Source organism: Barbus barbus, assembly GCF_936440315.1.
Source record: "Barbus barbus genome assembly, chromosome: 20".
Classification (NCBI taxonomy): Eukaryota; Metazoa; Chordata; class Actinopteri; order Cypriniformes; family Cyprinidae; genus Barbus; species Barbus barbus.
In genome coordinates this window covers 1,900,790-1,967,898 of record NC_136748.1, presented here as the reverse complement: position 1 = coordinate 1,967,898, position 67,109 = coordinate 1,900,790, and the positions used below count along the sequence as shown (strand labels likewise).

Genomic DNA, 67,109 nt, shown 5'->3' with positions numbered 1-67,109 from the left:
ACTCACTTTTTTAAAAAACAGACATATATTATGCTACATCAAGCATACATGCTTATAAAATCTGCACATATCATAATTTTTCATATTTTGAACACGTATTAAAATGAAAGAGGAAATTGCGATTAGTTATTTTAATCATAAATCATAATTTTATGTTTCAGAATTCTAAATATCTTTTTGTAGCAGATATATAGTGCATAAAAAATCATCCTGGTCTAAAGCATTTTTGTTTTTTTGTTTGCGGTCTCTGGATTATTGGCAAAACTGAAATGATACCAATATGAAGAATGATAGTGAGAAAAACTGTCATGAAGTTCATATGTCGTTTGCCCTTCAAAATCATCAAGTACAGTTAATCTATTAGTTAATATTAAATGAATATAATACAAGTGTGACATTAAATGTGTAATCGTGGATTTAGTACATTAATGGCTAAACTGTCCAGAAATGTCTATTACAGCAGTTTCCTAAATAAGAAATCACTAACGACTCTGGTATTTCCAAATAAATTTTTTTCTAGTCATCTTTTACAACTGTATTCATCATTCAAAGTCCTCTACAGACTTTCTTCTGCAACTGTCCCGATGAAAAAAAAAAAAAACTACATTACCCACGATGTTGTAAAGAAAATTCCACCAATCAGAGAGTGCAAGAAAATCTCAGCAAAAGAGCTCTGCAGGGAACATCCTTCATCCTTGCTTAGATATTTGTATATATATATGCATATTTGACAATAAACTTACTATTATTATTATTCAACTACTTTAAATTAATAGTTTTATATTTCTCCACCATTTTTAATTTGCAATGCTTCATGGGACTGTAGTTCCTTCCTCCATTAAAGCCACCCAGTTCTCAGTCTTGTACCTTTGTATTTTGTCTATAAATGCATTTTTGCTTCAAATAGAAGTTTGCAGTGTTGTTGTATGGTTCATGCCTTATAACTCTTTAAATAAGACTTTTTAAAATATATGGTAAAAACTATTTGTGGACCCAAAGGTGCTGAAAAAGTGGGTAAGAACTAATGCACTTTTAATAACTGCATGACTTCACAAAAGAGAAAAAATAAATAAATAGAGATTGATTACAGCTGTCAGATGAGAGAGAAATGTCAAATTGACAGTGACTCCCCCTGAAGCTGCATTAGAAACACCTTCACAGCAGCGCAGATTTTAATATAACATTAATATAACAGTAAAATTAAAAGATTGATTAACAGGAAGCATTTTTTTTACAGACTGCAACAATTAAGATGTCCCAGACTGAACTGTTCTTTTCAGTTTCTCATTGCAGTTTTGAAATGTGAAGGCACCGCACTCATCCAGAGCCTCAAACTGGACAGCATCATCTCTCTCTGCATCTGATCAACACTGTAAACAAGGAAACCCTCTTTAAACAGTTCTCTGTAATGTAGCCTTTCAGGACAATCTTTCCTGTGAACGGCTTTAATTGTCTGAAGTCGCTTTCCATCTGTCAGTTTCATTCAGTCCCCTGAGGCTTTTGGCAAATTCTGCTTCTGAGATTTTCATATGTGTTGCTTAAAACAGCTGTGTCCTGCAGACATCCTTGTCTCTTTCGGTCCTCGCATTTATATTAGGACCCATAATACCCTAGGAAGGGGTTTATTGATTTGATGAAGGCCTTGGCAGGTTTGGCATCACAGATGATTCCACTAAATTGACCTGGCATGTGTCTTGCTTGGTACCACAGACCCTCTCTCTCCAATTTCATCATTTCCTCAACTGGCCTATCCACATGTTTTGACAAATACATCTCTAAGTCTCAGATGTTCAGGTTTTCAGACCACAGAACTTTTGAACTGCGAGAGACTACCAAGATCTCAATTCTGACCCATGCGTTCTCTCATTCGTCTCCACAAAGTTGAGTTCTTTTTTCACTCCATTCCTGACTTCTGCTTAATTTTTACTTCTTTTTTTTTTTGGCGTATCAAACAATGTTCTAAAAGCTGATGGAAGGCCTTTTGGCCCATTTCTGCAACAATTTGAGAAAACTGTCTTCAGCATTATTTGCAATTACATTTTCCAGACTGGGATTTGAATTAGCCGTCATCAGGATCTGAAAATATGAATCTCTTCAGTTTCCAAATTTAGTTTTTCATTATTCTCCATTATGCCATTGTTTTTGTGTTTCTTTCCATGGCCTCTGCCATAAATGTTCCAACAGTCCTTCATTCTCTGTGTTCTCTTCATTCCCTTTTTTCTTTTCACAGCGACTCCTCTCTGTCCCATTATTACTCTTCCTGTTTGTGGCTTAGATTTACAGATTTGAGAGAAACGGCAAGAGAAGTATTTAAATGAATTTACAGGGTTAGATCACTCACATGTTTGCCGATTTCAATAGAAGTTGATACTGATGCACTTTGAAGCTTAAAAATCACCCAAAAATGTAAAAGAATTTAATGCAACTTTCTCATACATCATGTTCCAAGTCTTCTGATGCCATATGACAACCTTGCATTTTGTTTTTTTTACTTATTGCCCAATTACAGTATTTTTTTCAGCTGCTTACACACAAACTCTTTCCTTGTCACTCAGTTTCTGAAAGCTTACACTCAAACAGCAGAAGCACACACCAAATCTGCAAAACCAGACACGAATTCTCAGCTTTTGACTCAGTTTTCAATTTCATAAAACACAACACACAATTCTCTCTGTAACACACAACAATCTAACAGGAATTAATATTATGGCAAAGGTGTTTGCAAATGTTTGCTTTTGAGATGTGTTTGTGATATTTTGAATGCAGTGCTTTATTTTACAAGAAATGTGAGGCATTTTGCATTTTGTGTAGTTCTTGGATTTGTGTGTAAAGTTTTGAAAAAAAGAGGCAAAGTTTTGAAAATGTGTGTAAGCAGCTGAAAAAACCTGTAGTATCAAAAACAGGACTTGTATTTTGATACGGCAGAAAAAGCACACACACACAAGCTCAGGTCGTTTGAATCATAAATAGGTTACTTACTCTTAAATGTTTTAGCGGTTTAGTGACATGAACTATTATCATCATACCAGGCAGCAGCAGACCTCACACGCCCCACCCTAACATTACCTTTGTAGCATTTTACTTCCAATTACACATTAATATTAAATAGAGTTTAATACACATTTGCATAGTTTGCATGGTGGTTAACACCAATACTGCCTGGCATTGTATTATAAAGGTTAAAAAACTCTGAATTTAACATACTCTGATGTTTCCTCTTTATATCATTGCCATGATTGTCGTAGGTCTTCTGCCACACCATATCATTTACTATTATGTGTAATCTGAGCTGTTCCACTGTAGTCTCATTAAAAGAGCACAAAAGCACCAAATACTTCTGAAGCAAACTAACACTGATCTAGAGCAACTGGTTGTGTTCACAGAGTTTATTATGGCTACTGACACTAGGATACCTGACCATTACTCAAATAACGACTTGACACTGCATTTTAAATACAGAGACATTAATACGGAGTCGGTCCCTCTTAGCACCTATAACAGCGTCAACTCTTTTGGGAAGGCATTTCACAAGATTTTGGAGTATTTCTGTGTGGCTTAGAGCATCAGTTCCAGTTCATCCCAAAGGTGTTGGATGGTGTTGAGTTCAGGGCTCTGTGTTCTTCCACACCAAACTCATCCAATCTTGTCTTTATGGACTTTGCTTTGTACACTAGGATACAGTCACGCTGGAATAGAAAAGGGGCTTTGCAGAACAGGTTTCCACTTCTCCAGAGTCCAGTATCTGTGGATGTGAGGCTTGCATGCAGCTGCTCGGCCATGGAAACCCATTTTATGAAGCTCCTGCCGCACAGTCATCCAATCACAGTACCACACTTGAATTTACTGAGCTCCTCAGAACAACCTTTTTTTCACAAATGTTTGTTATTGTAGACTGCATGGCCAGGAGTTTGATTTTATACACCTAGGAAAATGGGTCTGATTGAAACAGCTGTATTCAGTGATTAACAGGTGTTTCCCAATACTTTTTTCCATATTTACAGTGTTACCTTTGTTTTTGGATCTGTTTGTATCTGTGTTACAGATCGGCCAGGCTCTCACGTCAGCCAATCACAACGCACTTCATCACCTGAATTCTAATGGAGCACACCTGCACGTCATCTGAACCTCATCACTCCGCACTATAAAGCCACACACCTCACTGCACTCAAACATCCGGTCAGGGTTATACGAAGTGGATTCATAGAGCTATCTACGACTTACCTGCCTGTTAACCTACCTCCTGTGTCCTCTCCAGCGTCGTGTCCTTCATTCTCCAGTGTCCAGTTCTTTCCAGCGATCTCCTGTCATCCCAGTTTTCAGTGAGGTGTGTGGTTCACTCAGCGTCCACGAGTTCCTGTCAAGCCAAAACCATTCCAATCATCGACTCATCTGTCCATTGGTCAGATATTTGCAGGTATTACTCACCTTACCATAATACCCATTTACTCTGCTGTTAATAAACCAAACTTCATTGAACTAACCCTTTGTGTGAAGTCTGCTTCCATAACAATCTGTTTAATATCTGTTGTTTCTAAAATATTTACCGGGTTATCTGCTCTCTGGACTACCACGCTTCATTTTGGGTGGAAGCGGGGAATCTTTTGAGTGTTTTAATGAAACCAAACAAAAATACAGTAGTCAAATAAATAGGGAACTTTTCTTCGGGAGTTGACCTGGCCAAAATAACAAACAAAACTCTTTAAGACCCTTCCTAAACCCTAACCAAAATAAAATAAGTACAATATATTAACCTAACTTCCTAGCCAAAAACGGGGATCAAAAAGGTTTACAATAAACAATGGCGTCAAACTCCTTACTTTCCCAAGCCCGCAAGATTTACAATGATATACAAACTATTTATAAGTTCAAGCAAACAGTGTTAAAAAGGAAATCCAAATCAGTGTCAGTAACAGTCAATAGGGTCAAAATACCAAACGGTTTCCTACTTACTATCTGTAATTCTTTTCAGAGAACAAACAATGATCACTCTTAACAGTCAAAATTCATCTAATCGTGCACACAGCCACCAAAACCAACAATTCTCTCCTCACAACAACACAATGTGCCCTCTCAAAGGAAGTGACATCAGGGCTTTTTAAGATGAGCCAGTCATTAGCCTGCAGGAGCCAATCAGCACTGTACCTGGACACAAACACTTTCAAAGCAAAAGAGAGAAAGAAACGAGAGAATACAAAACAAAGGGTTGTAACAATTTTACACAGACATGATGTAAACAACATACACAGAAGCAGATTCCTGTGAAATCCGTCCATCAAGTCTCCCTTTTTTCTGAACTTACTCAAAACCATATTTCAACATTTTCACTTTCCTCAAGTCCCATGAAAACTACAATACTTGATTTGGTTTTCTTTTTCCCTACATAAATTAATCTAGTAGATTGCACATTTTAGAGAATTACATTAATTAAAGAGAGATTGAATTAACAAGAGAAACACAATTTTGTTGTGTAGATGATAAATTATATGATTGAGTAAACTGGATCTGTGTTTTTCAGTTGATTTCAGTGAGGGCAGGACATACAGCTTGTCTTTATTAGCATTTTATCAGCACCAAACAACAACAAAAAAGATTATTTATTTCATAAACATGAATGTGCAATAGGCCTGCTTTGTACAAATAAATAAATATTGTTAACAAAGAACATTTTATCTGTTTATAACCTTTTCATCATCCTCTTCTTCCTTCTCTGTAACATGGTTGCATGATGGCATATAGTGGACATTGCTTAGACATCATACCAGATCATGCACATAAAAGGATCTTTCCATTGTAAATAAATCAATACAAATTTAATGTAAGATGATGTTGAGAGAATGTGACTTTCACCCCATTTCTGATATCATTTGCCTATCACTGATCATTGCTGCAACATTAACATTTATGTTTGTGACCAGCAGAGGGCTTCAGGCCCCAAGTATTCGCCTTATGGACAATACCCCCACTTTATACTATACAGTATAGCCCAGGGGTGGACTGGCCATCTGGCAGACCGGCATTTTCCCGCTGGGCTGACGTACTTTTTGGGCCGGGCCTATACATCTTCTCATACCATATTTGTCTGATCGGCCCATAAAACTCTAAGCAGCCTATAGTTTTTCAGCCTAAATAGTTGACGGCGCTGTGGTCTTTGCGGCTGTTTAATGTATTTGTCAAAAAAAGTCGGTTTAGGATTTTTTTCCCCCAGACAGACCGGCCCATGAGACATTTAATCAGCAGCCCATTGGTTATTTTCTTAATTGACATTGGGCTGACCCAATCACATCTTTAAACAACTCCCCTTTTGAGCTCTCTCTCTCTCACACACACACACACACACACGTTGGTTTTTGTGCTTTATGAGGACTCTCCATAGGCGTAATGGTTTTTATACTGAACAAACTGTGTGTGCTATTGCCCTACACCAACCCTACACCTAAACTTAGCCTCACAGGAGACTTTGTGCATTTTTAGATTTTCAAAAAAACACCATTTAGTATGTTTTTAAGCCTTTTGAATTACGGGGACATAGGCAGTGTCCTCATAAACCACCTTCATATTGTAATACCTCTGTCATACCCATGTCATTATACACATTTGTGTCCTCATAAACCACATAAACATGCACACACACACACACAAAACACACACACACACAAATTCTCTGTATGTATGTGCTGTACATGTGGAAGAATTGACAATAAAGCTGACTTGACTTGACTAGTGTATTGTAACGAAGTAATAATACAGTACTTCGTTACAGTACTTAAGTATTTTTGGGGAGTATCTGTAGCCTACTTGAGTTTTTATATTTCAGCCAACTTTTACTTTTACTGTGATACATTTCTCCGAAGCATATTCATTACTTTCAACAAAATAGTCAGAAGAACACAGACTGCAGGAAAGCAGGTTTGAGAATCAGTGGTCTGTTTGTAAGTTAGATCAGCTTTGCTCATCTGCAAACCGTGCAAACAAGTGCGCGCAAAATCACGGATGATTCATTTTCAGCTCAAAGTGGAGTCTGGGGTGTGTGATATACAGTATATCTTCTGCAATAATAGGGTAAGTGTTGTTGTAATGATGTGTGATCTGACATTATCAAGCAGGCTATATCATCAAATCACACACTGAGTGCACGCACTTGATTATTAATGTATTAAACAATTCCAGGCATTCTAAATTGTAGACGGCAAAAATGCTTCTGTATGCATTTTATATTTCTATAATATAGTTAACTTCTAAATTTTGCACATATCACCTGGACTATATCTATATCACACAAAGAGTACCGTTTTTCTGCAGATGAACACATTTAATAATCATTTCATACAAGGCCAGTAAGCAATAAGTGACTTACATTTTAGACTTATTGCTTGTTTTTGCTAAATTTTGCCAAAGAAAATAGTTCCAAACAAAGATCACAGCACTGTTTTGCGTCTCTGAGCAATGGACGGTGTACTTATTGAATGAATCTGCTTTTTGAATGAATCGGTTGAATAAATGATTCAGTGATTCACTCATTAACACAGTCAAATGCTCTGTTCCTGGATGAATCAGCCGTTTGAATGAATGGGTTGAATAAATGATTCAGTGATTCACTCATTAACACAGTCAAATGCTCTGTTCCTGGATGAATCAGCCGTTTGAATGAATCGGTTGAATCTCAATGACTCACTCAATGGTCACTTGCTGTCACCTACTAGCGGTTTTAATTTCACATTTTGACAAATGTTTTCATGTTTTAAATTATTTCAAATATCAGTATTCAATGTTTTATGTTAAAAACACAACATTAGGCCTATTTATGCATCTGTAACTGCAGTTTAAATGCATCCATGTCCCCTGTGAGATACATTAAACTGTGTAAATAAATACATCTTTATGCTATTTATATATGATACAGATTCCAGAAATGTTTTCTTATGTTGGAATGAAAGACACTAAGAACCGGATGAAGTGCTTCTTATTCTTACACAAAAATACAAAATGGAAGAAAGAGTTAAAACTGAATACAATCTTGCTACTAAAGCTGTATGAATATATATATATATATTTATTTGCTTCTTTTCCATTTTGCATTTAATTGTACTTTTACTTTCAATACTTAAGTACATTTAAGATTTTTAAAAATACTTTTCGTACTTAAGTACAATAAATATCATATACTTTAAGACTTTTATTTATGTAATATTCTAAAGGAAGACTTCAACTTCTTCTAAAGTAATTTTTTGGTAAGATACCTGTACTTTTACTTGAGTATGGCTTTCGGGTACTTTATACACCACTACACACACACACACACACACACACACACACACACACACACAGGATGCCTTCTTCTGCTTTTAAAGGTTCATCCAAGGAGTTTACAAATTTGACTAAGTTTACAGTTTATTTAATGCTATACTATGAGAAACAGTAATCATCTGATCAACTATTTATCATGTCTCTTCCCTTTCTCCCTCAAACACACACACACACATACACAGGATGTAATAAATATATAGGCCTATAGTTTTAGGATTCATCAGTGTGGATTATAGTTTTATTATATTAATAAATTACACTTTTCAGAAGTTTTTAATGTGTCAACTCTCACTCTTTCCTACCTATTATTATATGGCTTTAGAGCTTTTATGGAATAGGAGCTGGTATACATATTCAAGCGCGTGCAAAGATGGGTAGTATTTTGATCGTATGTAGTGGGCCGGTCTGGGCCAAAATACCAGGGCTGATTTTTTGTCCCAGTCCAGCCCTGGTACAGCCTAATACTCTATATTTAATGAATAACAGCTCTTCTATATTAATATGTTGGGTTGAGCAGGAGCTAATGATTGACAGCAGATCACGTGCTAGAGTTTCTCTCTCGTGTGATGATGATGATGATGATGATGATGATGTGCAGTCTAAAGCTCACGCGCATGAATCAGTGATAGAAGTGATTGAGTTGTTTCCTGGAGGGATGTGTGATTCTGTCTTCACCTTTGCTCTGAACTTTTATTCTCGCTGGAAACGGAGTCAGTCCGGATGTTTAAAGACTGAAGCGATCTTAGGAACTTCTTCTGCGTCTGGAATATTTCCTTCATTACAACAGAAGGACGCGATTCTGGATTCATGAAGCAGGATTGACATGGCGTTATTTTACTGCTGAATGTCGAGAGCGCATTCTTGTAGCGCGAAAGTAGATTAATTTAATGCGCGAGCATGAATCTAATCATATTTAGTCATATCAAATGTATATTAGAAATGGCTAGGAATCGGGTGCTTGGATGATTTGTAAAAAAATTAAAAACCTAGTTTGTCTAATCGCTTGGTCAAACCCCTCTGAGTGATTTATCTAAACAAACAAACAAAAAAGTATATGATTCGTAAAGTTCATGTGGCCATACATTATTGTGTACTTGGGATGAAATATATATGAAGATGAATTATTTTCGCACCTGAATTAAACGTTGTCAGAAGTTATCATTGTGCACTTTTAAAAAATATCTTGAAACAGATTTCTTCATTAGGGCCTTTCCTTGATTTCTTTTATTGTTGCATTGTTTTAACACACTGGTTATTGTAGGCTACTTTGTTTTACTGTATATCTTTTATGTTTGTATTTTGTTGTTTTGAAATATTTTGACAATTAAAGAAAGATGTTTAATTTCTTTCCAGTTTAATAATATTTAGCAATGTTAATTAAATGTATATTTGAAATGTCTAGAAATGAAGTGCTTGGCTGATTTGTGCATCTAAATAACCTCTGTCCAGGTTGGTCAAACCCCTCGATTTATCTACAAACAGCCCATGGCTCTAAAGACTTCATATAAAAGCTCAATGTTATGTCATGTTATGTCAGATATCTCATCTGAATTTAAAATCATTGCAATAAATTCTCAGTTTTTGGCAATAATAACAATTCCTATCAAACAACATCAAATGCAAAAATAGTTGTAAACGATGATATTATAACTCTAAATGCTCTGATAGAATCGCTGTTTGGACATTTATTGGGAGTTTTTTATTTATTTATCTATTTATTTTTTTAAATCCAGTGTTTGTTTTCAGTTCTGATTTTAGTTAGATTTTCTTTTCATGAAAACTCCCTTCATATTAGCAACACATTCAATAGCACTCTCCTGTAAAACAGTGCAGTTATAGGACAGTTATAGGTAATGATACTGTCTGCAAATGCATTAAACCCAAAGAATATAATGTAGTGATGTTATCACAAATATGATCAATTCATTATAGTGTTAGATTTGGTCTCCATATCTCAAGTAGGCTATTTAGGGAATAGTGCATCTGACCCTAGTTCTATCTTAAATCAGAAGATATATATATTTATTTATTTATTTATTTCAACCCAAGTACACAATACATGTATGGCCACATGAACTTTAAGAACAATATACTTTTTTTGTTTGTTTGTTTGTTTAGATAAATCACTCTTAACTTTTAATTGTATAAATCATCCAAGCACCCGATTCCTAGCCATTTCTAATATACATTTGATATGACTAAATATTATTAAATTGTAGAGGAATTCCAGGATCAGTTAGTTCCCTCTTCATGTAGGCCTAGTATTTTCATCGGGTCAGTCGTAGAAAAATCTGATTGGTTGATAACTTTTTGCCGTTTAATCCAGGTGTGAAAATAATTCATATTTAGCGCAAGAGCACGGAGAGATGTGCGCGTGCACAGGACAGAGTTTGAGCGCGCACACGCACACTTGAGCGAGAGGAGAGACAGTATTAAGTGCGCGCACTCTCTCTGCGCGAGAGCAGCGTATATCCGAGAGCGCGCGTCCGGTTTTGTGCGAGAGCAAAGGAAATCCGCGTGCGAGCGCATTATATTAATCTACTGCGCTCTCGACATTTGGCAGGAAAATAACACCATAGGATTTACTGAAGGTAGAACTCGCAGCGCAAAATGTGCGAAAAAAGCGACAACCACTTTGGAAAAGACGTTCTTCAGACAGAACAGCCAAAAAACACAGATGGAAACTTTGATCACGTTGAAATCTCCGAATGCAGAGACACGAACACTCGTTTATACCGGAGGCGATGGCTCATTCTGTGTCTCTTTAGCTCTTATTCGCTGTGCAACGCGTTCCAGTGGATCCAGTACGGAATCATCAACAACATCTTCATGAAATTCTACAGCGTCTCTTCATTCGCCATCGACTGGCTGTCAATGATCTACATGCTGACTTACATCCCCTTCATATTTCCAGTGGCATGGCTGTTGGAGAGGAAGGGGCTGCGGGTGATCGCTCTGTTCGCAGCCTCGATCAACTGCGTGGGAACGTGGATCAAAGTGGCCAGCGTTCAGCCCAGCCTCTTCTGGGTCACTATGCTCGGACAGTTCGCCTGCTCCTTTGCGCAGGTGTTCATTTTGGGAATGCCGTCTCAGGTGGCGTCCGTGTGGTTCGGATCTGATGAAGTGTCCACCGCCTGCGCCATCGGCGTGTTTGGAAACCAGGTGCGTAAAAGCGCGCGGAGCGCATCTCCACACTCAGCTCGTGAAAACAGACTGCCTTCATTTAAGTTACATTATTCAGCTGGACTAGATCACTCCAAAAGCTCAGGTTTTCCTCGAATATGTCTGTGCAGTCCTTTATTTTTACTGTTTTTTGTTTTACTTAGAAACTAGCAAAGGTCGATGCAGTCAGGGGTTTTGTTGATGGAAATGGGAGCGTGAATAAAATTTCAACATATGACACATTATCCAGCAAGTTGTGGAAAGCAGGTTGCAGTTCGGCTTAAATGTGGGTTAAACTTAACATTGTAGCGATATTCATTAGTTAGGTTAAAATACGTTTCAACAGCGTTTTTATTCCAGCAACCAGAAAGTTAGTTTACAAGTTTGACACACTAAATAGAAAAAAAGAGAAAAGTGATTAAATAATAATTTGTCTATATAGGGCGCAACAGCCTATGCAGCAGGCCCTATAGCAAACCAGTGACCATCTTTATGAAACTATAATATGATTGCTTGGCCATAAATGACTGTACTTGACAGTTTGAGTTTAGATGTACAGTGCAGTATGTAAGGGACCATTCACACAGAACGTCTTTTTTGCGTGTAAAGCGGGACAGATGCGTTTTTAACAGTTGCACTTTTATTAATGTGAGCTCCTTCTTTACAGCGCATGTTTACGCACAAAAAAAAAGACAAAAGAAAAAAATAAATGTAATTAGTATACACCCCATGATTCATATAACTAACCCTGATAAAGTCATACAAAATTACTGTAAATATAGTAACAATGATGTTGGGGAAACAGTATTATCCATATTGTGGTGCTTTGAGGTTGAGACCAGATAAGATGGATATCAATGCATGTGATCTCTCCACTCATCTGACCTGAAGGACTGCCGCCCAGAAATACTCTACTCGAAGATATACTTTAAGACAATTTACCTTTCCAAATGAACACAAGGACATTTTAATATTATAATGTTATAGTTATTATTAGATTTGGTTTGCTCTGTTATTGTTTCTCACTTTTTGAACTGCTGTGTGATCACTTTGACTAATACCAAGTACATTAATCATGATTTATTTTCTCAGGCTCTGTATTACAGGATGGTCTGTTCTGATTTTAGAGGGGTTTGGGCCGTCCAGTTAAACCAGACTGGTCATCAAACTAGCTTAGACCAGTTTAAGTGGGTCTTTCAGCAGGGTTGTGATCTTCCATTATTATAACAAATACCTGCAGAGGGCGCCAACGGCCTGGTGATGCTTCACTTTACAGCGTGATTCAATGACGTTTAAATCCATTTAATTGTAATATTTGGAGAAACTCAAAGCGACTTTTATTTTGAAATATGAAATAATAGAAATATGTTGATCTAGAAATACTCCTGTGTTTGCATAGGTTTAAAAAATATTTACATTTGATTACACGTACTGTTTTCCCAGATGAACGCTAAGCATCCCAAATTCACAGCATTTGTAGCGGAAGACTTTGTCGACCGTGATGCTCCACGCTTGTAAATGATAACAGTGCAACACAAAGTGCATCATGACTTTTTATGTGCTCCCAAACGAAACCCAAACAAACAAAGGTTTTACCACAAACTCAACTTTTTACTGATAACCCCCCCAACAGTAATATCGTGAGATCTCGTGCGTTCCCAAAAGCCGAGTGAAATGGCTCTGTATTTAACATGCGCTGCATGTTTTTATCGAAAACAAAAATGAAAACTAATTTCATATATACTGCCTTTTAAACATTCAAGTAGGCTACTTTTCAAGTTGACTACATTATCATAAATATGACTGTTTTCAAGGTTTTCCAGGACTTTTTTTTTTCCAAAAAGTCAAATTCAAGTACTTCAAGCACTTTAAGCACCTTGTGCGAACCCTGTAACAAATCCAAATAATAACATATTCATAAAACATAAACTAGCAATGAAATTTCAAAGACTAGAGGGCGGGGCCTGGACGAGAGAAGAGCACAGGGCACACAGGACAAAGAATAAATTATTTCTTAAAAAAAAGTAGTAAATACAAATTGATACTACTATGTAATATTTTTTTTTTTTTTTAAGTAGTAAATAATACTACTATTGTCACGAATCTGGTCCATGCTCTTCCGGACAATCACCACCAGATGTCACTCACTCACCACATTGACTCTCACACCACACTTCTCTGGACTGCAATACCCACAATCCATTGCACTGACGACACGCAGCTGATTACACTGATCACACAGCTGAATTCACTGATCACCCCATCACACACACTATTTAACCTGGGACTTGCTCTAGCTCAGGGCCGAGTATTGTTAGCGTGCTACCTTACAAAGCGTTCCTAGTTTTCATAGTCTTGCCTTGCCTTGTTTTCCTTTCCGTGTCTGACCCTGCCCGAGTTCTTGGATTATTCTCTCTGCCTTGCCCTGTCTGGATTTTGTACGCCGATCGTTGACCCACGCTTGCTCCACGGATTGCTCTGTCTTGCCTCTGCCATACCTGTTTGCTGTCTCTCGACCCTGCCTGTATGACCATGTTTTATAATAAAGCTTTGCACATGGATCCGCATGTCTCACGTCTCATCAGCCCCGTAACAGAATACTCGGCCACACAAGGATCCAGCGGCTTTTCAAGAGGACATTGGCCAGGTATGGACTGTGCACGACTGTTATTAACCCTCGAGCAGGGCTCGCGACCGCTCGAGGATTATATTCAGGAGTACTTAGACCTCGCCTATTTTTCTGATCTGCCGGACTACGCACTTATTGACTTTTTTTGTGAAGGCATTAATCAGCCGCTCCGGTCAAGGTTAATCCGCGAGGGTCCCCGTTCATCTCTCAGTCAATTTATGGACTATGCTTTACTGTGTGTGGGCTCCTCTTTTACTGTGGGTGTCGCGGAGGAACGCGACACCTCACTCACTCACAAAATGGCGGCAGCAACAGCACCCCTTCACGTCGCTGCCAAGCCAGAGTCTGCTCACGTCATGCCTGCCAAGCCAGAGTCTGCTCACGTCGTCGCTGTCAAGCCAGAGTCTGCTCACGTCGTCGCTGTCAAGCCAGAGTCTGCTCACGTCGTCGCTGTCAAGCCAGAGTCTGCTCACGTCGTCGCTGTCAAGCCAGAGTCACACCACGTCTCAGTGCTCCAGCCAGAGTCACACCACGTCTCAGTGCTCCAGCCAGAGTCACACCACGTCTCAGTGCTCCAGCCAGAGTCACACCACGTCTCAGTGCTCCAGCCAGAGTCACTTCACGCCTCAGCTCCTCAGCCAGAGTCTGTTACCACAGATTCAAGGTCAGTCCTTCGAGTGCTGATATCCAGTGTGATGGACCCACCACTGATGTCAGTGCGAGTAGCTGGCATTCCCAGGGCCTCAACCTTGGCTATTACAGAGACTGTTCCCCTGACCTCAGTGCTTCCCGTTATGGCGGTTGCCATTTTGAGTGTGTGGGCTGCACACTGTGCTCCTGAGGCCTCTCCTGTCCACGAGTCTGCTCCAGTGCCTCCAGAGGTGGCGGCTTCTGCTGCAGAACCTCCCGAGGTGGTGGCGCCCACTCCTGTACTCACTGTTTGCCCGGTCACGGCCACGGAGGCTGTTCCTGACCTCATGGTCTGCCCTGTCACGGCCATGGAGGCCATTCCTGACGTCACTGTCTACCCTGTCACGGCCACGGAGGCCGTTCCTGACCTCATGGTCTGCCCTGTCACGGCCATGGAGACCGTTCCTGAACTCCCTGTCTGCCCCGTCACGGCCACGGAGGCCGTCCCTGAACTCGCTGTTTGCCCTGTCATGGCCTCGGAGGCCGTTCCTGTACTCGCTGTCTGCCCTGTCACGGCCACGGAGGCTGTTCCTGAACTCACGGCCTACCCTGTCACGGCCACGGAGGTCGTCCCTGAATTCACTGTCTGTCCTGTCACGGCCAAAGAGGCCGTCTGTGAGCTCACGCCCTGTCCTGTCACGGCTAAAGAGGCCGTCTGTGAGCTCTCACCCTGTCCTGTCACGGCTAAAAACGCCGTCTATGAATCCTCGTCCTGCCCTGCCACGCCCCCTGAGATCATGAATGCTCTCCCTGTATTGTATGTCTCTGCTCTCCCTGTGTTGTCTGTCTCTGTTTCCCCCAGATCTCAGACTCTACCATGGTTTCCTGCCCAGTCTGCTTCCTGGCGAGGGTCTTCTGCTCAGGTCTGGTGGTCCTCTGCCCCGCCATGGTGGTCTTCTGCTCGGGTCTGGTGGTCATCTGCTCCGCCGTGGTGGTCTTCTACTCCGGTCTGGTGGGCTCCTGGTCCGTCTACTCCGCCCTGGTGGGCTCTTGCTCGGGTCTGGTGGTCGTCTGCCCCGCCATGGTGGTCTTCTGCTCGGGTCTGCTGGTCGCCTGCTCCGCCGTGGGGGTCTTCTGCTCGGGTCTGGTGGTGGTCTTCTACTCCGGTCTGGTGGTCATCTACTCCGCCCTGGTGGGCTCTTGCTCTGTCCTGGTCTCCGGTTCCGCCTGGGTGTCCTGCTCTGCCGGTTCTGCCTCAGTCCCCGGTCTTCCCACTTCCTCACGGACCTGGCCCTCCGTCCCTCCCCCTGTTCCGCCTCCGCTCCACCGCCCTCCTGGATTATTTGGAAGCGTCTGGAAGCCGCTCCTTGGGGGGGGGCTATGTCACGAATCTGGTCCATGCTCTTCCGGACAATCACCACCAGATGTCACTCACTCACCACATTGACTCTCACACCACACTTCTCTGGACTGCAATACCCACAATCCATTGCACTGACGACACGCAGCTGATTACACTGATCACACAGCTGAATTCACTGATCACCCCATCACACACACTATTTAACCTGGGACTTGCTCTAGCTCAGGGCCGAGTATTGTTAGCGTGCTACCTTACAAAGCGTTCCTAGTTTTCATAGTCTTGCCTTGCCTTGTTTTCCTTTCCGTGTCTGACCCTGCCCGAGTTCTTGGATTATTCTCTCTGCCTTGCCCTGTCTGGATTTTGTACGCCGATCGTTGACCCACGCTTGCTCCACGGATTGCTCTGTCTTGCCTCTGCCATACCTGTTTGCTGTCTCTCGACCCTGCCTGTATGACCATGTTTTATAATAAAGCTTTGCACATGGATCCGCATGTCTCACGTCTCATCAGCCCCGTAACAACTATGTTATAAAGTAGATACAGCCACTACATGCAAGGTTCTTAATTAATCTAGTTTCATCAAATGGACTTTTTACTGCAGTCTAGTTTTACAAACCATAATTTTATACATGCCACAAACAAATTTCAATTTCAGTCTTACTTGTGTTGTAATAGCAGGACTGAACAAGTTTATAAACAGCACAGTTTCCCAAAAGCATACACAATAGTACTTTTGTTTCATTCATATATTTTTAACTGCGCTTGTGTTTTGTATGATTTTGAAGTCTATAATTTCAACGAGTTTAATGGCAACATCAACCTTTCCTGGTGCTCTTAGTTTGCTTATAAAATGCACCAACTTCACTTTTTCACATTTCAAACATGTTTGTAGCAAGAAATCATGTATATTGAGAAGCATATTCAAAACCATCATTGTCAATGAGGAAATGCATGGGCCGATAGAAATATATAGATCTGCTTTTGAATGCAATGTAGGTTGCTTCAGATAAACACATGCATCTGCCAAATGCATTAATTCAAATGTAATGCCAACCTCCTTCATCAGAAATTTCATGAATTCTTGTTATTTCAACTACTTGTTATTGGCTGTGATGTCATTCAGAAAGCAGTTATATCATGTTAGGTCACAATATGATAAACACTGACTGTAAGACATTGAGATGCGAGTATAGAGCACAACACAGGGTGTGTATGATTGTAGTTTGATATGAGCTGGTTGGGGATAAACAACATAATTACAAATCACTCACACGATGAATGGCAGCACAGCACACTCACCTTATGGATGGGAGTGAAAAAGTGGATATTAGATTTAGCGCTGAGATGTTAGACTATATCCTAAGACAGATTTCCCAATAACCAGCTCTGAAATGAAATATGACCCCTGTGACCCCATGTCACACTAGTAAATAACAGAAATCGTATTTCTCATCATCACTCCAGTGATTCTGTTTCAACTGGATTCAACTGAGCTTACAGTAATGTGGATCGTTTAGAAAAATGTGTGCCTGTAATTACCAGTGCAGTATTCTGCTGAATTTGGATAAAGTCTGGAACACAATGCAACTTATACTGCAAATCAGAATATTTAGTTCTGCATGTGAATTACTTAGTTTACTTGCTAAGTGCCTTGAGCGAAGATTTGAAGCTGTTAACCTTGCAAACTTGAGTAAATCCAGTGATCATTTCTTTGCCAAAAAAGACTTTTGCATATTCACTTATTTGTGCATGAAATCTACATACAAACAATTTCACCAATAACCTCTGTTCTAAAATTTATTCTAAACTTAAAACAGGAATAAAATAACAAAAATAACATACTCTTTGTGTCAAGATTACATTTTAAACATAGAAGTTCTATCTCAAATATATTTCATCATAAACATTGAAAGAGTAAGAAAAGCTGCATTATTGCTGGAGCTGTGAGGAATCTCTGTATAATAACACAGATATACACATATGTACAGCTGGCTATTAAGAGGCTGTAATCTGGGTCTGCATTAAAGGAAATGGAGATATTTGGGTGTGTTTTATGCAAGTGACTAACCTTGGGCATACAGTCGCTCATTTAGAATCCTCCAAATTCATTAATGTGAGAGCAAGGCTAAGAACAAATTAATGTGCGTATGCATGTGTTGTGACTTGGTTAGAAAAGTTGTGAAAAGTTCTCCTGTGCATGTAATTTCAAAATTATTCAGGCAGACTGTTGAAATGACCCGTGCTATTTATCCTGGAAGTTGCACAAAACCAGACAATCACCTTTTTTTCAGTTTCATGTGAGTTTTAGGTGAGACTGAGATTATGATGCAGTTGAATCTTTATGTCTTTCCCCTTCAGCTTGGCATTGCTATTGGTTTCTTGATCCCGCCGATTCTTGTGCCCAACTTGGATGACATGAATGAACTGGCTCAACACATCAGCATCATGTTCTACATCACAGCCGCTGTGACCAGCCTCATCTTTCTGCTGGTCGTGTTTGGTAAGAACATCCACTCCAGCAGCATAAATGAAAAGATAACAGGACTGATGTAGTGACAAATGTTTTTAATCACCACGATACTTATAGTTCTTTAATTCATGCACTCATGTCATCAGCTTGATTATGAATGGCAAAACGTGCTTAAATACATACATACATAGTAGGTATTTGACTGCTTCATCATTTTATTCTTTAATTCTCTTGTTATTGCATTTACTTATTTTTTTTTTATTTCTGCATGTTTGGTTCTCTGTATCTGTTGCTATAATTCTTAGATAATTTAGATCTGTTTTGAGATTTGCTTTTACAAAGACATTTGTGTCATTACTGAAGTAGTGAAATATATGGAAATGGATGATATGATTTGGTTTTGACTTCTTGGAGGAAACACAAGCAGAACCAATTTCTGTGGAAATCATTCAATAAATCCAATTTTATGTCTGAATGCAATAATTTATATAAGTGGTGTTTACATGCAATTAACTACTCATGTTTCATGAACAAGGCTCAATGCTTTGCCCAATGATGATATCCTTGATTGCAATCATTTTGTAAACAGGGTCATGTTGATTGACAAAAAGAACTAAGATGGCGGCACGATCAGATGCAGCGGTTGCTCCGGGTCCCAAAGACGGTGCTTTTATGTCTTTTAATGTCGTCTGTTCGTCTCCAAATAGTGTCAGTTTACCGCTAACTCATAAGGAAATCACCCCAGAACTCATCTATGATCGCCAAAGTCTTTTGGATATCAGCAACGCATACGAACATCAACTCTCGGCGGCGGCTACTGAGAAGCTACGAGGCCTTTGTTTACTGCTGGAGCCGGACCTCGCCTACTGACGCTACCCGCACAAGGCAGCGTCGCAAGCGGTGTGAGAGAGGACGGAAGCGCAGTAAGCGCGGAGGTATACGAGCTAGGCTAAGAGCTAACCCCACAAGACCGGCTCTTCCAACACTCATGCTCTCAAACATTCTCTCTCTGGAAAACAAACTGGACTTAATTCAACTCAGTCGGTCTACACAGCATGAGGCAAGGGATTATTGTGTGTTTGTTTTCACCGAAACATGGCTAAACGACAACATCCCGGACTCCGGGATGTTGTCGACAGGTGGCTTGTGTGTGTATATCAACAAAGACTGGTGTAACAATGCTGCGGTATTATCAAAACACTGTTCATCGCTGGTGGAGTTTATGGTTGTGAAGTGTCGACCGTTCTATCTGCCGCCGGAGTTCACGGTCGTTGTTATTGTTGCGGTCTACATCCCCCCCGTGTGCAAACGCTAAGGTTTGTCACGGAACGCCTCGGGAACGGCGAAGGAAGCGCCGTGAAAAAGATGGAGTCAGGGTCCAAGTGCGGGTAGGCTCTCTTTTAATTCAAAACAAACAAAAAGGCCAACAAGGCAAAAAACAAAGCAGTAAAAGAATGGGATACACGTCGGCAACACAGTGCATGTATCCCCCGAGATGAACATAACACTACACACAAATACATTTAATTCACCCAGACAGAGCAGCAGGAGTGTGGTGTATAAGTAGTCCATGATAATGGGGAACAGCTGGGAGTGTGAAGTGTTTACAGGTGTGTGTAATGTGACAGGTGTATGTGGTTATGGGAGATGAGTCCAGGAGGACGGGAGATGGCGGCCTCCTGTGGCGACAGGGAGAAGCGCAGGAGCCGGACTCATGACAGCGCTTTGTGAACTGTACAGTGCCATCAGTGAACAACAAACAAAAAACCCAGATGGCTTTTTCATCATAGCCGGTGACTTCAACCACGCAAACTTAAAGACAGTTTTGCCAAAGTTCTACCAACATGTGAACTTTGCAACAAGGGGAAACAACACACTGGACTTTGTTTACACAACAGTAAAGAACTCTTACAAGGCTGTACCCCGCCCCCACCTCGGGTACTCGGACCACATCACTGTTATGCTAATCCCAGCATATAGACCACTTCTCAAACTCGCCAAACCGGTTCAAAAGCAGATCACAGTATGGCCAGACAATGCCACAACAGCACTGCAGGACTGCTTCCAGGACACAGACTGGAACATGTTTAAAGAGGCAGCCACCTACAACAACCACACAGACCTGCATGAGTACACTGAAACTGTGACTGCTTACATCAAAAAGTGCACTGCTGATGTGACAGTCACCTAGACCATCACCACACGTGCAAACCAGAAGCCAAGGATGACAGCAGAGGTTCGTGGGCTGCTAAAGACCAGAGATGAAGCATTCAGATCAGTAGACAAAGCATCCCTCAAAACAGCAAGAGCCAGTCTGTCCTGTGGCATCAAAAATGCAAAACGGTCATATGCTCAAAAAATCAACAACCACTTCACAGACAGAAGAGACACACGGAACCTGTGGCAAGCCATTCAGACCATCACTGCCAGCCAGTTGTCCCCACATGTCTCAAATCCACAACAATCATACCAAAGAAATCACCTGTGTCCTGTCTCAATGACTACCGTCCCATAGCACTGACTCCAATTATGATGAAGTGCTTTGAGAGGTTAGTTATGTACAACATCAAAACCAGCCTCCCCAACATACTCGACCCGCTCCAGTTTGCATACCATCCAAACCACTCTACAGACGATGCAATTTCCTCCACCCTCCACCTGGCTCTTGCCCACCTAGAAAATAAAGACTCCTATGTTAGAATGCTGTTCATTGACTTCAGCTTGGCATTCAACACAATAATCCCACAACAGCTCATAAATAAACTAAACCTGCTGGGCCTTAACAATTCCCTTTGTAACTGGATCCTGGACTTTCTAACCGGAAGACCTCAGTCAGTCCGTGTCGGCCACAAAACCTCGAGCACTACCACACTGAGCACAGCTGCCCCACAAGGCTGTGTGCTCAGCCCGCTGCTCTTCACACTGCTGACCCACGACTGCACTGCAAAGTTCAGCTCCAACCACATCATCAAGTTTGCTGATGACACAACAGTGGTAGGTCTCATCAGCAACAACGATGAATGGTGTGGCACAAACTATCTGTCCCTCAATGTGGAGAAGACAAAGGAGGTTGTGATGGACTTCAGAAGAAACTCTGTTGACCACCCCCACTGACCATCGACAGCTCGACTGTGGAGAGAGTCAGCAGCACTAAATTCCTGGGGGTGCACATCACAGAGGATCTCACCTGGACCACCAACACCATGTCACTCTCCAAAAAGGCACAACAGCGCCTACACTTTCTCCGCTGGCTGAAAAGAGCAAGTCTCCCTCCACCCATCCTCACCACATTCTACAGAGGCACCATTGAGAGTGTGCTGACCAGCTGCATCACTGTCTGGTACGGGAACTGCTGTGCTGCTGACCGCAAGACCCTCCAGCGGACAGTGAACACAGCTGCAAAGATCATCGGTGCCCCTCTCCCCTCCATCCTGGACATTTTCCTTACATGATGCTCCAGCAAAACCAACAGCATCGTGAAGGACTCCACCCATCCCTCCCACAGTCTTTTCCAGCTCCTACCATCAGGAAGACGGTACCGGAGCATCAGAGCCCGCTCCGCCAGACTGCTCAACAGCTTTTTCCCCCAGGCTGTGAGAGCCCTGAACTCAAATCACCCCGGCCCCCTCTGACACCCCATGCAAACCCCTACCTCCTGAAACATGGACAAGTACAAGCATTCGTATAGTTTGTATTTTTTATCCTTTATTTTTTTAGTTTGTATAGGGTAAATACTTATAATAGTATACTTATAGTTAAATCTGTCAGTAGGTTAGTAGTGTATAGGTTTATAGTGTTTTTTACTTCATTGTTGTATGTCTGTATTTATGTAGCACAGTGGTCCTGCGAGGCACGACATTTCGTTCCACTGTATGTCCCCATATGTAGCAGAATGACAATAAAGCTCGACTTGACTTGACCAATGTCCATTTCTGGTTTAATCAATTACTGTTTACAGTTGTGTTTTTCAGTTTCTTTAGTGGTAATCAAGTTTTTGAATGTGCCATTCAGTTTTTCAGGAAAGGCCTGAAATCCCTCCGTCTCTGGCTCAGGTGGCGCTCAGACACATGCCCACCACACAGAACTCGTACCTGGCTTCAATCACAAGACTTTTCTGCAACAAGCCCTTCATGCTCCTCCTCATTAGCTACGGTACACACTACTAACTCTTATTCATATACTCATTAAATTAAAGCACATTCTACCTTTGCATGTTTAGCACAGTATGTCTGTAGTATTGTACTATTATTATCTAATAGTAGTATCCTCAGTGTTAACTTATAATTTTCTTGTTTTCATTTTCTTTGTTATTTAAAGCATGAGTCCAAGGTAGTGATAGTGTACATAGTGGCTCTGCTCCATTTAAATGAGTTGCATTTATAGTCAGCAGTTTTAAACCCCTCATATAGGCTGAAGTGTCCTGTTCATGTATTTTAGCATTTTTAATTATTTTTTTGTTTGTTTTGTTAACAACTGTTTATTGAATTTTATTCTGTGGAACAGTACTACAAAACAAAAAGCAGCTGTACAAATTTAGAACCCACCCCAGCCCGTCCCACCCCCTGGTAGACTTAAAAAAAATAAAAAATAAAATAAATAAATACATAATAATAAAGATATATTAATTAATATTAATAGATAAACAAATAACAATAAAATTATTTTTACAAAGATTTTAGAAAAGAAGACACAACATTAAAAGCTGAATGCCATGAATTAACAGTTTTCACATTAGATCCATGTATACGGGAAGTAGAGTTTCATCGAGATAATGTCCAGTTTTGAACACTGGCTGGTTATGTACTTGTTCAAATATTGATTTCGGATCATTTTTAGCCGGACTGCAGCTTTAAATGAAGTCAAGTCACCTTTATTTATATAGAACTTTATACTATATAAAAATTGTGTCAAAGCAACTTTACAGTGATAAACAGGAAAATAATGTTTCAATAATGCAAACAAAATTCAATTCTGCTGTAAAGCAGCTCTAGATAACAGTACATTTTTCAGTTAAAATCGGTTCATCATTGGTTCAGTGATGTCATCTTACAGCTCACTTCAGTTCTCTTCCAATAGTGTCTGTGCATTCAAGTCCATAATATTGCCAAATATTAAGTGTCCCCAACTAAGCAAGCCAAAGGCGACAGTGGCAAGGAACCCAGACTCCATCGGTGACAGAAATGGAGAATTGTTTTTTTTATACATTTTAATACTGTTTTAAAAAAGTAACTGCCTGTATAGACGATAGAAAGCACGGCAGCTCACTTTGGACCAGAATACAGAGATAAATAAATAACTGTAAGGTCAAACTACGTTTTTTGTTCCATTTACGTCCACTCACTTGATATTCACATCTTTTATATTATGTTAGGTATATCCAAATTCCAAAAGAAAGAAAAAGAAAGAAAGAAAAAAACATAAATTTGATAAATGTGTTGTTCTGGTTCTTCTGGATCTTAATGCAGCCTATAGGTCTTCTACCTGGGTTTCGGGTTCGGGTTAATGTGTAATGAATAGCTTCGGGCTCGGGTCACGCTCGGGTTTGTAGCTAAACTAAAACCATACAGGCTACGCTTCTTTCATAGACGCATGCACACACACATTGCACACAGATATCAGAGATCGCGCAGTGAACACACAGCACGGACACTTTTATTAGTAAAATAAATTCGATAGGCTACTGACTCGCAATGTTATATTTCTCTGCAATGAGGGGGTAAAATCGCTGTTTTTGAAATAACTAAGCCGAGACGCGCAGACGCAGGCTCACACACGCAACGGCTCTAAATTGAACTGTGCCGCTCGGATCGGGTCAGACGATCTCGGGTACGGGTTGGGTTCGGGCTTCAGTTTAAAGCCTGTGTGAACCTCTATTGCAGCCTTCACTGTAAAAAGCAATTTGTTGAGTCAATTTAAAATAAACTGTTACCCCGCTGACTTAAAATGTTAAGTTCACTCAACTCAAATAAGTTTAGTCAAATGTTAAGTTGTAAAATTGTAAAATGTGCAGAACTGTCCCAAAAAATTAAATTAAAATTGTGCTTTCTTAACATGGTCCACTTTCACAATTGAAATGTTACTTTGTCTTTAAAACTGAAGTGTCAATTTTGTGACACTAGAATCGCAAAATTAGAATCACAAAAATAAGGTCTGTTTTTAAACAGGTCTCCCAGTTGGGCTGCTAAAACCAACCAGCATTTTGCCCTTAGTAATCTACACCTTTTCTAACTATCAATTAGTCATTTTACCCAGATTGAATCCTTTGATTCATATTTATTTGACAGCATGATTCTCCCTGTGTTTGTGTTTCCCAGGACTGAACGTGGGATGTTTCTATGCTGTTTCCACTCTGTTGAACAGGATGATAATAGAGCATTACCCTGTGAGTCCTGCTGTCAACAACCTCGAGTTCTTATCATCCTCATCCACTCTACAGACACAGGATAGCAGTAGCTGAACCTTGAAATGATGCATATGCACTATAAAAAAGTATCACAGTATTAACATGTTTTTTTTTGGAAATTGTACCATTATAATAGCATGGCATTTTTTGAAGTACCTTGAAGTACCATGTACATATCATGGTCGATGATTATGGTAATTGTTCAGTACTATAGAAACATCACCTTTTTTATTTGTTGAAAACATATAATGCGTCATGCTATAAGTTCACTGTGAATCTCTGAATCACATTCTTAGCAAATGCTCCATGAAAGTCTGGCAGTAGTACATAATTTCAGCTCAGACTCAGTGTATTGGGTTATCTAAACACCGTGGACTGAAGTGCATGAGAACATGGTGTTACAGGGTGATATATTAAAGATATCTCAGATGTCATTATTGTCTGAAGCACAGGGTGAAGAGGTGAATGCTGGGAGAATTGGCTTGACTCTTGTCATCGCTGGCGTGGTCGGCTCTCTGATCTGTGGAATCTGGCTAGACAAGACCAAGACTTATAAGTAAGTCATGCATTTTCTATTGTTTCATTTCCCCCCGAGGTCTTCTGCTTATCATGCTAGCAAAGTTTTTTTTATTATTATTAATATTATTTTAAATTTTATAGTGCATTCTGGTCATTTTGACCTGGAGTATCAGACTAAAACTTATTTTGCTTCCACCCATCACCCAAAAATTTATATTTTTGTAACTTTTTGGAAAAAAGTTCTGAAAAAAGTACAACCACCGGCCTGAGAAAATTGCTTATAAATTAATCATTACGCTATTTTATTACGAAATATTGAATTTAGTCTTTTTAATTTTTGTTTAGTTAGCACAGGATTTGTACTTCTGACTGATAGTTGGCCTCACAGATTGAATGCCAAACTGACCCTTTTTTTTCTTTGTGGATAATTTTGGCAATGTTCACTGAAATATTGAGGTGCATAAACTCACATCAATGAGGCCTACAATCATGTTTTTCTTTTTTTAAGTACAAAACCAAATTTACAGAAGATGTGGTTATAATATAGCATAAGGAAAGATTTGACTTCAAGCACTAAAATCGGTAAAGGATTGTCAGCACAACACAAGGTTAAAGCTCCAAAAACAGTAGTTTGAGATTGTGTTAAATTGTTTGTCTGGTATTGCATGTGCATTTGTGTAATTTAGTAATAGTAATAAACATAAAATGTCCAAGCATTTAAGTATCACAGCTTATATCAATTTTACTAGTATATATACTGAAAACATTTTTTTTTTTTTTTTCAAAGTTAATAGAAATATTAAACTGAAAATTATTGGAGTACGTTTAAAAAAAAAAAAAAAAACTTTCACTTTTCAATTTTTTTTTTTTTTACTTAATTAATCAGTCTGTTTCTTGCCATTTTGTATTTTTTGTATTTTTATTTTTGTTTTTATTTTTTGTTTTTGTGAAATTAACTAGCAATTTCTGAGGGAAAATTGTTTCAAATCAAACCCAACACCATTTTTTTACAGTGTAGGTCTTTTGATATTACAGACTTTTCTCCCCAAGACTTTTCCTACAGTAAATTGTTAAAACTCTTAACTTTGACTCATGTTGAGCAGCAGAATGCCTGTAATGCGCTTTCCTCGATAACAGAGCCTCTGTTTCTCCTAATCTCGTCATGTGTGAGAGGATTTACCAGGACAGATCAGTGGTTACTGGGTTTATTACTCACACTGACCTTGATTCAAGAATGGGTTTATGGAGAACGCTCTCTGGTCTTTACTCTCAATCCTAAATAAGTGCTTTCACCCTTGTAGGGTACCAATAATTAATCATTGTAACTAATGTTATTTCAGTCCTGTCACGGTAAACTTGGACTTAATTTATTTGTAATTTGAGTAGCAGCATAGTAAATTCTGGTTGTAACAGTGTACCGTGTGTGAAAATCACCCACTGTAATTGAAATAAATATTTTGATAAAGTATTTTGTCAACCCCACTAAATTCAAAATGTTTCAAGGTTGATCATAATGGGTTGAAGAGCACTGCAAAAATATCTAAATGCCTTGTCTAAGTGTCTAAATCCACCACACTCATCATTTAGAGTCAATATTTTTGTGCTTTGTGCCAAGAACAATATTTTTCAGTAATCAATTAATCAAAACATTTTTTTCTTCTCCATAACACAGTAAAACAATTGAGCTCTCTAAGGCCAATAGAAATGTAATATAATGAAACTGCAACATAGGCTCATTGGGAAAAGATGCCTCTACCAAGATTTTTGCAAAACTCCCAAAACATACCAATAAATACAATTCACTTCAGTTTCCAGTTGAAATGAACACTACAGGCAGTAAAACACCTACAATTATTCCTTTTCACACAAATTATGATTACGAAGGCAGATTATCAGTTAATAAAGACTTATTTTTTGCACAGCTCCTTGCACATTACTATGTTATGACCTCAAAACCACATATTGCATGATTTTTATGCTTTTCCGATGTAGTAAACTTGCTCAGTAGCTCACCTGGTACAGCATTGCACTTGTGATTGTGCTCGGGAACTCGAGACCCGTGAAACTTGAGTTGTGATAAAAGAGCTCAAAGACTTGTAGAAACACGCTAAAATGGCAAAGTGGATTTGTTAACACTATTAGGTTTAGTTGGTATGTTATTTTAATATGTGATAGGGAAGTAACCTTTTGGCATCACTCACTGGACATTTCACTTTGAAATGTTGCAAAACGTGCAAGAAGCAATGTAATATCATCTTGCAGAAATGTGCCACAGTCACGTTTTTTTCAATGAGCCCGGGTTGCATAATACTGAAGGCTTCAAGAGAAATTTGCATCAGTTTGTATTATACCCACTAAACTGAACTCAGGCTCAGACCAAGACCCTTACTGCATACACATTGTCTGGGTTTTGCCCTGACAGTCTTTGTTTAATGTTTCTTTGTTTGTTTTGTGCCTGAGCACATGGCTTTGTCTTTGTTTATGTTGGCCGTGTGCTGCTCTTGTCCTGCCCCTTGTTTTCATTTACCACACCTCCTTGTTTAGTCCTTATCTTGTCTTCATTTACTTGATTGTGCTCACCTGTTCCTCATGTGCTTTCCTCCCTATTTATAGTTCCCCTTGCCTCTTGTTTTTGCCGGTTTGTGGTCATTCTCACCTCCTCTGTCATTGTTGCTGTCTGTGGATGTGGCTGAGTATGTGTTCCTGTCTCCCTGCCTGGTTGGTCTTGTGCCCTTGTCTTGTCCTTTGTAGTACCATGTTCTTGTCTTGCTCCTTGGTTTAGCATTTTGTCTGTTCTTGCCTTTTGCTTTTATTTGAATATTTATTCATATTTTCTAGTCCTGATCTTTTGTTTTGCACTTTTGTTTGTTATTCTTTAATTTAGTTGTGTTGGTTAAATTTAGTAATTATTTCTTATTTTTACTTTTTATTAACTTTTTATTAGTTATTTCGTTTGATTTATCCCCCATTGGAGTATTTTATGTTCCTGTGCAGCCTTGTCCTGTCTCTTTGTGTTGTTAGAGTTCCTGTCCTGACCTGTTCCCATGAGTTCCTGCCACTGGTTCACCCTGTCTGGAACTTGGTCCGTTTCAGAGTCTGCACTCAACAAGTATCTGAGCTCAGCTCTATGGTGCCTTGCTCGGCCTTCTCCATCGGCCTGGTCTTGCCGCTTCCTCTGCTGCTATTCTGCCAGTTGATGTCCAGGCTGTCCCAGTGGTGTTCCCTAGCTGTCTCCCTTTTGTTACTGTGTTCCTGCTGTTGCATTACATGTGCACCTCACTACTCTCTTGTAGCAGTCTGTTTTGTCAAACCCTTGTCACTCACTCTGCAACTGGGTCCTCCATCCAGATCCCTGACACGCATATTGAGTTGACTAAACTTAAAAAAAGAAAAAGGAATTAGTTTGAACTTTAAGCATGTAACTCTAACTTCAAACATTTTAAGTCAAAATAGCCATTTACATATTGCTGTTTATTTGTGTTAAATAGCTTCAAACAGTCAAGTCAGCATTACACATAACATATTTGGCAACTATATATATATATATTTAAACTTCAGAGTAGGAAGAAAATGTACCTTTAAAATGAAAAGGGCCCAAGACCTCTAATTACCATCACTGCATGGACAAAAAACACATATTTAACTAAACAAGATTAAATGGAGCTGAAACCTCTATTAACTCTAAATGGCAGCTATTTACACAGTCCCATACATATTTAATGTATTCAGGAGCAAGGGATTATGGGTTTCCCTCAGCCACGATGCTTGGTAGAAGATTTATGAAGGTCTTTTCAACTCAACTGTACATTACACCAATCAGTGCACTATAGAAATCAGTGCTGTGTTTGTCTTGTTGCTGGGCAAATTGGATGGAAGAGTTGGTTTGTTTGTAAAATGTAAACTCTATCAATGAAAGCACGAGTTTAATTAAAGCATAAATAACCTGCTTAACGCGTGCTTTACGCTGTTAGACTATATGGTACTAAAACTGAACGAGTGAAAGCAATTTGAATATCATTTGAGACACGAGCAGCACTGGTCTCATGTAGAAACTTTCCTCTGTTTGTAGAATATTGATTCGCAAATGTGTTCTCTGTTTCCAGAGTTATCATTCACCTCCTGATATTAATAGATGGTGATTGTTATGTAACACATTTGCTCATATATTTGTCAGTGAATGCATTCTTTCCATATCCATCATGAAGGCTCTTCACTGTAGTGGTCTCTCTTATCTCTTGTGAAGCGCTGGTTTGAAAACTGCCTGTTCAATGAGCACACATCATCCTGGTGCTTATAATCGGCTCAGAGTCGTTTGAGTCAGAATTGCCCCCGGCGGATCCCAACAGCAGCAGTGAAGTGGGGCGTTTTCTTACGCGTGGTTGTACTGAACGGCTTCGTAATACATTGTTTATTTAGAGGGAGCTAAAGACACAAAAGACCTACTTACATGTACAGGAATTTTGTTTTTCTACTGAGGCTGGTTATGATTAAGAAATACATGCTTTTCCTAGAAATATGTGTGGATGTGTGCCACAGCGGTCTGTCGGATTCTTCAGACGAGACAAATCGTGTCCCATAACCTTTCCACTTCAGTATTCATCACAGATGACCACTACAATGTTCTAAACACAAATCTACCATATAGTTTGATTTTCTCTTTATTTGATAAAAATTGACATTACATCACGCATTCCTGAAGAATGAGGCTGTTCTCAATACCTATATTCAATTTAGATGAAAATCCAAACTAAGTGATATACTATGTGTGTATTTTAAAAGTAACATAGCTACCATATTCTGACAGAAATAACAGGTTCATTTTGAAAATATACCTTTTTTACTGTAAGGTTTTACATCTGTGACTGTGTCCCTACGTCTTGTAAACACTGTCAGATTCAATTCAATTAATTTCTAAAATTAGGCAATATCAAAACCACTCTTCATCTTACCTTGATATTGGCTTTTTTTTTCTTGGATTTCACCTCAATTTTGTTACAGGGGACAGAAAAGGATGATGAGATGCAGATCAAGTTGTAGTTTAACACTTTATTAACAAAATAATAGGGAATCCAAAAATGGCAAAAAAACAAACACTACAGCTTTACACATGACATGCAAAGATAATTCTGGACAAGGAACTAAAGGAAACTGAGGGCATGTAAATACACAGAAAAACTAGGGATGTAACGGTATGAAAATTTCCTATCACGATTATAGTGACAAAAATTATCACGGTTATCAGTATTATGACGGTATTGTTAAAGCAAAAACGACTTTTTGCTTTAACAATAAGCCGCCCCCCCCTTAAACTTGTTTGGAAGCCACTCCCCTAATTGGCAGAGAGACACACCTGTTGCTGATTTCAAGAATGTTTAAAGCATTGTTTGATACTGCTGTTCTTGGTGTCTGATGAAGGCCTTGATAATGGCCGAAACGTCATTTTAATTAATAAAGTTTTGATCTTTTCAAGAGTGAGTGCTGCACCTTTTTCAACTGACAATAGTTTATCTAATAGCATGTTCAAGTATGTAAATGTTCAAACAAAGCTTTGAAAAAATTTCATAAAAAGGTAAACCTCACATTTCAGCCTTTAAATAAAAACGTGTGTCTATTTATACTAAGTGCAAATAGCCCGCCTTGTTGGCAAAGGCTATTTACACTAACTCCACCCACCAACGCGTGATTGGGTTAGTGACAGTCAACAATAAAAAAAGACACCCATTTTGTAAAAGTTTCAATGGAGGAGACGGTAAGGTGCATGCTTTTTGACGCTATCGACCCGAATTCGATCCCGCCTTTTGCAGAACTTTTTTTCTTCCTTTTCAAATCTCATATCGCATCGGAAAGGCATTTATTTACAATAAAAATGAAGGAAATAATCAAAAAGTTGAAAATAAAAGTATTAGGTAGGGTTAGGACAGGTGTAGGGAGAGCTTTATTGTCCCCATAAGGTGGCATCCATTTAATAATTTGAATTAAAACTATATTTCTGTCTGGTCAGCAGTGAAGTGCTGGTTACACTTGTGGTTATACTCTCACTGCTGGTTATACTTGTGGTTATACTCTCACTGCTGGTTATACTGCTGGTTATACTCTGGTTATACTATAATTGTGTATGTGACGAATAAAAATCTTGAATCTTGAATCTATTTTACACTCAATAAGATATTGTGTACTGTTTTATAATGTACTACAATACTGAGGTGCAGATAATTGCCACTATTTGCAATAAGTTGTATAAATAGCAGACAATATTGCTATTTTAACATAGTATAAATAGAATCTATAGCTATTTGCACTCGGTGTAAATAGCATTACAATTTTAATCTGCACAAGAAGCTCAAGAAGCTGGTAACATCTACAGACCAGCCCCAACACCAACCTTGTATGCGGACAACAACCAACCAATCTTAAACAAACAAGAAAAAATGGACACCTGGGCAAACTATATACACAAGCTCTTTGGCGCCGCGAGAACACCTGCAGAAAAAGACCAACAGATGCCGGAAGACGCTTTACACGTTCTAACATCAGAAGTAGAACATGCAATCAAAACAGCTAAGTCAGACAAAGCCTGCAGACCCGACACAATCCATATCGAATTGCTCAAACAATTAGACAGCAACAATATGCGACAACTGACTAATTGGTACAATCAAATATACAACGGCAACAAAATTCCATCCGACTGGCTACAATCCATCTTTGTGGCCATACCAAAGAAAGCAACAAGCCAGAAATACGAAGACTACAGACTGATAAGCTTGATGAGCCACATGCTGAAAGTCTTCCTGAAGGTGATCCAACAGCGCATACGCTCCACATGCGAAAATGCACTGAAGAACACACAGTTTGGCTTCTGCAAAGGACTAGGCACAAGAGAAGCAATCTTCTGTATACAGATACTATTACAGCGATGCCATGAACATCAGAAAGAAGTGTACATCTGCTTCATAGATTACGAGAAAGCCTTTGACTCAGTAGACCACGACCGATTAGCCACTCTATTAAAACAACTGGGACTAGATAAAAACGACACCAACTTCATCATTGCTCTTTACTGGAAGGAAACAGCCCAACTCCGATATGATAACGAACTGACAGATCCAACACCAATACGGTGTACGACAAGGCTGCCCACTGTGACCGATCCTTTTCAACATCTACTCGGAGCAGATTTTTGATCGAACACTAGCAGACAAAAACATTGGTATTAAAGTTAATGGACAATACATCAACAACATCAGATATGCTGACGACACTGCACTGCTGGCCGATTCGGAACAAGACCTACAACAAATCTTGGACGAAGTTGCCGCAGACAGTCAAATATGGGGCTTACGAATTTACAAAAAGAAAACAAAGGTTATGAAGGTCAGCCGAACTCCAAGTGAAACAACAATCAAGCTGGGCAGCAAAAAATTGGAGCAAGTACACCGATTTAAATACCTTGGTGTAATCATTGACGATCAGCTGAACCATGAAGTCGAAATCAAGAGCAGATTTAAACAAGCAAGGCAAGCATTTATTAAATGGAAAACACTTCTTGCAGACCGCAATTTGAGCATATCATTGAAACTGCGCACACTGAAATGCTACATCTGGTCAATTTTGCTGTACGGAGTAGAGACGTGGACATTGACAACAACAGCAACAAAAAGGCTCGAAGCTTTCGAAATGTGGCTGTATCGAAGAATGCTGAAAATCCCATGGACAGCCAAGACCACCAACACACAAGTTCTGCAAGACATGGGCACTAACAGGCAACTGCTAAAGACCATCATCAGCAGGAAGTGTCACTACTTAGGCCACATCGCCCGAAACGACCACAAATACCAGCTATTAAAGCAAATCTTGCAAGGACAAATTGAAGGGAAAAAAGGACCAGGACGGCCAAAAACGACATGGCTCAGTAACATCAAAACATGGCTACAATTAACAACAGCACAAACTCTACACGCCGTGCTAGACCGAGACCAATATCATCGTGAAGTCGCACACGCCGCCAGGCAGCACTAAAGAGAGAGAGTAAATAGCATATCATTAATATGCTATTTTCACTTGGTGTAAATAGAATCCATTGCTACTTGCACTTAGTGTAAATAGTATCTATCCCTAAGAAAATATGCTATTTGCACTAAGTGTAAATAGTATATATCCCTAAGAAAATATGCTATTTGCACTAAGTGTAAATAGCATCTAATTGCTATTTTCATTGAGTGTAATTAGCATCTATTGCTATTTGCACTTAGCCTAAAGAAAAGGGTTAAGTCAAAACAATAATTGATTAAGAAATGATTATATGCAATTTAACTGCTCCATAAATAATTCTAGATAACTTATCTGAATTGTTTAAATGTGTATAATCCACATAAGCATGTTTTTCATCAACCAGTCATAATTTATAGAGTAGGGCATGAAAATTTGGTCTGTTTTCTTGTCCAGACAGAAACTGCTGCACACAAGCTGAGTGTGAATGTAAGTCTCTGTAAATCCACTCTCTGACACTAGGTGGCGCTGATGCAGCAGCAGAATTACAGCTGTTTCCTGTAATCTCCATGGACTAAGCAGCATTGCGATTAAAAAACTACTTTATTTGGTTACATGGAGCAAAGTGGAAAACAAAATGCTATTGAATCGTTTCTGAAGAATCTTCAGAGTAGAGACCTGCGCGGGACGGATTTTTCAGTCCTGATTCTGTCCCACGCCCACCCGCTCCCGCAGAAATATATCTTATCTGGTCCCGCTCCCACCCGCGACATTCATGTTTTGTCCCGCTCCCGCCCGCATAAAAGTAATCTATAAAGATTTTTTTCTGTACATTTCCTGTAACATCTCCTAAACTCCACAACGTCCCAGCATAAACGCTCCTGATATTTGTTATTTAGGCTAAGCATTATTATTATTGTTATTTTTAACAGAAAAGCAAGCATGGGCTGCTAACAGCATGGTTAGGCATGGCAAAATGCGAGCAGCACTTCCTTTATTATCACTAAAAGCTGACATCTCAGTTCATTGCGATCTCATAATCTTTCATAATGTCTACACTTCGTGTATTAAAATGAGACGATTCGTGAGCACGCAATTTCAGCACTGTGGTGAGTCACCTCTGACTGGCCATTGCATTCCAGAAATCAACAGCTGAGTCTATGATTGGCTACATTGCGCAACCCTTTAAACACGTGTTATAAATAGAAACTCTGCCTAGCTTTCGCATGTTAATCATTTTAATGTTAATATTAGTTGTTCCTTTTGATTTTGTGCAACAGATAAATAACAATTTATATTTTTTAGACATTTTATGTTTAGATTATTTCTATTTTGCGGGAGTCCCATGAATCATTTTATTCTCCCGCATCCCGCACACACACAAGTCTCTTCCCGCCCGCACTTGCCCATTAAGAGTTGTCCCGCGCCGCACCCTGTAGCGTTGGGCCCCCGGTACTCCCGCGGGAGTGCAGGTCTCTACTTCAGAGGTACATTCATATAATTAATTAATTCATATATTCATTTGAATAATTTCCTTAGCACATCGGTAATCGTTACATCCCTACAAGACACTTGGCTGACCTCCATGGTGGGAATGAACTAACTTAGGGAGGCTTCCATGGCTGGGTCTTGGAAACTAGACTGGCAGAAATGACAGACCTTGAAAGCTGGACGAGACCAGTGGGAGAGGAAGGATTCTGGAAGGGACCAGGATCTTACACTAGCCAGACGGGCCTGACAGAGGAAGAGCTTTGAGGCTGGGGAAACAGGTGGAACTCCACTCCAGGATGTTGAACAGGTGTTTTAAATTGTCATTAGTCCAATCAAATGGAGAACCAAGCTGAGGAGCTGAGGCGGACTGGGGGAGGGATGGATGGCAAGGCCTGTGTGGTGGAAGAGGGCCTGGAGACTGAAGCCAAGCCAGCAGAACAAGAAGCCATGGCAAAGCAGGAGGCCAGGGTGGAGCTAACAGGACAGAAGACCGTCACAGCAGAGCTGGAGACCATCACAGCAGAGCAGATGGGGCTGAAGATCCCCATGGTGGAGAGGATGGAGTTTAAAGACCACCACAGTGGAGGAGGTGGAGTTGATAACCACCAATGCAGAGCAGGCAGAACTGGAGAGATCACCATAACAGTGCAAATGGAGCTGAGAACCTCGAAAGACCAAAGACCATCAAGACGGAGCTGATGGAACAGGAGACCACCATGGCAGAGCAAATGGAGCTAAGGACCACCAAGGCAGAGCAGATGAAGCAGGAGTCCACCAAGGTTGAGTTGATAGAGCTGAAGACCACCAAGGCAGAGCAGATGAAGCAGAAGACCACCACGGTGGATCAGCCAGAGCTAGAGATGACCAATAGAAGACCATCACATTGGAACAGGTTGGATTAAAACTGACAGCACAGAGAGGTTAGAAATGGCCTCTGTGGTCGTGACAGAACACAGTGTTTGAGATCACCTTCCTTGGGTGTGACAGGACAGGCAACGGGTCCAGGGTTGGCCTTTACGGCTGTGCCAAGACGGGCAGGGAGTTCTAGGCAACCTCTGTGGTCATAACAGAACAGGCAGGCAGTTGTGGAGGACCTGGAGTGAATGGCGCTGCCTCTGGAGGATCAAGATCAGATGCCGCCACCTCGGGAAGATCTGGAGCAGATGGTGTCACCTTGTGTGCAGACCAAACACACAGAATGGCAGTGGCTTTTTCCTGGGAGCGCTGCAGATGGTGGAAGGACCTCTGAGACCACCTGACTGTGGGCTGTGGGGATGCTGGCCACTCGTACCGACCTAACCGGTGGGTCCCTCCCACAATGACTGACAAAGACTGACAGAAACACTGGGCTATATATACAACACACGAAAGCTAACAAGAAAACTAGACACACCTGGTAATACAATCAAGGGGACCAATGATAAAAGATTAGGCTCCTTCCGAACCTATGTTTGGAACTTCATTTAGTAACATAGACAGTTCTGAGAAATAATTATACAAAATCATTTTGATGACAGACTTTTGCTCAGGTAAAGTCAACAAACTGTCATCCTTTGTGAGAAGGAAGAGATGGATAGATGCTAGGTCCATTGTATTTCTTGGTCTAGTATTCTGTCATGGTGCAATCAGGCAAAGATAAGTAGATCTTGTTGATGTTGATCTAGTTAAAACTTAACACTTAATTAACAAAATACAACAAAGAGAGAGAATCCACAAATGGTGAGAAACAACGTACTTAACAGCTTTACACACAACATGCAAAGACAATACCAGACAAGGAACTTAGGAAACTGAGGGCATGTACTGTAAACACACAGGAAAACAAGGAGCTTAATAAGACACAGGTGAACATAATCAATCAACTGATGAGTAACTATAGAAACCAAGGGAAAAACGACATAGGGACTACACATAGGAACAGAAACCAAAACAGAATATAACCGATTGTATGTACATATATTTTGATATACTGATAGTGCTGACACCTGTTGAGTGCAATCAGAAACATAATTTTTTTGAGAAAATGTCAAATGGAAAAAGCAGAAGATGTAGGCCTACCCAAACCTAATGATTGATTAATAATTCCTTGATACATGCTTATATTTCTGTACTTTGTCCCATTGAATGTATGAAGATGTTTAAAGATTAAACCATCCAGTGAACATGTTCTGTGAATTACACTATTACTATTAAAGTGAATTACATATATTTAGGTAGTTTAACTTGTTAATTTTTGTCTTGCCAGGCAGACAACGCTCTCAGTGTATCTTCTGTCGTTCGTGGGGATGGTGATCTATGCTTTCACCCTAAACTTGGGTCACCTGTGGCTTGTGTTCCTCACATCAGGAGTGCTCGGGTAAGAGCTGCAGTGACAAAACACCTGCAGTGGACACAGAAGTGTTGTGACATTTAAGGCACACTGAAAAAAAAAAAAAAAGATTTTCTAACTTAGGTTTTGCCTTGTTTTCCACTAAAAAACATTTTAAATTCATTTACCTGAGAGGTTAAATTACATATAGTTTTGTTTACTGGAAAATGCATCAATATTTAGTGAGTTTATGCTTAAAACAAAAACAAATGTCTCACAGTCTGAAAAATAAACTTAATTCAAAAGGAAAACATTTTATTTTTCTTAAACAACTTTTAGATATTTTTCTTGTTTTCAGCATAAACTCACAAAATTTTGACTTGTTTTTCAGAAAACAAGACTTAATATTTTGCTTCTTAAGTAAATGTCTTTATTTAAGAATGTTTACATTCTTGTTGTACTGTTAGTTGTACCATAAAAGACAAAACAAAATAAGACAAAAATACTAAGATTTTTTTTTTTGCAGTCTAGACAACAAAAGATCAAAACCAGTGTCATTTTTCATGCAAAAATTCATTTGACAAAAATAGTGTGTTAGTTGTTGAAATGATAAAATAGTAAAAGTATTATGAGACTGTGTGGCTGTGTTACGGGGCGAACAAGACGTGAGACGTGCGGATCCATTTGCAAGCTTTATTCAAAGGCAAGGTCATCAAACAGACATGGGTCAAACATTGGCAAACAGGTATATAAATGACAAGACAAAGAGTAGTCCTGTGGTGAGTGAGTGACCTCTGGTGGTGAGTTAACGGAAGTTCGTAGGCCAGGTTCATGACATAGCTCCCCCCAAGGAGCGGCTTCCAGATGCTCCTATACAATCCAGGAAGGTGGTGGAGTGGAGGCAGAACAGGGGGAGGGACAAAGGGCCAGGTCCACGTGGAAGTGGAGTGGCCGGGGACCGAGGCAGAGCCGGAAGCCAGGGCGGAGCCGACGGAACTGGAGCCCACCAGGGCGGAGCGGACAGGGCAGGAACCCACCAGTGCAGAGCAGACAGGGCAGAAGACCTCCATGGCGGTGCAGACAGAGCAGGGACCCACCAGTGCGAAGCAGACGGAGCAGAAGACCTCCATGGCGGAGCAGACAGGACAGGAGTCCACCAGTGCAGAGGAGACAGAACAGGAGCTCACCAGGGTGGAGCAGATAGCACAGGAGCCCACCAGGGCGGAGCGGAAGCTCTCCACGGCAGAGCAAGAAACCACTAGAACGGAGTAGAATACCACCAGATCTGAGCAGAAGACCACCACGGTGGAGCAGACGGGACTGTAGACCAAGGCCGGGACAGGGACCTAGGAGACACTGAGGCACACAAAACAGAGCATTTTTGGCCCCAAAAGCCAACGCAGGGAATACAAAAAGTTAATCAGTAGTTTCCTGGCCTGAGAGTTCATACTCATTACTCAGAATTGGGCTTAAAGATTGATCAAAGTCAAGATCATTGATGGGAACTGGACAGGCTGATTTGTCACACTCATTAATTGAAACCGGACAGACACATGATTCAGCATCAAGCTGATTGAGGGAAACTGGACTGACAGGTAGCTCACGAACGGATTCATGGGGTGATATGGGGTAGATTGACAGTTCAAAATCAGCATTATTGACAGACAGGGAAATCAAACACAATCTGGAACACTAAACAAGTTGACAGTCAAAATTTGACTCATTGATTGGAACAGGACAGATAGACAGTTCCTTGGTGGTTTGTTTGGTACTAACAGGGATAACAGGACAGACATGGAGTGCATTAAGTGAAACTGGACTGATAGACATTTCACATTCAGGCTCATAGTTTGAAACCGGGCAGACAGACACCACATTGACAGACACTAGGCTGACAGGAAGTTTGCAATCAATCATGTCATTAGAAATAGAACAACCAGATGACTTATTCTCAGGCTTATTGATTGCAACTGGACACACAGATAGTTCAACATCAAACTCATTGATTGAAACTGAAGACACAGATGGTTCACTGATGGTTTCTTTAGCAATGACTGTGTTAACTGGGCCTACAGAGAGTTCATTTAAGGTGACCAGGGTAATGACAGACCTAGATGGAAGTTCCTGAATGGCCTCTGTAGCCGGAGCAGGATAGTCAGGAAGTTCACAGGTCATATCCTTTGGGGTGATAGACAAGGCGGAGAGTTCAGAAGTAGCCTTCTTGGCTGGGTTGGGGCAGGACATTAGTTCATAACTGGCCTCTATGGCCGATTCAGAGCAAGGCAGGAGTTCGTAGGTGGCTTCCGTAGCCGTGACAGGACAGGCAAAGTGTTGATGAGAAGATACCCCTGACACCTCTGGAGGTTCCACAGTGGTACCTATAGAAAACAGGGGAAGTCCATCAACAGTCTCATTAACCAGGTGAAAAACAAGTACACTTCCATAATGCACTTAAAGTGCTCTATTTTTGCGCACTAATTTTGTACTTAATATACTAAAAATGATCCTTTAGTACTTCTTAAGATAAACTTAAGATCATCTAAGTGTACTCAACTGTGCTATTTTGAGACACCATGAATATGAACTAAAATGCACTTTTAACATACTATCTTTGTATTTAAAAAATGTATTTAGCTACCACTTGTAGTACACTTGAGTGTACTAGTGTATGAAAGATGGGTTCAAGTGTACTACAAGTGGGCAGGAACAATGTTCATCAATGTTATCTTCGACCGTGACATGACGGGCTGAAAGTGCATTACTGGGCGCCACCACCACACAAGGAGTTGAAGCGAGCACTGCCGCTTCAGGAGGTTCTGCAGCTTGTGCCACCACCTCAGGGGAACCTGCAGAGGGCGCCATCGCCTCAGGAAACACAGTAGCGAGCGCCACTACCTCAGGAGGTTCTGCAGCAGCAGCCACCACCTCTGAAGATATGATAGTGGACGCCGCCACCTCTGGAGATTCGGTGGTGGTGTATGCAGCCCAAACACACCAAAAGGTGATCCCCATCAGGGGAAGCGCGTTAGACGGGGAAATAAGTTCAGGAACATAAGGACTCAAGGGGATAGGGACCGGTTTAGGGATACCAGCTGCTCGGACTGACACCAGCGGTGGATCTTTCATGCTGGATGCCAGCCTGGGATACTGAAGAACTGGCCTCGAAGATCTAGGTGCAACATACAGGGAGTGACAGGACTCTGGGTGAACAGCTGTGACGTAGCGAGACTCTGGGTGATCAGCTGTGACGTGGTGTGACTCTGGATGGCCAGCTGTGAGGTGGCGTGACTCTGGATGGCCAGCTGTGACGTGGCATGACTCTGGATGGCCAGCTGTGACGTGGCATGACTCTGGACAACCAGCTGTGACGTGGCGTGACTCTGGATGGCCAGCTGCGACACTTGACTCGTGACGATCTGCAGAGACGTGACTTGACTTGTGACTTGTGACAAGACCCTGGCATATCAGCTGTGAGATGGGTTGATTCATGACGATCAACGGTGACTTGGCTTAACTCACGACGATCAACTGTGGCTTGGTTAGACTCACGATGATCAACTATGGCTTGGCTGGACTCGTGACTAGCAGCAATGACACGAAGGGGTGTTGTTGTCGCCGCCATCTTCTTAACAGGTTCCGCTGTCACCTCCATTTTGTGAGTGTGCTCTAGCGCGGCTGCTATCACATTAGTGAGTGTGGTATCGCGTTCCTCCGCGACACCCACAGTGAACGCTGAACCAACAGTCAATAGAGCATAGTCCATAAAATCGCTTAGAGACGAACGGGGACCTTCAAGGGTTAATCGTGTTTTGAGCGGCTGGTTAATGCCCTCGCAAAAAAAAGTCTATGAGCACACAGTCAGGCAAATCAGAGTAGTAGGCGACATCTAGATACTCTTGTACATAATCCTCGAGCGATCGTAAGCCCTGCTCGAGGGTTAATAACAGTCTTGCAGTGTCCATACCTGGCCAATATCCAAATGAGAAGCTGCTGGATCCTTGTGTGGCTGAGTATTCTGTTATGGGGCAAACAAGACGTGAGACGTTCGGATCATTTGCAAGCATTATTCAAAGGCAAGGTCATCAAACAGACATGGGTCAAACATTGGCAAACAGGTATATAAATGGCAAGACAAAGAGTAGTCCTGTGGTGAGTGAGTGACCTCTGGTGGTGAGTTAACAGAAGTTCGTAGGCCAGATTCATGACAGGTTGCCAAATGTTTCTAACATTGTTACACTGTAATTACACATATAAGTACTGGGTATTATTAATTAACATCATGTATTTACTATAAGGTTAGGGTTTGGTTTAGGGTTAGCTGCTTGTAATTCTACAGAATTTACAGTTTTCACGATAGCAAGTACATGTAATAAGTGTAAATATGTCACATTAAAATAATGTGTTGCCAAAATTCAACACTCTGAAAGGAAAAGAGTTTGTCTGTTCAGAGAAAAGTTAAACTTTTCTCAGCTTTGTCACAGTATATGCTTACATCTCATTTCTTCCACTCTGACCAAAGTGCACATGTGCCAGTGCTCGTGCACAAGTATAAAAACATGGCAGAATTTCACAACAAAAGTCTATTTCACTCTTAGAGAGCAAACATCTAATAATGAAATATTGTAACTTATGAAATATACTTTTGTCCCCAGTATGGTAGTTACAGCGTCAACTAATTGAACCATGCTAGCAAGCCAAACCTTTACCTCATGATTTCCACACGGACTGACCATAAAGAAATTGTGTGGATCAACATCTAATTGTAGTTCAATCATTACAACTTTTGGAATAGTTTCACCATGTTAACTGATATGACAATGTTATTAATGTATTAGGTCTTGGAAGACTAGATCTGCTATGCACACTGCTGCAGAGCCAGTATGGACTTGCTACTGCCAATAGCTATACAGACATGCTGCTGTTAGTATGTAAGATATGCTGCTGCTGCTGCATGGATATGCATACATAAATCCTGTTGCAGATCTAGACAGGTGGTTCTGGGGGGAGGTGGAGGGTTTCAGAGGAACTCTAGTGCCCTTCAGGTCCAGCATACAGCCAACACTGAACTTGACTACTGAAATATTGAGAATCAGCAGAGGCCAAACAGCTTGTGTTATTTAGTGAACAATGTGATTATTTATATATCATATAGCAGATTGTATGTAAAAGACCTATTAGCTTGCAACATCCAGAGATTCATGAGTGAACTAGATGTATGTTTTTTATGTTTATGCATGCTAATGGCTAACTGATGAACTATTTCCAGTATCGATGCATACAGTGCAGTAGTTTGGACAGGCTGATTCTTCAGTCTCTTCTGTCTTTGACCGCAGGTTCTTCATGACAGGTTATCTGCCGCTGGGCTTTGAGTTTGCAGTGGAGCTCACGTACCCAGAGTCAGAGGGAACATCATCAGGACTGCTCAACTGCTCAGCGCAGGTCATGCATCTGCTCCGTACTTTAAGATATGAGGATGAGTCAAATCTAAAAAGACATTCAGGGGACCTGTTTCCATGACTTACTGTAAATAAATGCATGGTTGCATGTTTAAAATTCTAATGCATTGTTTTAATTAAAATGTCTGTTGACATAATGCATGTTGATCAATACACCAAGTTAATATTTTCACTTTTTCATTAAATATACATGCTAAATAAGTTATATTTAACATGTGATGTACTAGCTGTTAATTTGAACTAAAATAGATTAGTTCATTCCAGTGCCACCACTCAACAATTTTGTAACCCCAAAGCTAAAACTAACTACTACAACAACTACCTTACTTTCTAACAAAAAGCTTGCAACATCCAGAGTTTCATGAGTGAACTAGATGTATGTTTTTTATGTTTATGCATGCTAATGGCTAACTGATTAACTATTTCCAGTGGGCAGCCATGAGTGAGGCGCCCGGGGAGCAGTTAGGGGGGTTCAGTGCCTTGCTCAAGGGTCGTGGTATTTAGGTTGGAGAGAGTGCTGGTTATTCACTCCCCCTACCTACAATCCCTGCTGGACCTGAGACTCGAACGACCTTCGGGTTACAAGTCCAACTCTCTATCCATTAGGCCACGACTGCCCCCCAAAAAGCAGTCATTTGCAGCTTATTGAGGGAAAATTCTTAATACTTAATAGTGAAAATGTGTTCCCTAATCTAAAGTGATACCTAAAAATTGGTTTATACTACAAATTATTATGTTTCTCCAACTCAGTGTAGTTTGTTGGTTGAACATAATTTCATTAGCGCTTAAGAAGATGCAGAGGTGTATAAAAGATAACAGCATGTACATGACATACATGCTCAGGATCTTTCTGTTGTATACAGATGTTTGGAATTGCATTCACCATCATTCAAGGCAAAATCATCGATCACTTCAGCACACTGGCCGGAAACATCTTCCTCTGTGTGTTCCTCTTCATCGGCTCCATCATGACAGGTAGAAGCTCATCACATGACACTCATCATGTGACCACTAGATAACTGCTGCACTCATCTGATGAGTAGAGCATAACTTGAGCATATCATGCCACAGTGGCACATACACACACGCAGGGTTTTATATTGTAATATGAACGCACCATGAAAGCTCAGACAGTAGAGCAGTGGTGCTTGCAACACCAAGGTCATGGGTTCGATTCCCAGGGAATGCATGAACTGATGAAGTCTATACCTTGAATTAAAGCATGTATCAAATGTATGTTGCTCTTAACTTCGGAAAATCAGTTTATGTCTGTCTGCCTCACAGCGCTTATAAAATCTGACCTCCGGCGACAGAAGGCCAACAATCAATCTCAGACAGAGGTGATCGCTGTAAGTATGTTTTAGTTTGACCTCTCTCTCCTCACCAGGCCTGGATCACGTGGGCCTAGAGTGACCATCCGTCCAGCATTTTGCGGGACAGTCCTGAAATTAGGAGCTGTGTCCCATGTTAAGCAAGTCGTGAGAAGTGTCCTGCATTTCAATTTTTTCTATATTGTTTTATTTTCCTCTGAAATTACAATTACTCCAAAAAAAATAATTTGGGGCTGTTGATTTAACATGTTAATTTGATGTGATTAATTACATGATGAAGGACAACAGCTGTCATGTAACCTATTAAGGCCGATTCACATCACTCCGACAGACACAGACAAACAGCAACAGACACATTCATCAGGTTTGGTCTGACCAGTGTGTTACCCCTGCCGGCTTCAGTTGGTGTTGTTTGGCATGTTTTCACTGATTAAATATGTTGAATTGGCATTAACTGGGTCTTGGAACATCTGAGAAGTGAATAATTCAGTCAGTGCATCATTTTGGAAATGTTCACTCAAAAACTGATCAGTGAGGCCAGTGACTAATCAGTACAAAACCTGTGCTAACTGGAAGAAAACAAGCTGATAAATTGAATCCAATATTTGGTAAATAATATATACCATAACAAGAAAAGCAAAAAATGTTTTGTGGAAGTTATTATTCCTTGTGTGAGCAAAGTCAGTAAGTTTCAGTCCAATGAGATAGCATTAACTAGCGTTCTCGCAAGAAGAAAATCTATTCTGGGTCAAAATGACCGATGAACATAAGATGAGGATCTGCTGGTTTTCATCTATTGAGAGATTTAAATGTTGGTTGGTTTTGTTCTGAAAAAGTCTTAAAAAGTCTGATGCTCTGATGCTTATCTGAGTGTTCAAAAGTAATTAGAGGTTAACATAACAGTCAGGTTTGTTCTAAGTGAGAGTGTACAAAGCATCACTGAACATTGGTTGCTATGAAAGTTAAAATATAAGTGAAAAATAGCCGGCTATCAAAGTCTGTGATATGAGTTTGAAATGTTCAGTTAGCAGTCATTTAAGCGAGGATGATAAGAAATGGTTTTTATTTCATTTCGTAGCATTTCTGATTTCTGGCAGAGTTACTATATCCTGATATGTTGTTCCTTACTGTGGTTGAAAATGACTCATGTTGTGGTAAAGAATAGCACACAGTTAAATCATTCTGTCCAGCCAAACCTAGCCAATTTCTTTGAAGGTGACACACAGATCACTGGGTCTGGAATAGAGTGCCAAATACAGGAAACGGTAGAAATTCAATAAAAAAAGAGAAGAACAACAGAAGAACTGATGAGTGCAAAAATAGCAAACAGATGATCAGATGATTGGACTGACACACAAAAAAAAACTTAATGGGCCATCTAGTGGTAAGAGCTGAAGGCTGATGACAAGGATACAAATGTTCCATGATCATTATTTTGTCTAAATGTTTCAGTCGCCCAGTTACTGTAGTTGTCCTTCAGCCCAGTGAAGTTGCGGTCAGGCTGAGCGTTATGACGGGACAATTAGGTCTGACAGCGGAGCAGAAAGAGCTGGAGGCCACAGGCGAGAGGCACTTCATAGGACATGGAGACCTTAACCAGTGCAGGATAAACTCAGGATCAAACTACATGAGAGAGCTTCAGGTGTGAGAGTCTGACAGATAATGCACTCAAAGAAAAGAGCCTGTTGTGTCTGGGGAGAGATAGTAAAAACATCCATAAATCTCAGGTTTTTGTCATCTTAAGAGAAAGAACAAAAATAAACACAGTGTATATAATGCAGTGTGTGTCCATATGGCACAAAAATAATGGGGAAGAACCTGATTATACTAGAGAAGAATATAAGTTACAAACACACCAACAAAGCTGTGCAGCCAGTGAAATTCAGGTAATGCTTTAAAAATAGATGCATATAAAATAGTAATAACTGCACACACGTCTCTTAAAAAGCACACCAGCTAGGTTAGTTTGGTCAGTAAACTAGATCAAACAGTAAGCACACCAAAGACTCAGAGCCAAGTGATATTTTCTGCTGAAAACACAGCAGTGAACACACACCCGGAGCAGTGGGCAGCATTTATGCTGCGGCGTCCGGGGAGCAGTTGGGGGTTCAGTGTCTTGCTCAAGGGCACCTCAGTCGTGGTATTGAGGGTGGAGAGAGCGCTGGACATTCACTCCCCCCACCTACAATCCCTGCCGGCCCGAGACTCAAACCCGCAACCTTTGGATTACGAGTCCGACTCTCTAACCATTAGGCCACAACTTCCCCTTATACTGAGGTATCTACCGTACCTCAGTAAGGAACTATTATAATTTTGATTGTGAACGGATGCTTGATTTACCCTGTTTGTTTCTTCTGTTCAGGACTCATCTGTACATTCCCAAGATGGAAAATCATTACCTGTAAAAGAGGTGAAGATGTAAAGACCATAAGAATCATCACAACTCCATATGAACCATCATATGCATAAATCCTCCTGAACTTTACAGTCAATATCCTGAACAATAACAGCTCAGTTTACATACTCAAGCACAACCAAAAGTACGTTTTGTAACTTTACATTGTAATATCCTGTTGTTGCTCCTTCAGTATTTAAACTAACCAATAGTTAGTGCTCATTACAAAGCATCCACAGCACAACATTCAGTGGGAATCATTCATGAAACACACGCACAAAAAATTGAAGGCCGTTGCATTCAGTTCACACAAGTATGGATATATGAACAATTCACATGAACTGCTCGTGTTTCATTTTGTAATGTGTAATTTTTTATGCCTTATTATGTGTATCATGATGTTTGCATGATGGTTCGTTAGAGCTGACCTAAACTTTAGTTACGAGATCCAGATGTTTTCGTAACTAGAAGTAGGCCACTAATCTAGTATAAAGTGTAACAGACACATCTAGATCTGATTCAGGTGGAGGTTGATGCTGGACATCATCACTCTATTATTATGGAAGGTCAAAGTCCTTCAATGAAACCATCGACTCACAGCTTTAAGTTTGCAACGATATATAACTCTTTAAATGTGTGAGCACCTTGTGAAAGAGCATCAGTGATCAATGGAGACTCACGTCTTATTTAATGCAATACTAACACAACAACAGTGCAGAACACAGGAAATTAGAGAACAAATTATTCTGGGAACATCTGCAATGGTTTATGTGTGTTGTAGTGGTCAGTGTAATGTGTGATTGATTACACCGAATGAAATCCAAGATTTTCTCTTACTCATTTTGGACTACTGATTCAAAAATAGTATCTGTTTTGCTGAGGAAAGAAGAAGTTGAAGACGTCTCGCATTATCTGTTAATTGCCAGAGAAACTGCAACAAACACATGATTACCGTCTTCATCTGAGCCACATTACAACTTGTTGTTCAACTCTCAGCCCATTTTCATGTGTATGAGGTTATTTGATGCCTAATCCTGATTTTAAGGTCAGAGTTAGGGACAGAAGAAAATGCAAACACATGTTTGTTTGTTTTTTGCTTTTACTGCATCCACAGAACATTATGGATTTTGTGGGGAAAAAAAGAAGATATACATAAAGGTGAAGTTTAAGAGATTAAATGGAAAGTTTGAACATGTTTTCCCACTTTTTTTGCAGGCTCTTAAGTTGAAAGATACATTTAAATTTAATTTATTTTTTATCCTTTATTTATCCAGGAGAATCCCATTGAGACTTTACAATCTCTTCTTCCAGGGAGACCTGGTCAAATACTTTTTGTCATTAAAAACACTTTTTACATTTGACTGCTTTTGTTACTTTGGTAAATGCTTTAAAGCTGTACGAGATGGATATGAGGCACATTTTTGGGCAGTGTTGCCAATTTAGCAATTTTGTTTTCAGATTAGCAACTTGTTCCTCCAAAAGCACCTAGCAACAAATTTACAACAAATTAAGTGACTGATAAAAAGGAACATTTACCATTGAAATTACACAAAAAGAGGAAAACAAAGATGCCTAGTAGTGCACACATCACGTGAATTAAGCTGCTATTTGCGATTGTTTAATTTAATAATAATAGTAAAAAATAATTTCGTAATTTAATAATTGTTAATTTATGAAACACTTTGTTAGTAGCTTGTACTTGTGATTGTTGATCAGTTGGTACACTGTAAGAAAAATGGAAAAGGTACTAGTAATTTTCCAGGACATTATCTGTTATCCATTATCTGCTGTAACCCGAAAACACAAAATACAATGCGTAATTAAAAATGCAGGTAAAAAACCTGTGGAAAAATCAACAGAGAATTCCTTCAACACAGTAGATTGTGCCCTATTTTACAGTCTTTTCTTAGAGTGTAGCACACTAACTAACTACTAACACACTGCTTAAAACTAACGGTTCAGAATGTGTAGCTTGTTTAATAGCTAATAAAAAACCTTAAATTGTAATTGTTCAAAAATGTTATTTAAAAACAGTTATTAACATTTTAATATATATAAAATGTATTTTTTTGCTGAGATTTGATGCAGTGACACAATTTTGCATCGTGATTATGTCATGACGTCATTTAGCAACAAATCAACCTTCCTTTTGCAACTTTCCCTGAAAAATAGTTGGCAACACTGTTTTTGGGCAAATCAGCAATATTTATTAATGAGATGCCATGGACTCTGTGTAATAAACCAGAACACAGTCACAGATGGAATCCAGTTCAGTGTCTGGACAGAAAAGTGGCTTTGACATCAGTTTTGACACTGATTTTGAGCATAGTATAGATGATCAGTCACAACTTCTGTGTGTAGAGATGTAGTTAGATTCTATGTACAGCCGTGTTCTGATCAGATCATTGTTCATGTCAGAAAATTGTGTGGATGTAGTCCTGTGTACTGTTATTGTTTGTACATAATCTAGGAATTCTTGCTGTTTTAAATTAAATCTGACATTCAGTAATAAAGAGTGATAACTAGTGGCTAAACTGCGAACTGTGCACGTCTTGTTGTTAATGAGCTATTATTTAACATGCAAATGAGTCATGTTAACTATTCCACATGCATTCTAGAGAAACCACTGTGACATGACCAGAAATAAACATTCACGAACAGCTCCTACTAAAACCCTTTCATTAAAGGCTTTTGCTTGAATGCTTGACAGTCATTATTTAAACAAATATAAATGTAAATACTAAATTTCCCCCAGGAGCTCAGAGCTGTGATCCAGACAAAGAAGCAGCTCAAATGTGTCAGGTTTTCAGACTTACAATTGTGTTATTTCAATTTCCATCACTGCATTATCATTCAAAAACAGTAGTGCCCAGACTTTTTAATACAAAGCGCCAAAAATCAACATTGATTGAAAAAAAAAAAAAAAAAAAAAAAAAAAAAAATGTAAATACACAAAAAAACTAAACATCAATATATATTTTTTAGATTTTTAAATGAAAGAAAAAAAAAAAAATTATAATGTTTTTCGCACTTCAATTTAGAAACAAAACAAGAAGTTAAAACAGAAATATCAAGTAGAAATGAAGATATTCTTCAATGGCAGGTTTCACTGTGATTGCTTTTGGACAATTCAACTTCCAAAAACCATATCAAATGTTTATAATTTTAATATTACATGGATTTTAAAGTGATAAAAAGGTAGTTTGGGCCTCGTATGTTCTGCCAACCAGTTGATATGAGGACAGGCATGTAAAGCATGTAAAGAAAACACTCTTCCCATTACAGCCGTCCCGCGCCGAAGCCATCAGAGATGAAGCATCAGTCGTGATGCTGTGAGTATCACTCAGTTCCTCTTCTTCTGACGAGCTCCCACAACTTCCTGAGGCTCAACGGTACACTGGAAGCCAATTAACATGCCCACGATAGAGAAACCTACAAACACAAACACTGTTATAGGCTGGTATGAAGATGATACGGACTCTTCAAATGCTGATCAACCAACAACAGAATTGATGATAAAAAAATGTTCCATTACATTTCTCTCAAATATGGAGCATGTATTTGAAAGTCAGTGTTTGTACAGACACAAACTACAAGGTTTCGGATTAAAATCTACCTCCATGCTGTATATGTGTGTATGCAAGTGTACACTACTGTTCAAAACGTTTGCAAGAACTGATTCTTTACATTTGTCAAAGAAGTCTCTTCTGCTCACTGAGGCTGCATTTATTTGATCAAAAATACAGTATTATTTTGAAATATTATTATAATTTAAAATAAGTGTTTTCTATGTGAATGTGTTAAAATGTAATTTATTTCTGTGATGCGCAGCTGTATTTTCAGCATCATTACTCCAGTCTTCAGTGTCACATGATCTTCAGAAATCATAATAATATACTGATTTACTGCTCAACAAACATTTCTGATTATTATCAATGTTGAACACAGTTCTGCTGGTCAATATTTTTGTGGAAACTGTGATATACAGTTGTACAAAAAAGTATTTAGTCAGCCACCAATTGTGCAAGTTCTCCCTCTTAAAAAGATGAGAGGCCTGTAATTTTCATCATAGGTACACTTCATCTATGAGAGACAGAATGGGGGGGAAAGAATCCAGGAAATCACATTGTAGGATTTTTAATGAATTAATTGGTAAATTCCTTGGTAAAATAAGTATTTGGTCACCTACAAACAAGCAAGATTTCTGGCTCTCACAGACCTGTAACAACTTCTTTAAGAGGCTCCTCTGTCCTCCACTCGTTACCTGTATTAATGGCACCTGTTTGAGCTCGTTATCAGTATAAAAGCCACCTGTCCACAACCTCAAACAGTCACACTCCAAACTCCACTATGGCCAAGACCAAAGAGCTGTCGAAGGACACCAGAAACAAAATTGTAGACCTGCACCAGGCTGGGAAGACTGAATCTGCAATAGGCAAGCAGCTTGGTGTGAAGAAATCAACTGTGGGAGCAATTATTAGAAAATGAAGACATACAAGACCACTGATAATCTCCCTCGATCTGGGGCTCCACGCAAGATCTCACCCCGTGGGGTCAAAATGATCACAAGAACGGTGAGCAAAAATCCCAGAACCACACGGGGGACCTAGTGAATGACCTGCAGAGAGCTGGGACCAAAGTAACAACGGCTACCATCAGTAACACACTACGCCGCCAGGGACTCAAATCCTGCAGTGCCAGACGTGTCCCCCTGCTTAAGCCAGTACATGTCCGGCCCGTCTGAAGTTTGCTAGAGAGCATTTGGATGATCCAGAAGAGGATTGGGAGAATGTCATATGGTCAGATGAAACCAAAATAGAACTTTTTGGTAAAAACTCAACTCGTTGTGTTTGGAGGAGAAAGAATGCTGAGTTGCATCCAAAGAACCCCATACCTACTGTGAAGCATGGGGGTGGAAACATCATGCTTTGGGGCTGTTTTTCTGCAAAGGGACCAGGACGACTGATCCGTGTAAAGGAAAGAATGAATGGGGCCATGTATCGTGAGATTTTGAGTGAAAACCTCCTTCCATCAGCAAGGGCATTGAAGATGAAACGTGGCTGGGTCTTTCAGCATGACAATGATCCCAAACACACCGTCCGGGCAACGAAGGAGTGGCTTCGTAAGAAGCATTTCAAGGTCCTGGAGTGGCCTAGCCAGTCTCCAGATCTCAACCCCATAGAACATCTTTGGAGGGAGTTGAAAGTCCGTGTTGCCCAGTGACAGCCCCAAAACATCACTGCTCTAGAGGAGATCTGCATGGAGGAATGGGCCAAAATACCAGCAACAGTGTGTGAAAACCTTGTGAAGACTTACAGAAAACGCTCGACCTCTGTCATTGCCAACAAAGGGTATATAACAAAGTATTGAGATCAACTTTTGTTATTGACCAAATACTTATTTTACACCATAATTTACCAATTAATTCATTAAAAATCCTACAATGTGATTTCCTGGATTGTTTCCCCCCATTCTGTCTCTCATAGATGAAGTGTACCTATGATGAAAATTACAGGCCTCTCATCTTTTTAAGTGGGAGAACTTGCACAATTGGTGGCTGACTAAATACTTTTTTGTCCAACTGTATTTTATTTTTCAGGATTTACAGATGAATAGAAAGTTCAAAAGAACAGCATTATTTGAAATCTCTTGCAACATAAATGTCTTTACTGTCACTTTGGATCAATTTAATGCATCTTTGCTGTATAAAAGTATTCATTTCTTTCTTACCCCAAAAGTTTGAATGGTAGTGTATCATGGTTTCCAAAACATGTGACATGGAACGACAGTTTTTAACACTGATAATAATAAGAAATATTTCTTGAGCAGCAAATCATTTCAGAATATTACTGTTTTTGCAATATTGTTAGTGTAATTTTATGTTCACTTGTCACCCAATAGATGCTACAAAAATAGGAGTAGATCACTCACTGGCTACAATCAGAGGTGCCATGACTCCAATGGTCAGAGGAGCGGTTTTATAGATAAATGCTTCGGACAGGAAGTGGCCAAGCGCCAGAACAAATGTCCACAGAGTGATATGATAAAGCCTGGAATGAGGGCAAGAAAGAGACGTTAGCTTCATTCCAGCAGAATTCAGTCCACACACACACACACACACACAGACACACAGACACACACACAGACACAGACACAGACAGACACACACACACACACACACACACACACACACACACACACACACACACACACAGACACACACACACACACAGACACACACACACACACACACACACATCCTTACGTTCTGTTCTGAATGTCTATGGCACAGGCGCAGCGGATGATGGAGGACAGGAGGGTCCATATGCCAAAAGTTCTCGCCTGAAGACCGTTTACTAAAGATTAACACATCAGGGTGTTTAGCACATACAGTGACTTAACTCTGGCTGAAAATTTGTACAATTTCTAATGTTCTTTAACTATCTGCTTATATTCTTATTTGTTACACTATTTAATTTTTTTAAATGATGTCATTGTGTCTGAATGCTTTCTGTGTTCATGGACAGTACACACAGTAACTGAAATAACGGTAATGTTTTTTTGTTAAGTGATAATGTTAGTAATGAGTCAGTAATGAATAAAGGTGATGATTATGAAGGGCAGGTCTTGACCATAATCAGGTGTTCCTGTGTAGAGCTTCTCGGACAGGAAGCTGTGGTCTCTGAAGCTCTGCACTGTGTTTCCCACCGCGATCACTGACACCATGAGCAGCCAGCTCCTCAACACATTCAGACAGCGACTCATCCTTCACCTGCTGGAGATCAGCACCAGGGCTAGAAGATCAGCTCAGTGCTGCACATACCGTACTGAATGACTGCTATGCTCGTGTAGCATGGTATTACTCATATGCAAAGAACATGGTACTTCTCTGTCTGGGTTGTTAGGCTATCATAAACTCATCTGGATCATCATTACACATTAGACCCTGGACCATAAAAACAACCATAAGGCTCTTTTTTCCCCATTGATGTATGGTTTTTAGGATAGGACAATATTTGGCTATTTGAAAATCTGGAATCTGAGGGTGCAAAAAAATTTATAAATAAATAAAAAAAATAAAAGTGAGAAAATCACCTTTAAAGTTGTCCAAATGAAGTCCTTAGCAATGCATATTACTAATCAAATGAAGTTTTGATATATTTATGGTAGGAAATTTACTAAATATCTTCATGGAACATGATCTTTAATATCCTAATGATATTTGGCATAAAAGAGAAATTTATAATTTTGACCCATACAATGTATTGTTGGTTATTGCTACAAATATACCTGTGCTACTGATGACTGCTGTTGTGCTGCAGGGTCACATGTGATAATATACGACACTGTTTATAACATAATTCTTACCTTATGTACGTGTTCCAGGACGTATATGTACTGTATAGCTATGTATTCACAAGCATCAGCCGGCGTGATTGACTCCTCTTCATCAAACCGCGTCAAGTTCACAACATTGAGCAGTGATGGACATGAACGCGGTCCAATCAGAAACTGCGGAAGACGGCTGCGTCACGTCGTACCACCACCCCATTGGGTAGTTTGGGACCAGTCTTTTAAAAGACCGCCCACTTCTAGGAGTTCGGACCAATCACTGGCCGATAAGCATCTGATGATTTCTAAAGGAGCGTCAGGTAGTAGCATTTTAAATTTAACAACATATTATACATTTGTTTATTTTATTAGGAAAATACAGTATACATAAGAAGAAGTGGGCGCATTTTATAAATGACTTTAAATTAAATGTAAATCTCTGGGAACAAACCAAAAACAAAAAAGCGCCGAAAACATGTAATGCTCTGAAAGCATTGAAATGTATGTAATTATCTTCCTTTCTTTTTTCTATTCTCTTTTTTTCTTTTATGACACCTAATATGATCACGTGAATATGTAATAGCTATTGTTCTAGTGGCACTGAATAAATAAAGAATTAAAAAATAATTTTAATTTGATAATTATTTATATTTTTAAGGTTAGCATAGGCAAAATCAAACAAACCAACAAATAAGACCCCTTAAACTCTAAGGTCTAAGCTCTATAGATTTAACGTTAGTTGTTTGAGATCGAAAACGTCTTTCAGAGCTTTAAAAGTAAAAATAAGAGCCATTGTATTTTATTATGAGTGAGTGAAATAATTAAGCGTGTAAATGAAAGGGAATTTAATACACATAGCGCTGTTAGTCTTAATTTTGTATTAAAACATTTCGCCTCTTTGGTAATATATTGAAAAGTTCAAACGCGACGCATGCGCACTCGGCGGCCGCCCGTTGGCTGTAGTTTTGTACGCATGCGCACATCGGTAGTTGTCAGCTGGTTGTTATAGTAACAGGCGTCCTATGTATTATGGAGCTAACAGTTAATAATTACACGCAAGAGCACTCACTCAACACAAACAGGTATGTTACTAATTACATTTAGCAGCTAACTAACTGTCTAATGTGCTGTGTTAGACATTCAGACGCTTACTTCTTATATCACAGTCTGGCTAGCTCGATTAGCTAACAGCTAGTGAACACAACTACTAATAATCCTCTTTGCGATATTATATTTATATTACTAGCTAACTTTCTTAGAAGGTATTTTCAGTCCTAGTAGACTGGAGTAATTGACAAATAGTAGACGGAGTAGTAATGTCACAGTGTGCTTTATTTAGCTATCCTCACTTACAGAAATGAACTATAGTGTCCTGCTCCGGCTAGTAAAAACAAGATCAAAAAATTCATAATAATTTTTGGTTTGACTGTATATGTTATTGTATTATGAAAGTTTTATGGTTTAACGTATTTAATGACATATTTAGGTAACTTATTATTTGTTACATTCATTGATTATTATCTTAGTAAACTACCGTCCTTTTAAATCACTTAATTTTGTTATTTTCATTCTATTTTGCACTACTGATTATTTTTGCATAAATGTTGTTTTACTTTATTTTTACTGGTTTTGCATGATTCCTCATCCCACACGGAGCAATGTAAAATGTATATTTTTTGATATTCATAAATCACAGTTAAGCTGTAATTGTATGACAGCTCTTCTCATGAAGATCTCATTGTTTTCCAGATGAGTTAAGTAGATGGAGATGAGCGCTGTCACACACACATTGAGCTGACACACACACAGATGGAGATGCCAGCCGCGAGAGAGCAGAAGGACGAATCCAAGTCATCGTCTGAAGATGAGCTGGAGTAAGTGTCTTTACTAAAGCAGAATGCTTAAGAGTGTTGATCATGGAGATTACATTCAGTTAATCAGTGAGCAGGACTAGTCACGTTACACACAAAACTACAGCAAACATCAGGCGCTGCTTACAGACTGATTTCATGATTTCACAGAGCTTATCGTGACTAAATATAGACGAGTCAGTTCTTAAATAGTAGCAGCCGCTCCTCAGATAGTCTAGAGACGTTCTGCACGTCTGTTTTCAGCAGCACAGCTTATTGTTATTTTTTAATTCTGTAATTAAAAAAAATAATAATAATTGCATCAAATAAAATACATTTCAAATGAAAAAAGTTAATTTCAGAGTGACATTTCATTATTTTGTGAATGTAAAGTGCTTTTTTGCAGGGAAATGCTCATAAAAAGGGTGCACAACGCTCTAAAGAGCTGTCACTGTTTGGTAAACCAGGCCTTGACTGATGCATCGGCTTGTGGCTGGTTTAGACTGTTACACTTTTACATGCATGAGATTGGTCTTATGTCAGGATGTAGCTTTATCTGTCTGCAAAAACAGATTTTATTTAGATTTCTTCTGCTATATAGTCTGGATGATTGAACATGATCAGATAATGATTACATGCTTGTTCACAGCCTGTCTTGCCTTGCTGTCATGTGTGATGGATAGGCATATATCAGCGTACCCTCTTATCTCTGTTCACATATATCACTTCAGGGTCTCATATTGCACAGGTTTTTATCAGAGTTGCTCTTTTTCCTGTAAAACATTTTAATCTTCATATCTTTGTCAGAGCTGTGTAATGCAGTTAGTTGTGCATTGATTTACTAACTACCACTTGCCTTCAGTGTTGTGTGATACCAAAGACTCTATATTACCAAGACGGTTCACTTACATTACTATGAATGGGAAAAAAGCGAAAGATATTATGTTGTGCAATATAGCGGCTCTAGTAAAAGGAAGTCTAGCCTTCTAAATTAAAGAGCCAATCACCAATTGGCAAAGTCATTGTGTCACCACAGCTGCCATTAGAACTGAAATAAATTTGAGTGTAAGAAACTGGACGTTAATGAGATGCTGTTTAAATATGAGTTTGGCGTGCAATTTTTTTTTTTTAGATTTTGCCAGTATGGCTGTCAGGTGAACTGACTTTCCTCGAAAGAGACTTTGGTAATATCTCAGTGTCATGTAAATGTGAAATTGATCTGACAGAGGAAATAGCAGATCTCTCTTTGCGTTATGACTTTTTGTGATAGGAAACGTCCGTGCATTGCCTGGAGTGGTGTCAGCAAGCGGATTCCCGTGCTGCTCTTCTGTGCAGAAGCCATTGTGTCCAAAGACGTGGCCATCCGCTCTGTTGGAGGTACAGACAGAAAAATCTTGTGTGCTTGATACAGAATATTAAATTGCAAATCAAACAAATTCTGTACAGGTACACAACAGAGAAATCTAATCAGTAATTACATCAGTACTTTCATTACTGTGTTTTCTGTATGTAGAATACATTAGTTCAGTACTGTCAAAACCATAACACACACACACACACACACACACACACACACACACACACACACACACACACACACACTCTATTTAATAAATATATAGTTTATATAGACAAGATTATAATTTCATTTACATTATTCTTGTATAGTAAATATGTTCTTGTACCCACAACATATATTAAAATATTTACTTCTTTCTATTAACAAATAATTATGTATATATATTAATAGCATGTCTTGTGTTAATATCCAGAGTCTGCTTTTATAAATTTTCTGTTAGCTATGTGGCATTGTAGTGGGACCGCAGTTCCAGTGCCTTGAAGTGGTAATTCTGATGGGTTTTTCTTACTTTGTTTCAATAGAAAAATATAACTTGGCCTTCAAGATTGTGCGTACGGAGAGCCGTCTTGTTCGTGGCATACTGGTCAATCACGGATTCCACGAGGTAGGGCATAGACATTGTTTGAAATGAAACCATACACTGTTTGCTGCCAAAATTAATGCAATGGAGGAGTTTCATCTTGTGCATAGAAATTATTAGTTTTATAATAATTAAAGAAAAAGAGGTTTACAATAACATCTGATATGACTTATGGCTTATTTGGCCTTCTGGAAATTGAAGTCAAGTGCATTGCATTATGGGATTCCACACATTGGCACAGTTTAGTTAATTTTAGAAACACAAATATTAAGCCTTGAAGCTACAATTCACCTTCTTCTTGCTTTTATAAAAGGGGCTCAATACAATAATGTTATAGCAATGAAAATGACTAGAACAATTTTGGGACTCTACAGTATCTTTTTAATTTCTGACATTACCCTGGCCTAAAATAAGATTGTTTCTATGTTTAGGTTCACCCAACGATTTTAACCTGATGTGGACCGGCTCGCACCTGAAGCCCTACTTTCTGCGCTCTCTGCAGGATTTCCAGAAAGTCAACCACTTTCCCAGGTGAGTCTGTCATTAGAGAGCTGTCTTGCTGTCTGCATAGGCAGCTTCCTTCTGAGGCTGGATCCTACATGAAATGGGCAAGTCTGCATGTTATATGATTCACAGTTAATTTCAATGAGACAGACAATAGCATTTTAATAAGCTTAAAGCTGATAAACATAAAAGTAATCCGCACTAGGGCTGGTTAGCTGTTAAATTGGACATAAGGTGGTTTTAATATCAACTTTTAAATGATTTAATTATGTATCTACTCTAATTAGAAATATTTTAACAGGTTAAAGACCAATATAATAAGTAATGTAATATAGTACATCTATTTAGTTTACAAACAAGTCATTGAATGCTTTCCTGAGGTAAATGTAACATTAAATTACATTGTTTACAATTGTTTTATCGACATCTTTCTGCGTTTGAAGGACTTATTGATGATTACACAAAACATGATATATTTCAGTAAGTTGTACTGTTTCTTTCAACACCTTCTGATGTTTATTCATGTTTATTTGGTGCTGTAACTAGTAGTAAAGAGGAAGAGATGATCGGTTCACGTGCTGCTTGAACTGATGCTACACCGATCTGTGACGCCACGTTAAAGAGCCACAAAACCATTTGTTGTTTGGATTTTGTGAAAAATATTGACAATTTGAAAGTTATTGGATGGTAGATATACTTAAAATAATGTTCAGTGACAATGTTCTCACATCTGTAGAAAACACCATTGACTGAAAGGCCAGTTCTTGGGATTTAAGAATCTATGTGTCATTGTTCATCAGAATGAAGATAGATTAAAATTGATTAATAATTTTTGTCAGCCCAGTCCTAGACAGCACACGCAAATGTTGGATATATCAGCATTTTCTTTCTCGCGTTGTCACCCATCTTGGATGGATTTTCAGTGAGCAGTGCATTCTGGGATCGCCTCTGTGTTGGGCGCACCTGTGATTTATGGAACATTTCTTTCACCTGAATGTTGTTGGTGTTCAACCAAACACTAGTTTGTGGTGTGCCGTGTGTATCCCACAATGATGATAAATTACAAAAGTCACACACATTCTCACTCAGCAAAAACAACGTCCACACATCCAGCCTTCTAAGTGGGCAGACAGCTTGTGTTCATTGGCAGTTTGAGCCGAGTACATTTTGTTTGGACGCCTGCCTCTCTGAAACGGCGCAATAGATCAAACTGACCATGTGCTGTCGCTGCAGTGTTATTTCAAGGGTTTATGTTCCCCTCGCTATCTCAGATGCTAACCTCATGCTAGGCACTTACGGTCAACGCTTCCGTCGATTTCCAGGTCGTACGAGCTCACGCGGAAAGACCGGCTCTACAAAAACATCCAGAGGATGCAGCAAACCCATGGCTTTCAAAACTTCCACATCGTACCCCAGACCTTTGTGCTTCCTGCCGAGTACCAGGAATTCAGCAGTGAGTGGGCACCTCGTCCAGTCAGCGCTCGGGCGTGTGTTTGGCTCTTAACATAAACATCAATTAGAAAAATGTGTCTGCTTCTCTGCTGGGCTTTAATAACACTCTCTCTGTCCTCACGCAAACCTCAGGCTCTTTCAGCAAATACAAGGGTGCGTGGATCATCAAACCAGTGGCATCCTGCAGGGGCAGAGGATGGTCAGCAGTGTAAGTGATCAAGGGAACATGACGTGATAAAGCTCATCTGGAGCATGCACAAGTGGCTCTGTTTCAAAGACTGCCTATGAAGTCAGCATTTTAAGGCATCATAGACATGTTTCTGACATGAAAATCAATCAATTTCCCAAAATACTATAGACTGGACTAGTTTGATTACACTAAGGAGAACACACGATTTCCCATGAGTTTATAATAAAAAGTAAAATTTTAACTACATACGGTGACTGGTTGAATGGAAATTCTCTGACAGGAGACGGATCACAGGCTCTCCACTGGCTTCAATCCCATTTTTGCTCATTTGCATAAAGGTAAAGGTTTCTAAAGTTTTATTGTGTCGCTGGAGACACGTACATTGTGTTCAGCGCTGCTTGCCTGGCCAGCTCTGAGAAAACGCATGAGATCATGTCGCTGCAAATCACTGGCGGGCTTAAGGCAGCATAACGTATCATTCAGTGGCAAGGCGTGAGCCGATGACATGAACTTGACTGCGTCTTAAGGCCCGTTCTGACCAGATATTGAGTCTGTGACCATAAATATATAGACCAGAAATTATTAAAATGCCACAGATGGAATATATGAATGTGAACATTTTTCTTCTCTTGTTTCTCTGGTTCACTTTGATAAAAATTTATTTAGAAATTGCTAGTACATTTAGCAAAAAATGGCAAAGAAACTGAAAGTAACATGGAAATAAATGTGAAAGTAAAAAGACTGAAATAGTATTTTCTTGTAAAACATAATCCATAAATCTTTGTAAATCTTTGTTCCTATCCACACGCTTTACTACACAGTGATAACCACAAAAACTAAATATCCAACATAACTGAACATTAAACACTAACAAGTATTTTACTTTGCTCAGAAGTAATGGAGCTACAAATTTAATGCAAAAAATGTATTTATATTGTCCCAATACAAATGAATTGCCTAAACTTCGATTTTCATATGCAGTGGACAGGGAGCATTTTTAAGCATGGTTTTCTGATGTTCACATCAATGTGCCTCTAATGTCCAAAAATGCTGTCTAGTTAGACACCTGACCTAAATATGAGTCTATATTTCTGTCTGAAAGAGTATTTATTATGTTTCTGTACTCTGACAGTTTTGTTCGTGTTGCATGATAACACATGTTTGGTGTTTCAGCTGAGTCAGATCCCACTGGACGAGAATATTCTGGCGTCGCGCTACATCAGCAATCCTCTACTAATTGACGGTGAGTCTACAACACTAACACCAGCAGATTCTACACCGTCTGCATAGCGCATGCGTTTAAATTGAGTTTCTTTTGCATATCTGCAGGTTTTAAGTTTGACGTGCGTCTGTATGTGCTGGTGACCTCATACGACCCTCTCCTGATCTATCTCTATGAGGAAGGCCTGGCCAGGTAATTCATTCATCATCCAGAATACTCAAATCTGGCTCGCAAGATCCAGATATTTCTTTAAGACACTGAAATAGCACAGACACTAGATGGCAGCAGAAATGTTTCCAGTAAAGTTGGACCGGCTCAACTAGGCCTCAAACAAAGCTTTCCATTGTCTCATTTCTGGAAGGACATTGACAAGAGTTTTTTTTTTTTAAATAGTGTGTTTTTTTTAAACATTTAAAGCACCATGAAAATGTGAACATTTTAAGACGGCACGTTCTCAGACTTACATAATTGTCTTTTTAAATGTCTTCTACCTGAAGAGGCTCCTTTTTATGATATTTTTTCATAAGCCACAAATAGTAGTGGGAACGATTTCTGACTGCTCAGCAGCCGGGGAAAGTCTCACATTCGCTCCGTCAGTCGTAACCCTCTCTTGAGCGCCTGTGAAACGCATTCAATCTAGATATACACACGGTGTCCTGCTTTTGGCACAGCGAGGAGAGCGTTTTCTCAGACAAGCGAGTGAGAAGCTCAAACAAATCCTCTGATTTTTTGGAAGCCGTGCGGAGTGAAACCGTGTGAAGTGGATGTGCGGTGTATTGTGGGCCGCTGTGGTCTGGTGTGTGTAAAACGCTTGGCCTACCTCTATTAGGCTTAGCGCTGACGCCGCCTTTATAGAATGACACTCGAGTTTGTTTTCTGCACACTCTCTTATGAACTGCTGGCAGTACATCCTGGCGCTTTTCCCAGCTCAACTTTTATCTAGGAGATCCCAGAAGCTTTGGAGGCATTCAGGTGCTCGGTGTGTGCCAGGAAATTCTTCCTCCACATGTGGCGTCCACTCCTCTCAAGCCCAGCGGCGGTGTATTCTGGGAATACCCGTGAGCTTTAGGACAAATCACTCCGATTACGGTTATAAACGGTTTGTGATTATGCAGTATTGTCACTGTACCATCATGTGCAGTTGATGAGGAGAATAAACAGATTAGTTAGTGGCCTTCATGACAGAAACATTATATGCAGCATCAGGTTCAGTACAGAGCGCTGCAGTGATGATGTGTTTTGTAGGCCAACCTGTATGTTAGCATCATCCTGTTCCTTCAACAAAAACCCAATATTGGCTTTTGGACTACTGCAGAAAACGACTAGCAGAAGTATGATTCTTAAACATTTTGTTCATCATATGACTAGCGATTAAATGAGTTTGCCTTTTGGGTGATGACATTTATAATCCTGACAACCTCTGTACTCTCATTTAGACACTTGTTAGCAATGCTTTCTTCGAGACAAGAAAAAGCTTTAAAGGAAAAGTTCACCCAAAAATGAAAATCAGCTCAAAATGTGTTCACCCTCAGGCCATCCCAGATGTAGATGAGTTTGTTTGTTCATCAGGTTTGTAGAAATGTGTCTCTGCATCAGTGTCTCAGCAATGGATGCTCTGCAGTGAATGGGTGCCGTCAGAATGAGAGTCCAAACAGCTGATAAAAACATCACAATAATCCACACCACTCCAGTCCATCAGTTAACATCAGAATCTGAAACAAATCCATCATTAAGATGTTTTTAACTAAAATGCGAGTCTATAATCCATAATATTAGTTTCTTCAGTTGTCTGGTCTGAATCAGGGGAGAAATCTGCACAGATCAAGCTCCGTTTACAAGCCAAGACAGTTCAAAACAGCATGACATGAGACATTTGACATGAGAAGAAGCATTATTATTATTATGAACTTGTATTTTAGCCGGAAGCAACAGTTTAATGTTAAAAACATCTTGATGATGGATTTGTTTCTTACAAACATGCAGCTTTTGCCTTCACAAGACTGTTCCTTTATAAAATATCACAAGGGGGTATAGTTGTAAAATAAAACATAAAAATATCTTGAGCTTCTTTTCAATCTTATTTCAGCCATTTAACCTACAAAATACATCATCCCATCACAGCGCTGCTGTTGTAGTTGTGTGATTTGCTAGTTTTAGTTGGATGGCTGTTGCAACACCTCTCTGTTTATGTGTCACATTAATATTAAAAAGATTTGTGGCTGGAGTTTAAGGTCGTCCCGTGTTTGCACAAGGCTGCTTGCTTTGGTACTGTACCTGTTTATTCTTTTCAGCGGGTCAGTTTAATGTCATACTCGCTATTAAGCTAATTTATTCCTTGCGTGTGTGTGTTGTAGGTTTGCCACAGTGAAGTATGACCATGCCACGGCAAACATCAAGAACCAGTTCATGCATCTGACCAACTACAGTGTCAACAAGAAGAGCAGTGACTACATCAGGTGAGCTCTCTCGGGTTTTGATATTTCAACTTCCAGTGTGGATGCGAATATGAATACTGACAATATAGTTCATTTCAGCGCCAGACAGGAAACGGTACTGTGCTCGCTCATAGTGCACGATCTTCAATTGACCTGTCTGTAAGCACCGCCCCCCTTCGTTAATGTTACTCCGTCGGACAAACAAACAGAGCTGCTCACTGTCTTACAATGACAGCTGTCAGTGTGAAAACCTTGCCACAAGATGTTCTTGAACAAATTTGGACACAGAAGGACCACCATTCAAGTATGCATTAAATATGCCATGGAGGGATATATAAAAGGTTTTAAAATAAATATGTTGGGTAACTCGATTCATTTGGTATCGAGGGTTTACAAATCACAATGCAAGCGGGAGAAGCCTCATGTTACGGTCGTCACGATCGCGGATGACAACATGCAGGATCAACACTGGTCATGTATCGCAGGATATGATTAAATTAATGTACATTTAACCAGTTTAATATGGAGAGGCACTGAAATGTAGACCTTTGTTTATGTGTTTTTGACCTACACTGTACATGACGTTAGAACAGTTCTCTATTTAGGTTTGTACGTTAGCATGGACGCACTAACTTTAGCGTTAATTTTAGCTAGAGATACCTTGCTGAAGCACAAGATAACATTAATGTTCTGCTTGAGCAGATGAAAACTGTAACTTAATGAGTTTATGACAACCAGAAAATTAATGTTTTTGTCTTCATTTTGAATACTTAGGGACATTTTGCTCTGTTTTGTTTGGGTTTAGGAAATAATAATTTTGCCTATCATCTCAGGATACCTGGAATCAGTGTTACAAGTACCCCAGGCACATAGTTTTTTCCATTTTTGTTGCATAAACATCATCAAATCGATGCGAGCCTCGGATCTTCCAGTGTTTCTCTATGGCGCTGAAACCTACAGATGTCCGAGTTCCGCTCCCCGTCCAACTGATATTCGACTGCCATTGGCTCATCTGTGTTCGAGGGGAGGGGCTTACCGATAGGTCAATTGCACGCACAAAGGTGCTGGTGTACACTGGAGCCTGTATCATTTAATTTCCAAGCATGAAATAAACTACGTGCATGCAATGTCGTGGTCAGTTAAAGGGTTAGTTCACCCAAAAATGAAAATTCTGTCATTAATTACTCATCCTCATGTCGTTCCAAACTCGTAAGACACAAATTAAGATATTTTTGATGAAATCTGAGAGCTCTCTGACCCTCCATAGACAGCAAGGGTCCTTACACGATCAACGCACAGTAACGTAGTAAGGACAGCGGTAAAATATTCCATGTGACATTAGGGGTTCAACCGTAATTTTACGAATTGGATATGGATGGATTATGCACTTTTCCCGCAGCAGTTCACTTTGTGTCCTTCATTATTTTTCAGATGTGGATGCATCAAACTACTGTATATCAATATAAACAGTATTGCATCATTCCATATGGTTTATAAAATTATATTTATATAATGTACAAACTCAGTATACCACCCAGCCCTGCCTTATAGCTCATTTTTCATAATTTACATTGCATTGTTCATTGCATAGTTTATTATTGACTATTTGCATGCATTAGAATTTATTTAAACAGTCATATTTTCAAAATGCTGTTATTCAGATTGCTTTGAACCAGCAGGAATCTGTTTGTTGTGAAAGCAATTAAATGTATTCAAAAAGTATGAACATTGTTAAAATATGGCTGTGGAACAAGCAATAGTCAGTATTAAAATGTGTGAGACTGAAACAGAAAGAACTGAAACCTGGTTATAGTGTATTTAAAACACATTCGGTTTATTAGTACTATTAGAGAAATCGGACCTCTTTCATTTATGTATAACTAACAAATAATAATAATAATAATTATTATTATTAGTTTATGTTAAACTGTGTAATCCAAGTGGATGGAAATTTTATATGCAATTCAAATACATAAATTAGGGACGCACCGATATGAAAATTTTGGCCGATACGATAACCGATAATTCTTTTTAAATGAAAGTCGATAACCGATATGTTGGCCGATAAATCTGAATCCAAATTTTTATATAATTTTTGAGAGCCTGATTACAAAAAAAGTCTCACCATTAAAAGCTTCAACATCAATCAAACATAAAGCTGCCTTACAAATAAATAAAACAATGCTTAAATAATGCAAACAAGTCACTGGACAACATTACTTAATGTTACAAGAAAAAAAATAAATCATGTGCCATGGATAAATTAAACAGAATAGCCTCCGCACCGACAATTAAATTATTTTAATTAAACCATACTGTTGATGAAAATAATAAGATAAAAATAAAAGTCTTTTTAGGGTCTTTTTTTAGTCTTGTAACATCTGTCCAGGGACTACAGATGAAAAATAGCCTTTGGCTAATTCTGGTACATTTACAGAAATGTTTTATTAATGTACAATGTCCCTGTTAACTAAAAAAAAAAAAAAAAAAGTGGTGGTTGTTATTATTAATGTATCAATGATTTAGAAAAAGGATCTGAATGAATCCTGAATGAACACCGGTAAACATATTTATACAACATAAACATAATATTATAACTTATATATGCACAAAAAGAAGCAAATGTGCACGTGATCTTGAACTAAGTTACTTGAACTCACCTTCAGCCCATTCCTTCCCCAGCACGGGGAGGAGCACTTGGGGAGGGGCACTCTGAGTCCGGGCTAAACGCCGAGCTCGGACCCCTCTCCCCAGACAGCACGCCAAATACGCAAAACCTTTAATCAGTTTACTGATCACTGAAGCACTCTATTAACGCTCTATTAGCTTAAACAAACAAATTCTATAGGCCTGTGAGAGAAATCAGATATATATGCATAAAATAAACACAATATTACAACCTACAATTGCACAAAAAGCTGCAAATGCATAATTGAACTTAACTGTGCTAGTCATTGTGTAGCTCCGTTGTGGATGCGCTCTTCCTGTAACAACGCGCTAAAACACGGGCGCACAAAGATTCCATTAATTATATAGTAATGTTTTCATTATAATATGACAGACTTGACCTGCACATGTTGCACTTCACTATTTTCCTTTTCGAAGTGATTCCAATAATATTTCAAGCAATTAAAAACTATCATGGTGAACAGTGCGCATCTGAAGTGTCTCTGCAGGAAATAATGCATTATTTATCGGCTTTAATATATCAGCCAAATTTTCTTATCGGTTTGATAACGATAACAGAAAAAATAACATTTATTTAAATTAAAATGACTTAAAATTCAAAGGAAATCCATTTGACGACTTAACCAGAAAAGCAAAGTTTGTCAAGACAGACTTTAAATGTTGACTTTATGAAGCCTTGTTTAAAAGATGAAAAATTAAAAGATGAAATGGAGAAAAAAAGCATTTTAAAGTGTAAAAGATACGATGTCTCAAATTTCTAAATTATCACCAAATAGTGAAAAAAGTTGACATTTAAGTAAATGGATAATAAATCATCAAAATCTCCTTATTATAGTGTAAATGGAAGCGGTAAATGCAGCAACATCATTGAAGAGAGTTTTTATTTTCAGTTAACATTTTATTATTATTTTTTTAATTAAAAAAAGTCTATCTTCCTCAAATGTTGGGTAGTCAGTAAGAACAGGAAAAAGTTCAGTCAACAGTTCAGTGCAATCTCAGACTTATTTTACCATGTTTAAACTTTTTAAACACAATTTCCACCAATAC

The 67,109-nt window shown here is 39.4% G+C and overlaps 3 protein-coding genes across 4 annotated transcripts in view; 2 read left to right on the top strand and 1 right to left on the bottom strand.

Annotated features, from left to right (window-relative positions):
- The first annotated feature begins 10,759 nt into the window (after positions 1-10,759).
- Positions 10,760-48,980, top strand: LOC306886099 (choline/ethanolamine transporter flvcr2a). The gene is made up of 10 exons (XM_079442980.1): positions 10,760-11,466; positions 18,446-18,587; positions 22,569-22,709; positions 24,872-24,939; positions 25,413-25,516; positions 37,205-37,315; positions 42,601-42,706; positions 43,587-43,698; positions 44,008-44,072; positions 46,417-48,980. Exons 1-10 carry the CDS (start codon positions 10,915-10,917, stop codon positions 46,474-46,476), a joined length of 1,461 nt encoding a protein of 486 aa, XP_079299106.1. The 5' UTR covers positions 10,760-10,914; the 3' UTR covers positions 46,477-48,980.
- Positions 48,639-53,939, bottom strand: LOC306886100 (ergosterol biosynthetic protein 28 homolog). Of its 2 annotated transcripts, none has more exons than XM_079442981.1 (5): positions 53,818-53,939; positions 53,082-53,224; positions 52,715-52,805; positions 52,381-52,499; positions 48,639-49,881 (listed from the first exon to the last, which is right to left on the bottom strand). In XM_079442981.1, exons 2-5 carry the CDS (start codon positions 53,212-53,214, stop codon positions 49,793-49,795), a joined length of 432 nt encoding a protein of 143 aa, XP_079299107.1. In that variant the 5' UTR covers positions 53,215-53,224; positions 53,818-53,939; the 3' UTR covers positions 48,639-49,792. The 2 variants fall into 2 exon arrangements, with proteins under 2 accessions (XP_079299107.1, XP_079299108.1); XM_079442982.1 differs by having other exon boundaries at positions 53,082-53,221; positions 53,818-53,911.
- A 2,835-nt stretch (positions 53,940-56,774) lies between these two features.
- Positions 56,775-67,109, top strand: part of LOC306886349 (tubulin polyglutamylase TTLL5-like) — a gene marked incomplete at both ends in the record, with an annotated part of 62,924 nt that continues 52,589 nt past the window's right edge. Inside the window, 9 exons of the mRNA XM_079443390.1 lie at positions 56,775-56,785; positions 56,902-57,008; positions 57,521-57,595; positions 58,003-58,102; positions 59,398-59,528; positions 59,660-59,733; positions 60,891-60,960; positions 61,047-61,131; positions 63,294-63,395. Of these exons, the coding sequence (XP_079299516.1) occupies positions 56,775-56,785; positions 56,902-57,008; positions 57,521-57,595; positions 58,003-58,102; positions 59,398-59,528; positions 59,660-59,733; positions 60,891-60,960; positions 61,047-61,131; positions 63,294-63,395 (755 nt within the window). The remainder of the gene's footprint in view (positions 56,786-56,901; positions 57,009-57,520; positions 57,596-58,002; positions 58,103-59,397; positions 59,529-59,659; positions 59,734-60,890; positions 60,961-61,046; positions 61,132-63,293; positions 63,396-67,109) is intronic.

What these genes read in the sequence shown, in the direction of transcription:
- LOC306886099 (XM_079442980.1), top strand. Translation starts at nt 10,915, where the DNA reads ATGTGCGAAAAAAGCGACAACCACTTTGGAAAAGACGTTCTTCAGACA. An exon ending in TGATAATAGAGCATTACCCT is followed by an intron (nt 24,940 to 25,412) that starts GTGAGTCCTGCT and finishes TCTGAAGCACAG; the next exon opens with GGTGAAGAGGTGAATGCTGG. An exon ending in CTCAGACAGAGGTGATCGCT is followed by an intron (nt 44,073 to 46,416) that starts GTAAGTATGTTT and finishes TCTTCTGTTCAG; the next exon opens with GACTCATCTGTACATTCCCA.
- LOC306886100 (XM_079442981.1), bottom strand. Translation starts at nt 53,214, where the DNA reads ATGAGTCGCTGTCTGAATGTGTTGAGGAGCTGGCTGCTCATGGTGTCA. An exon ending in CACAGGAACACCTGATTATG is followed by an intron (nt 52,806 to 53,081) that starts GTCAAGACCTGC and finishes GTTAATCTTTAG; the next exon opens with TAAACGGTCTTCAGGCGAGA. An exon ending in ATAGACATTCAGAACAGAAC is followed by an intron (nt 52,500 to 52,714) that starts GTAAGGATGTGT and finishes CCCTCATTCCAG; the next exon opens with GCTTTATCATATCACTCTGT.